Source organism: Neolamprologus brichardi, chromosome 20 (genome assembly GCF_056152115.1).
Source record: "Neolamprologus brichardi isolate AB-2024 chromosome 20, ASM5615211v1, whole genome shotgun sequence".
Taxonomy (NCBI): domain Eukaryota; kingdom Metazoa; phylum Chordata; class Actinopteri; order Cichliformes; family Cichlidae; genus Neolamprologus; species Neolamprologus brichardi.
This window is the reverse complement of record NC_142123.1, coordinates 11,382,754-11,447,969: the sequence shown is the minus strand read 5'-3', so window position 1 is coordinate 11,447,969 and position 65,216 is coordinate 11,382,754. Positions and strand designations below refer to the sequence as shown.

The following is a 65,216-nucleotide window of genomic DNA, read 5'->3' as shown; positions in this document are numbered from 1 at the left end:
ATTTTGTGTCTGTACCCCGATTTTTTAACTTTTATGGATACTGGCCTATTTTTTTTCTTTTTTTAAATAAAATTTAGGATCGGCTGTCACCCAAATGCTTGCTCAAATGGGGTCATTTGACTTGACAATATAAAGCACCTTGAGGCGACTGCTGTTGGGAATTTTCGCCATAAAAAATTAAAAGTGAACTGAATTGAAAAATAATGCAAATAGAACACACTAGAGGACCAGCAGCTTTCACAGAGTAGAGAATACAGTTTTAAACAAATGCTCTGAGCAGGCATAACTAATGTTTGACAATTTACATTCCTCCTTGTGATAGCTAAATCTCCCCCAGCCACTCTCGCTTACATATGCTGAGGCCTAAGCTATGGACTTTACTCACAAAATCCAGAGGCCACTCTTGTATGAGTGTCAGCTTCCTGCGAGGATCAGTAAACAGTCCGGGCTGTTATCGAGCTGCAGCTACCAGCCAGCAGCTGTCTGATAGAGACGGGAGCCGATCGCACGGAGAGTACGTGCCGAACACGATTTATTATGTGCTGAATTTATCTCTGGGCTTATACTGTGTGAGTGATTCAGGACTAATGAGTTGTTGGTCTGGAGGGAACGCTGTGTTAATTGTAGTTTTCTGTGCTCGTGCTTATTTAGACATGCCAGACAACAGTTTACTCCCTTCTCATGTGGTTGGAGCCATGTTGCTGCACAAAATCCCCCCCAAAAAAGTTCACTCCAGAATCCAACTGAGCTAACCACACTTGATGTGAATGTGACCTAAAACTCTTTCCCTTCTTACCCTGCCATTTTCCTATTTTCATTTTATTTTTTTTACGATACTCCCGTGGGGGCCTGTGTTCAACAGTCTGACACCTCCAGAAGATCCATGGTGACATTTACACGCTCTCAGATATTGTCCCCATCATTTAGAGTCACTCTCAGTGCCGCTGCCTGCTCCCTGTTCCCCTTCCGTTCTTCAGGGGTCAGAGGGAGTCAGAGGGATGGTTTGTTATCATGGTTTTTATTTCGACATACACTAGCATGTTGAGATGCGACACACTGCCTTTGACAATGAAATAGCTGTAACTCACTTCTTCTCACGCCAGAATCCACCAGCAACCCACCACTGAGATGCTTTTTAGTTGTTTTAGTGCAAACTGCAAACTGGCTAAAAAGTATTTTGAAAAGGCATAAAAAAAAACATCACTTACTCTCATTTCTTTAGCTGAATATATGAAAAGTAACAAAAGTGTTTGGAAACTGGCTAAGTGGAAGACAAAGGAAAAAGTGACAGGGCTACATAAAATATTTACAGCAAATGAACAGTATCTTAAAGTCGTGTCCTTAAGAAACAGGAAAGATCCGATACAGGACCTGAGATATGCATCTGGCCTTCAGTTGATCCATCCACTGTTCACTGAAGCCTCCACGGAAATGGTCTCAGTGGAAGGGCAGCTGTCAAGAAGCCATTCTTAAGAACAGAAAACAAGGAGCAAAGGATGAAATATGCCAAGTTACACAAGAACTGGACCAAAAGTCAGCAGCAACATGTTTTATGTAGAAAAGAATTTTAAAATTGATGCACCATACATATCAACTGGAAAGAAGCTGATTGGCAACAGCTTTATTTTTCATTATGAGGGTGATTGCAAAGACATTGCCAATGCAGTAAAAGCATCCCCCACAGCAGTGTTCCACTGTGGACAGAAAAACACAGTGAAACACTGACCGATGCATGCTCAATCATCCAGGTAAAGAAATCCCAAAAAGTTGATTCTGTTCAGAGAGGTGGCAAACATTCGGTACTTAGGTACGAGTACAGATACTACTGTTAAAAAATACTCCAGTAATAGTCTAAGTATTGATTAAACTTCTCTACTCAAATAAAAAAAAGTACAGTGAAATATACTTAAAGTATGAAAGTGAAAATAGCTTTTTGAAGGACGTTTCTATTTTTGTCCAGACCTAACTGAACCTTGTGCCATATTACCTAATGATAAAATAAAATCAGCAGATGGGAATACAAACTTTAGTATAATATTTTATTATTCTGATTATACTTAGCTTGAATCTAAAGAAAAATTAAAATTAAAAACAATCTCTTTATTTTCGGTTGCCTACATTGCATAGAGTGAGTTTGCCTCTAAACGGGAAAATGTGCACAGTCAGGGGCTAAAGTAGGATTGAGCAGGTGGGGGAATCCTAAAATGGGTTGCAATGGCTCAGCGTGGGGAAAAGAATGACAACGCAAAAATAATTTCTATTGAGAACTCAGTAGATTTTATTAATGTGCAGGCTATGATCAGCTGACCTGCTGCTCTGTGTGGATGTACACAACTGAATTCAACAAGATGTCAGCAGATGGTCATGAGTTGTCCTTTATGTCCATCCTCTACACCAGGGGTGTCGAACTCCAGGCCTCGAGGGCCGGTGTCCTGCAGGTTTTAGATCTCACCCTGGGTCAACACACCTGAATCAAGTGATCAGTTCATTACCAGGCCTCTGGAGAACTTCAAGACATGTTAAGGAGGTAATTTAGCCATTTAAATCAGCTGTGTTGGATCAAAGACACATCTAAAACCTGCAGGACACCGGCCCTCGAGGCCTGGATTTCGACACCTGTGCTCTACACTGACAGTATTCGGTTTATGCTGTCTTTGTTTGTTCTTAAAGAACAGTGTGTTCTTTATTTTAGCAGACATTCATGTTCCCTCCATTCATCATCATGAATGGATGGAACGGTGACTTTGAAGGACAAAACAACCGAACTAGAATGAGAAAAGGAAAAAGTGGAAAAGCGAAACTCGGAGATGCAGCATAGGATCAATGGAATGGCGAAAAACAACTCGGAGCTCATTAAGGGGATTATGCTGAACTTCAGCAACTTGAAGCGCGAAAACACTGAAATGCAGGCGCAAAAGCAACAACAAGAGAAAATACATGAAGACCTGCAGCTCACGCTTCAAGAAATCCAGAGAAGAAATGAGCAGTTGGAAGGCATGCTTCCCCGCCTGCTGTAGCCTCGTGTTACGTCCCTCTGCAGCCCCTAATCATCTCAATGTGTTCAGCTGGTGCTAATTGGCCACACCTAGTCAGGTGTGGATAAAAGCACACCTGAGGAAAGCTTCCAGGGAGCTCGCTTGTCTTTGCCTTGGTGGCACCAGCTATTTTAGCCAACCTGGTATTCTATTTTAAGATAAAACCTCTTCTCACTAACAATCTGGTGTTCGTCTCCTTTTTTATGTTGCGGCCTTTGAGCCAGGTCGTAACACCTTGTCTTCCTCCACCTCTGTTCCATCTTAATTTTCACCTCTCCTCTGCCCTCTTTCTCCCCTCTCTCCCTTCCTCACCCCCCTACCAGTCCCAGCGGTTGACTGCCCCCTCCTGAGCCTGGTTCTGCAGGAGGTTTCTGCCCGTTTAAAGGCAGCTTTTCCTTCCCACTGGTGCTTGCTCAGAGGGGATTGTTGGGGTTTTCTCTGCCCTGTCTCTTTCCTTCTTTCTATCTATTCCTTCTTTTCCCCCTTCTACCTTTCCTTGAATCACTTCTTTACAACCCCCCCCCCCCCCCCCGCATTTGATTTCCTCCATCATCTCCTGACCTTGTGTTCACTTTTGAGAACACAGGGTAGAGAGATGGGGGTGGAACAATAAACACAATTGGCTACATTTGACATGTGTCAGATCAATGCCTTCATTCAAGAATAATTCATCTTAATTATATGAAAAAGAAATGGGTAATAGTGTGTTTTTGTGTATAATATGCATACTATACTTGTATCCAAATCCCAGAAGGAAAAAGAATAAGACAAATAAAAAAATAAAACGAAAATATATTTCTCTTTTTTTCCAGGTCAGTTTTGGTTTTAATTCCTGAATTGTATCAACCAGCAGTTAACCCATATTAGTTCCTTTCAGGTTAATCTAAGTTTCTTTTAGTTCTAACTCTGATCGATGTAAGCCCACTCAGTTCCAAAGTAATGAGACTTTTGCACAGCACTGCATGCATGACATCAAGATATAATTGAAGCCCATTGACCCTGGGAGTTGTCTGGCTTTTTAATGGATCGTTTTAACACCATTCAATACATGTGCAAGTTACATCGGGTGCAGACATTCATGTTCCCTCCATGATTCATCATCTCCACCTTTTAGTTTATACATTTCTTCTGTATACAGCCGAAACCCTGCAAAACAATCCTCATCGGCATCATGTAAACTTTGATTCTAAAAAGCGAATGTTGACACGATATTCACACTGTGAAGTAGATTTTTAGAGAACAGCTAGCATGGTCACAGAACTCCCTTTTGCGCTCTGTGTAAGTCTGATTTTTAAATGAACCAAAATAACAATATTGATTAAATAACACTGGATCCTCTTTGGAACGATGCAGATAAAAGTCATATATATTAACGACAACACAAGGAAATTTAAGGAAGAAAAATAGAAAATGTGAAGAAAGTGTCCACAGACTCACTAGACATCAACGTGCACTCTTCTACTGCAAGATGTTTGTGGGTTTTCATGATGTCCATTTCAAATCTCTTAGACTTTGACTGAGTCATTCCACCGAGGATTTGCTAACGTGCGTAGGTTCAGGTATGGCTCTTCAGTGTTAACTGGCCCTTTTCTTTTTTTGCACTCTCTACTGTGATATGGGATTCATAGATGAGGCTACCTAGTCCTTGAGGAGAGGTACAACAAAACCACAGTGCAACATTTCAACCACCAAGTTTCACAGCTGGTATTAGGTTCTTTTCCTGAAAAGCTGGTTTGCTTGGCTCATCCATCAGATCAGCCAAAGACTTTTCATAGGAAAAGCCTTTGGCCAAGCATGGTCAGATTTGTGTAGCCTCTGTTTCTTGCACTTTGATAGCAGAAGGGGGTCGAATTACCCGGAGATCCTGTTATGAAATTTGGTGCCTTATAGATTTTTCTTTTCACAAAGTACACATGCAAATCTTTTACATAAATTGTGGATTTTTTTTCAAGTACTAGTATGAATTCTAGGATATTTCGACAGTTTTTAAAATCCATTACCAGCCTCATAGGCATTCACAAACTTTACTCTGAAGCCCTTGTAGAGCTCTTTAAATCCTGGCTGAATGACACCAGACCCTGGATATCAGAGAGTTAAAAATCAAGACTTCCTGTAAGCAAGATTGAATCACTGACACGTGTATTTATGTGAGTAAACACTTCTCCAACAGCTTTAAACAGCTACTTGCTTGTTTAAATCTATCGGGAAAAAGTCAATTTGAATGTAATTATAACTGTTATTTTTTAGAAACATCTCCCGGTAGTTTTATTTCTAGAGTCTTTCCCTTCTTTCTCTTCCTACCTTCCCAGGTTTGTTCTGTGTTTTGTGGCTCTCTTTGAATTTCTTGATGATACTTCTCTCTCCAGTTCTTGACACTTTGGAAATGCTTGGATAACTTTGTATATCCATCTCCTGCTCTGTGAGCAACAGCGATTCTTTTTCTCAAGTCTAAAGTGATTTCTTTCGTTTTTGGCACTTGATTTCTCAAGCGACAGCTCAAGCACTCGCTGAAGTTATAGATTAGATAACCCTCAGTTTTAATTTGATTTTACAAACTTTGAGCATCACAGCATTATAACACATTGCACAGCAGCGGTTTGTGCAATGGCTCGGTATAAAGGTCAGTTCTTTTATTGATCCTGGTCTGGAGCAATCTCCAGGCTGCTTTCTAAAGAAAACTAATATGCTTAGAAATGCTACAATGAAAATCCCTTGCCCTGTTGAAACGCACTTTGACCCCCTGTAAAGTCTTTTGACAAATCTCACAGCGGGTTAATCGGTTTGTCCTTATTTATAGTTAATCAGGGTAAGTCAAAGTTTTCAAAAGTGTGATGCATCTTTTGTTTTATGTACTTTTTCTTTAGGCCTTAGTTTGTACTTTTCCACAGTGCTGTGACCACATATGTATCAATTTACCCTTTGGACATCCACAGTCCTGATTCCCATAATGAGCCAGCGAAAGAGATGATAGGCGGGTGGGAGGACACTATTAATCCTCAGTAAGCATGTTGCGTGTCAACCGGCCCTGCTTGGAGATTTACAGGCCTGTAATGGGGGTCACTCTTCTGTCTTCTCCGGGTGGTGCAGGCCTCGACTTCTTTTGCTCTGCCCTGGTCTGGTTAACTATTTGTGGGGGAGGCGGAGGACCCCGAGAGCCTTAAATCTATCTGTTGTCCAATATTAACCACAGCACAAACAGAACAGTGGTAAACAAAAGGAAGAGTAAACACACTCCCCAAGGCTTTTAGGACAAATATGGACAGTTACATTCACAGCACACAGTTAGGTACAACTTAAATAAAAGAAGCGAGGTTTGTTTAATCTGAAGGGGAACTTTAAGGAGGATTTCTTTTATTTGAAACGTTACATTAATGGAAAATGTTTCTTTCGCCCAGTCCAGCTGTTGCACTCTTGTTACACAAACCTCAACATGCAAGGAGTAAAGCCATCATCTTTCCCCAGCGTTTTCTGATCTATGACGTCCCAGTCAGGTCCAGCTGTTTGGACACACAGTCCCATCCCTGTCCCTCCTCGGTGTCCCCCCACTTTCCCTTTTGTCTATCCCCTGGGATGTGTAATCCCTCCTCCAGCACATCATCCACCACCGACCAAGAGGATCAGCTGCACTGCTGCTCTCTGCTTTTTAAAAATAGGCTGGGATATCAGCTAAGAGACCTAGACGCATCCTGGGGATTGAGGAATGTCTCCACACTTCCCAGAGCCTTGATATCTGCGTGAATTCTCTGAGTAATTGTCTCTGTGTGTTTATGGGTGTATGTGTGTGTGTGTATGAAGATAGATCCTGTATTACTAGTTAAAGAGAGAGGATTTTCTGTCCAGATGAGAGAGTGGACCGAGCTGGAGATGAGCTTCACGGCAGGGGGGTTTCTCAGCACCTCAGATGGTTACTGCTCCGCTGAGCAGCTCCAGTACTACGGTGAGTCCACAGTCATGTTAATACCTTATGCAACTTGAATGTGTGCAGACATTTGCTTTACAAAGAACTCTCTAAATGATCAGTCAGTGCTACTGTAAAGAGCTCAATGGGGAACATCATTTTTCAGAGCCAGTCTCCATATCAACTTGTAATCCACAGAATACACTGTCAGTGTTTGTATTGGGATTATTTCTTCAGGAGGAAGCAGTTACTATGGACACCGTTCACAGGATTTTCTTCTCACCTGAGCAGATGAAATCCAAACAAAGTACAAAATTTAGTGCGACAAGTATTAAGAAGGATAATGTGGTTTCTGCTGTCACTTCTGCTCTAACCAAATCCCCCTTTGTATAAATTTCAATTTGTACTTTGAGAGGTTCTGAACTTCCTTGAAGGTTTTGGACAGTTTAGCATTTTTCAATCTGCTGATCTAAACCTTGCTGGCTTGAAATGAACATTTAAATCAAAGAGGGAACAGAATTTCACAATTTCTAGGCAACAAAATGAGCATCCGTGCTGCATAAGACACTTGAGACTTGATGACTCTTCTGCTGCTTTATTATGTCTACAGATTTGACACTGTGTACTGGTCACACAGATTGACATTAAGTAAGTGGGCCATAAATATCTTATATTGTTACACGCTGATATACGACTGTCTTCTGTGTGCGGTGCAGCCTCATTCACTCTGACAGCTGATGAATGAACGCTAAGCCTTTATTTACGGCGTTTGAGAACTCAGTGACATGGAAAAAACTGTTCTTGAGGGGGATCAGCCGGCTCACCGCCTTCGCGACATGCAGAGAGCCTGAGCGTGCATCGGAGGATCTATTTATACTGACATGTATCATCAACAACGTCTCCCTGTTGTCTCCCCTCCTGCCCTTTGGAGAAGAAGAAGGAGGAGGAAGGGAGGAAGGGAGGAGGAGGGGGAGCTGCAGGGGGTGCTTTGCTGGTGTTGTTTGGCTCCCTAGCGTGCGTGGGATGGAAGGGAGGCTGAGGAGTGTTTAGACAGCGTTCAAATGGTTTACAAACACTGCGAACCGCAGCTCAGTCACACAGTGAGAAAGCAAGGACCACCCCCCCACCAGCCCCCCAGTTCCTCCTCCACCCCCCACCAAGCCAACCCATCGCCTAGTCGGGTAAAGACAGGAAACATCTGCAGGGAGAATGAAAGCAAGGAGGGGAAATTAAGCACAGAGAAGAGTTCATTAGTAGGCTTTCAGCTGATCAGAGCAGGGACATTAGTCCACCAAATGTGAGCTGCAGCAGCTCTCAACATGTTCTGTCATTTATCATCAAACACGCTTGTAATTTAGGCTCAGAACTCCTCGGGATGCTTTTGAGGAAGCCTCAGTCACAACTGATGATCGATGACACGCATGGGGTCTCTGAGGAGAAACTGACCACACGCAGGGTGAAGTTTTTATGTTGCTTATTTTTGAGGTCACTAAAAGAGGGAGTTGGGAATAGGAATGGGTTTTACATAACTATGATATAACCATTCAGATTTGTCTATTTGCCAAAGATATAAGTTGAATTACTTCCTGAAACAAAGGTAGCTCTAACAATTTTATGCGTGATGATCAATTTACTCAAAATGGGAAGTCAACTCAAGCGGAAAATGTGACTCAACTGGAGTCGTCAGCATGGTTGGGACTGCTCGGTTGTTATCTGACACGCACAGAAAAGGCTCTCATTTATGTCACTCTCTGTTTCCTTTCATCCTGTCTTTGTTCTAAACTAACTTAATATGTTGCTCACTCCATGCATTGTGAAAGGGTTTAACACTTGTCAAACCACACTGAGTGTTAAAACGCAGGATATGGCGACCTTTGCTGCTTTGATTTATTTATTTATTTTTTGAATATTGTCTCCTGGAAATTCCTCTTTATGTGCATGTGCTACAGCATCACTGCAGGATGCCCGATTTTCTGTCAGAGCTCGAAGACGTACCTCACTCTCTGCACAGTACTGTGCAAGTCTCAAGCCATTCTTCATTTGTTTATATTTTGGTCGGAAAAGGGGAAGAAAACATTTGCAGACACATTTAAATACAGTATATAATACAGTATATAAGGCAAAAATAGAGTTTGTACAATTTTGCTAACCTCTAAAGTTAATATTTAGTATGATCATCTTTTGTTCTTTGATGCAGCCTGAACTCTCTTAGGCAGCTTTCTTTAAGTAGACGTCAGTAATAGTTCTCCAGGCTTCTTTGGGGACGTTCAAAGTGCTTCGTTGGTTGTTAGCTGCCTTTTGTTCTGTTCTCTGTTAAGGTGATTCCCACACTGCTTCAATGACAGAGATGTCCGGATTTTGGGGAGACCAAACCGTGACTTATAATGTCCCATTTTATGTTTAAAAAAAAAAAATCCATCATGCCATAAGATGCTACTTTTTCAGCTAACAGCTCTTTGGGAATCACCTTGTTGGACATTTATTGTTTATTTTGTAGATTTTTGTGAAAGGCTGCTCTTAAAAATCGGTTATTTGCTAAATTGTCTGTTATGTGTAGAAACAAGTCTGGTTCATTCCTTGAGGAAGGTGCTTTTTTTATGCTTGAATGGTTTATAAGTCAGTGTATTTGGCTTTGCAATTGAAGAAAAAACAATGCAGTTACTGGACTGAAAATGAGTGAAAAAGCAGCCAATATCCAAAGCACTTTGAAAGACTTAGAAAGCCTTTAGAGCTATTGGCTAAGGCCACTTTAATACAATTACAAGCAAAATGTAGAGAAATGAGGTGTGGCTCAAGACTTCTGCACAGTACTGTATATAGTGATACACATTTTACTACTATATATACATATGTCTGTGAAGGTTCTCAGTCATCTAGGTCATCGTAGTCTAAGGAGCTTGGAAAGAAAAGCGTCTGGACTTCTTTAAGTTGCTTGAAGACGTTTCACCTCTCATCCGAGAAGCTTCTTCAGACTTCGCCCACTCACATCCTGGGCCTTCTGACCTCAGGAAATCACATGATAGTGTGGGGCTAGGTTTCACAATGAGTTCCCCCGAAACTTTGGCTGATTGTGACCCACACCCGTTTTCATACCTTGGCTCACGTGATTAGGTAGAGGATCATTAGGGCGTCCTTTGTCCTTCTTAGGGGGATACTCCCACAGGGCTTAAATCTGAGACTCTTTACCATTTGATCTTAGAACTGAAGAAGCTTCTCAGATGAGAGGTGAAACGTCTTCAAGCAACTTAAAGAAATCCAGACGCTTTTCTTTCCAAGCTCCTTAGACTACGATGACCTGGATGACTGAGAACCTTCACAGACATATTTTCATATAGTAGTAAAATTACTATATATACATATACTTATTTTACTATCATGTGTACATATACACGGTTTACACACATTAAAATCAATGAACTAGTCCTTCCTAATCTTCATCCAACATGTTTTAGCCCGAAAGTTCCCATTTCCTGAAACTCCTGAAGGTTGGGTGGGCTCTCTGTTTAATCAGTGCATAACAGATCCCACAGCAGTCCCAGTCGAATAGTCCAGCTGTACTTTAAGAGGCTGCCAGTGGTCACACATGTTTTCTCAGTGGAGTCAGTGCTTGCAAAACACAAGCGGCTGACCCACAATCTGACATGTTTTAGGTCATCCCAACAATGAACTGAATGAATGATGGACTAAATGAAGAATCCAGAAAAAGGGGATAAAAAAAATAAAAGAAAAATAATAATAAAAAGAAAAATCCTAAATGGCACTGGGAGTTCTCAGCTGCATCCTGTTTCAGCTGTCTGAACAAGTTCACAGGGTCTCACTCTCAGCTTTTTATTGTATCCCATAAGAGCCATTAAAGCAGTCACGACTCACGTAAATTCACATTCCTCTGAAGCTTTTTGACTTCGACCAGCGTCACAGAGTTTCCTTAAACGTTCATTCATGTTTCAGTCACGCTAGTGCAATCACTTATTCCCTGTAGGTTAGATGCTGTATGTGTGTGAAAGATTTACAATACTGGCAAGATTTTCAATTTGGAAAGAATATTTGCTACACCTAAAGTCATAAATCTTACACCACGGCACTTGAGCGCTATTTAAGTGGATCACAACCTGATGTAATCATAACAATATCCTACATACAGTCAAGAGGCTGTAGTGACATAAGGAGATGCTAGGGATGGTCCAATGTGGTGACGCAGGAAGGAAAGAAGAAGAAGAAGAAGAAGGGAAAAAAAATGATGGAGTGTTATGAATTGTGAGGACAGGTTGCAGCACAGGTGTGTGATACTATAAGATTACCTTAAGCATGATCCTGTATTTCACTTAAAACCAGCTGTTTGTCTCTCATCATTTCATCATCGTGACTCCAGATAAAAGTTCATTTGCTCCTAGTTAAAGATAGCGATCTTTAAAATGGGTGATCTATGTTAGCTCAGTTTGTATAATGCCAATTCCAAAAAAGTTAGAAATCAATAAAAATGGAATGCAATCCTTTGAAAATCTCATAAACTGATATTTTATTCACAGTAGAACACAGAAAACATATTCAAGGTTTAAATTGAGAAAAATTACCATTTTAGGGAAAATATGATCTCATTTTGAAAATGATGGCAGCAACGTGTCAGTGGGATTGGGTCAACAAAAGTATGTGGTAGGGCTGTGCCATATGACCAAAATCTCATATCCCGATATAAGAATTCTATCGTCCCGATAACGATATAAATCACAAAAATGTAACATTTTCTGTAAATTCTGTGAATCTTGGGCAGCTCGTCTTGAGTCGAGTGTTTTAACCGATGCGTGTTTGTATCATATCTATCTAATAGACTCCAATTTGTGCATGTAAATGGAGAGTCCTCTTCACACACTGAGGTTAATTATGGAGTTCCACAGGGTTCAGTGCTAGGACCAATTCTGTTTACATTATACATGCTTCCCCTAGGCAGCATCATTAGAAGACATAGCATACATTTTCACTGCTATGCAGATGACACCCAGCTCTATCTGTCCATGAAGCCAGATAACACACGCCAATTAGTTAAACTGCAGGAATGTCTTAAAGACATAAAGACTTGGATGGCCACTAACTTTCTGCTTCTTAACTCAGATAAAACTGAGGTCATTGTACTCGGCGCTGAAAAGCTTAGAAATATGGTATCTAACCAGATTCTTACTCTGGATGGCATTACCTTGGCCTCCAGTAACACTGTGAGGAACCTTGGAGTCATTTTTGACCAGGATATGTCCTTCAACGCACATATTAAACAAATATGTAAGACTGCGTTCTTCCATTTGCGCAACATCTCTAAAATTAGAAATATCCTGTCTCAGAGTGACGCTGAAAAACTAGTTTATGCATTTATTACTTCCAGGCTGGACTACTGCAATTCATTATTATCAGGATGTCCAAAAAACTCACTGAAAAGCCTTCAGTTAATCCAAAATGCTGCAGCAAGAGTACTGACAGGGACTAGAAAGAGAGAGCATATTTCTCCTGTTTTGGCTTCCCTTCATTGGCTTCCTGTTAAATCCAGAATTGAATTCAAAATCCTGCTCCTCACATACAAGGTCTTAAATAATCAGGCCCCATCTTATCTTAATGACCTTGTAGTACCATATTACCCTATTAGAGCACTTCGCTCTCGCTCTGCAGGCCTACTTGTTGTTCCTAGAGTATTTAAAAGTAGAATGGGAGGGAGAGCCTTCAGTTTTCAGGCCCCTCTTCTGTGGAACCAGCTTCCAGTTTGGATTCGGGAGACAGACACTATCTCTACTTTTAAGATTAGGCTTAAAACTTTCCTTTTTTCTAAAGCATATAGTTAGGGCTGGACCAGGTGACCCTGAATCCTCCCTTAGTTATGCTGCAATAGATGTAGGCTGCCGGGGGATTCCCATGATGCATTGAGTTTTTCTTTTCCAGTCACCTTTCTCACTCACTATGTATTAACAGACCTCTCTGTATTGAATCATATCTGTTATTAACCTCTGTCTCTCTTCCACAGCATGTCTTTTATCCTGTCTTCCTTCTCTCACCCCAACCGGTCGCAGCAGATGGCCGCCCCTCCCTGAGCCTGGTTCTGCCGGAGGTTTCTTCCTGTTAAAAGGGAGTTTTTCCTTCCCACTGTCGCCAAAGTGCTTGCTCATAGGGGGTCATATGATTGTTGGGCTTTTCTCTGTATCTATGAAGCGCCTTGAGGTGACATTTGTTGTGATTTGGCGCTATATAAATAAAATTGAATTGAATTGAATTGTATGAGATTCGCAGATCATTGCATTCTGTTTTTATCTCCATTTTACACAGTCTCCAACTTTTATTGGATTTGGGATTGTTACAAAAGATTCAGTGATTTGTCACAGCTGCTGAGCACTGCAGCTTTTAGCAAATGCTACTCCAACTGGAATAAATGGTTCATCTCCTGGTGGATAATTCTTTAACTGTGGATTAATAGAGGTTTTACTCCAGTGACCGTTTCCTTTAAATGTCATGTTTTATACTTGAATCATTTCTCACAGTTTAGCACAACCAAGGGAATGAAAATCTGAATACAAATTTTGTATGTATGGAGACAGGGTGGGTTTAAACTGCAAGGCCACATCAAAAAGTCAGCTGTCCGAGTAATGTATTTCAAGGAAACCTCATTGTGTTCATTTCAAGCTCCATATTTCCGTTATTGGACTCTACTAGAGAAGCTTTGAATCACACTTGTCTTATACTTACTTATACTGTCTGAAACAAGCCACCCTTCCTTCAGTCAGCTTTCTTCTAACTGGCCAACCTTGACAAACAGAAAGCAGAGCTGCTCTGTTCACAGGTGGACCTGTGACTTATGTGATCCTACATCAGTGTCATCTCTCATCAACATACAGAGCCAGTTAAAACTTTTGACCCTGGACTTTGATTTCAGATATGCTGGCTGACCCCCTGGGCTATCCCCTGCAGGACCCTGACCTCCAGCTCCTCCCATACAGCCAACAACAGTATAGTCCTGCCAACCTGCCCTTCTCCCACTATGGTTCTCCACCCTCCTCTGCCCCCTCTCCCTCCTCCTCCTCCTCTTCCTCTCAGCTCTGCAACCCACCATACCACTACAGCCCTCACTGCCTGGAGGCCCCTTGCGATCCGAGCCCCGAGCCCCACTGTGGGGGCCTCTTTGCTCAGGGCCTCGGATCTGTAGGACTGCCAATGGGGCGGAGGTCCCGGATGGGCTCGGGTGGAAAGAGCAGAGGTCAGGATGAGCTGTGTGTGGTGTGTGGTGATAAAGCATCAGGATACCACTACAATGCTCTTACCTGCGAGGGATGCAAAGGTATTTATTTGATTGCTTTCTGATCTTCATATTTTTCTACTTCTTAGCATCAGCACGTCATGTTTTACCTTTCGCTACAGGATTCTTCAGACGCAGTGTCACCAAGAAAGCTGTGTATCACTGTAAGAGTGGTGGTAGCTGTGAGATGGATATGTACATGAGGAGGAAGTGTCAAGACTGCCGTCTGAGGAAGTGCCGAGCTGTGGGAATGCTGGCTGAATGTAAGGCTCAAATACAAGAAACTGATTGACTGAGGTTGTAATGTAATCAGAGAAATGATTAGTGAGATTCCAAAAAACAATATGTCACTTTGTGCTTGTGCAGAAAGTAATACTTTTTACCCTCTCTTCAGGTCTGTTGACTGAGGTGCAGTGCCAATCCAAACGCCTGAGGAAAGGAGGTAAAAGCAGAGGGCAGGAGGAAGAGGAGAACACAGACAGCAGGAGAGTCAGCTCTACCAGCAGGCTACCCGGACAGGTGCGGCACACCTGTGCTCGATTGGATACTTTCCTAACTTCAGAGTTCGAGGTTCAAGATTATTGTGCCACATGGGCTAAACAAATTCAGCATAGCAGCAAGAGTTCACATAAAACACAATATACAGGAACAACTTTAACAGCACCAATATGGGTGAATTATACAAACGATTACATGGTATGCTAATTCATAAGGAAATGAAAGTGCCAGAGTAGTGCACAGTGATAATAAAGTTTATTTAAAGCCTGGAAGGAAAGCTGGCAAAATCTTAATAGACTTATCAGTATAACTGTCACTGGCACTAGCTCAGACTCCAACTACAGCATTTTGTTAAACCCGTGTATTGCAGAGTAGGTGCTCTTATGCTCGTTGGAAAATGTCTTATTCTTTCTCCTGCTACCCCAGTGCTGTTTAAGTGCCCAAGAACAAGACAGACCAAATTAAAAACATAATTTAGATCTGTAAGGAGACTTGTTCTAGGAATATATTGCTCGATTAAGGCTTATAGAAGCATCAAATTGCCTTAAAATTGCATGCTGCCAGTGGGAAACAAAACGAAACAAAACAAAGAACAAAAAATTGCTCCTAAGAATCTATAATTCTTACTTTTGCTCACCGGGCACAGTCTCTAAATCTATAGATTGTCTTGCTATCTGCATCCTGAGATCTGAGGGATCACCCAGGAAGGGTGACACTATTCTCCCCAGCTATTCTAACCTCCTGCATGTATTACAAGACCTGAAAACCCAGAATTAAACCATAAGTTAATTTTGCTAAGGCTCAGATTGTGTAGTGGTGCAATCCTTCGGTGTCCTTAAGCTATAACTCAACTCAACTTTCTATGCCATTAGCTCTCCTGAGGACCTGCTAGCCTTTTTTTTCTGCCTGTCCCGTTTGTTCTTTAGCCATCAGAATTATTGTCTGAAGGCCAAGAAAAATACCCAACGGATTTACTTTATCATGTGGATCATCACGGCCTTGCCGTATTGGTCCATTTGATCGACTTTTGTTATACTATTTATTTTATTTCATTTTATTTTCAGTTGTTACAGATGGGACAGACATGGGGGATAGGAAAGGGAGAAAGAAAGAAAGAGAGGGAAGGAAAGAAAAACAGAGTGGAAGAGGGAGTGTGAGAAAGGGCACTTAAAAAGAAAAAATCTCCTGGATCACCTGTTGAGAGAAGAAAAAAGAAAAAAAAAAGACCCATAGAAATGGTAAATGGCCTGTATTTATATAGCGCTTCACTAGTCCCTAAGGACCCCAAAGCGCTTTACATATCCAGTCATCCACCCATTCACACACTGGTGATGGCAGCTACATTGTAGCCACAGCCACCCTGGGGCGCACTGACAGAGGCGAGGCTGCCGGACACTGGCGCCACCGGGCCCTCTGACCACCACCAGTAGGCAACGGGTGAAGTGTCTTGCCCAAGGACACAACGACCGAGACTGTCCGAGCCGGGGCTCGAACCGGCAACCTTCCGATTACAAGACGAACTCCCAACTCTTGAGCCACGATCGCCCCTATAGACCCTAAAGACCTATAGAAAATAGGTCTTCCCTGGATCTGGCATCAAGCTGGCACTTCTGATTGACTGGTGTCATGGCAGGGTGTATGTCAACCAGATGTGGGCCAGGTCTGGCAATGATGGCACTATTTATGTTCCTATTTTCCTATTTTAGTTAGAAGACCCAAATGCCATGTTGCAATACTGAACTGCTATGGTAGCTAATGTTTCAAATGCAGGTTTGACAGGTTTGTGAGTGTACACTTTATCCAAAACCTACTGACGGTTTACTCATCTTTGCCAGTGGGTGGCTGTAGCTCAGGAGGTAGAGCAGGTCACCTGCTGATCGGAAGGTTAGTGGTCCCTCCATCCCTGGCTCCTCCAGTCTGCATGTCAAAAGTGTGAATGTGAATGTGTATGAATGTAGTTAGGATGCACTCAGTCTAGAGAAAGTCTGTGATTGGGTGAATGTGGCATGTTGTATAGAGCACTTTGAGTAATCTGGGAGAGTAGAAAAGCACTATATAAAAATCAGTCCATTCACTGTCTGAACAGAGTTTCGTCATGTTACTTTTGCATGTTCTGGCACATGTTGTTATTACGTGGCTTGATTAAAGTACACATTAGGTTGACATCTGGGGCCAGAGCTGAAACTGTTCTGGGCCAGCACAGGGCCAGCAGTGTGTCTACAACTGGCTCATGGCAGCACACAACTTACACATGGCCCATATACCGCAAAGAATGACGGCCCTTTGGTGGCCCAGATCAGGTTTGCCAGAGTTATTCCACACATGGGCCAGCACAGGACTACCAGTGTGTCTGCAACTGGCCTTGTGCTGAGGAGAGCCCCAGATGGGGGGTGGGGGTAGTGGTGGTGGTGGTGGTGGAGGGGGGGGGGGGGGGGGGGGGTGTCACCCAGCACCCAGCCACGGAGCAGAAGCCAGAGGGGGCTGCAGTGACGTGCCTGCGGGCTCTGACGGCACCCAGCTGCGCCAGAGTTAACCGAGCCACAGGCCCAGAGGCCTGAGGGCCCCCAACCCCCCAGAAGGGGCCCCCAGGGCACCAGACCCCGCCAAGGAGCCAATGGGAGTGAGCCGGTTGTTATTTACAAAAAGGCCAGCCAGCCTTTTTGTAAATAACAAAAAGGTTGCTCTGATTCCTGTTGAACATCTTACTGGCTGTTCTGACAAGACATCCAAGTCCACCTGATGTTTTTAAAGCTTCTGAACCAAGCAGCAATGCAAAATGGTCATGTGAAACTAAAAAAAGAGGCACTGTCTCAGTGAAAAAAACCTGCTCAGATTTCACTATGTTTAGTGGAAAAAGATGATTTGCTGGACCTTTTCAGTAAAGCATTAACATGGTGCTCAAAAAAGATCTAGTTTTCAAGAACTAAGCATAATTTTGGGGGGACTAGCACTGGAGTTTTTGGTATTGGTAACACTTTATAATACAGCCAGCGACCAAGGGTGCAGTTCCCTGAGAGTTAAAATGTTCTTCTTTCTGATGTATCTACTGGGAGGCATTTGTAGATACACATTGTTACATTGTAATTTCAGGTAAAACACATTGAAACTCCCCTGAATTCTTTGGTAATTACACCCTTAGTCACAGGCCACATTATAAAGTGCTGCCTTTATATTTAGGTGACTCAAAACATGAGCCTCAAAGTCAACCACCACCAGCCCAGCAGCTACTGAAGGCCTTCTAATGAACAAATCATAGCAAACTGTTGCCATGGCAACTGCTGGTGTTCAAGCGTCAGCCTGAAGGTCAGTCGCACCACTTTGGTTCATACTGAAATAGTATATATAGGATATAATAAATATAATCACATTTACTTGTATTTACTCGGTTATTTAGTCAATGATTTCTGGTTGCATTGCTATTTCAATATTTTTTTCAAACCCAGAAAGGCTGAAATATCACAGCCTCTTCCTCTGCTGCCACCAGGAGGTTCAAACAGTCATTAGATGGACTGAAAAAAAATGTGTTCCAGCTATTCACACAGCTCTCAGTATCAGTTTTAAAAGAAAAGTCTTAGGCTCCCCTCATTATTAATCGAAACTGTGTCTAGTCTCTCACTCTGTAATCATGAGTGCTTCTTTGCAAATCTGTGTGCTGTGCTCATTTCCATCTGCACCAGGCTTTGTCTGCCAGTTTAACCCGAGAACAGAAATACATCGTGGACAGGATGGTGGAGGCCCATAGGCTCTACAGAGGTCAGGACAGTAGCAATTTTAGGGTAGGTTCCAGTCCAGAAACATACAGTGCAAAAATAGTTTTCTTGTTCTCATCTTGCTTTTGTTGTGTGTGCCTTCAGGCATTTGAGTGGCTGTGTCCAGAAGAAGTGGAAGGCCTGTCTGATGTAGTATCACCCCGCCTACAAAGGCTGCTGCAGTTTGCCAGGACAGTGCCAGGTGAGATGAAAGAGGGGAGGTGTCAGCTTTATAATGCATTTGCTTGAAAAAGAAGCAGGATAAGAGGATCAGAAGGGAGATGTTCTACCATTCAAATGAGACAAAAAATACAGGAAAGTTACTATCTGTTTACCAGCTTCAAGAAAGTTTCCAGAATCTTATTACCTACAGTCTCTTCTCAGTCCTCAAAATTGAATCAGTATGTTTCTGCTGGCACAGGAGATACTGGTTGTAGAAATCTCTGCTTTCTCTTGAATATAATAGAAGTAAATGAAACTTTCCTGCTGGTGCTTTGCAGCAGTATGGCTTTCCAGAAATCATGATCCAGTTTCTTAAAAAAATAAATAAATAAAAATCCATAGAGCTTATTGTAAGTGGTTTCGTGTTGGATCTATTTTCTACTATCTACATCCGCCAACCAAACGAAACCCATAGCGCGCTAATCTCACAGCTCAGTTGAAAGAAGAATGGGGATTATTGTTTGCATCTACATGCTTGTGTGTAATTCCGGGCAGGGCCATGTGGAGATGTTTGAAGGGACGGGTGGTCAAAGTTTAAAAGGGGCTCAGGCTGAATAGAATCTAATATGGAATTGCTGCATACAATATCACTGTCGTCAGGTGGGGACAATGAAAAGCAAAACGTAGCCCATGTTTTACCTGATGGGGTACAATGTTCCTGTTGAGGGGCTGCTGCTGCTCCTGCTGCTGGAAGGTGGGGCAATTATTACGTAATTATTATTACGTAAGAAGAAAGAACAGACAAGGACCCTTTTCTACAGCAACCCATACAACTTTGTTAAGGGCCTTTTTGTTGAACGGAAGAGCGATTGCCTCAAAATGCCCATAAAAGACCTGGAAGATCATCTGAGGAAAACTTACTCTGAGTATCGGAGGCATGAGCCAGTTACTATTCCGAGTGACATGCCGCCTATCCAGGCACCAGAACACCAAATGGACATAAGACCACCTACATGGAGTGAAGTGGAGAAGGTAGTGAAGCAGGCAAGAGCAGCACCAGCTCCACGACCTAATTGCATCTCATATAGGCTCTATAAAAACACCTCAAATACCTGTGGAAGCGCCCCCCTTCTGGCTCTCCTCTCTGCTCTCTCCTATCTTGTCCCTTTTGTCTTACTTCTGTTAGGCTGTTGAAGTTAGGCTCCATAAATAATACTTACCTAAAGTGGTAAGTATTATTTCTCAGTTGCAGTGAATAGATAGGAGAAAATAAACTGTAAAAAACTAAACAGAAGAAAGAAGAAGAGAAATAACAATTTAGCATAAACCAGTGACACACTCCAGGGCCTGATCAACCCTGGCAGGGCCTCCTTGGATGAGGGTGTCTAGTGATAATGGCTGAAACATCCAATGAATCCAAGGTCCACTACTGATGATGTGTCCCAAATCTTAATATGATAATCTAGATCAAATCTCTAATCCCAAAAAATGGCAGATTAGCTTGGGTAAAAGACTGAAAGTTGAGGCACACAACGATGTGTGCTGCTGGTAAAGTTTCTGGGCTGCCTTTCCTCATAACAGCCATCCCTCAAGATTCTCGCCATTTAAAGCAATGCATTATCAGGGACTACAACATCTAGTCCCTTTACTGAATTATTATAGCCAGTGTCTCCAGGGAGGGACTTTGATATCAGTTTGATTCTGTATTTAAAGAATTAAAACAACAATAGCAACAAAGAATTATCTTCTCACAGGTTTTGACCTCCTGGATTTCTCAGACCAGATTTCTCTGCTATCCATCTCTTCATTGGACGTCATGTTCCTGCTCTCTGCCCAGCAGTTTTCCCACAACCCAACAAGCCCCAGTCCAGGTGAAAAAACACCAGGAGAGAGGAAGATGATGAGACACAAGTAGATAACTGTATGAAATAACCATTCTTTCTTTTTTCTCTCTCCATTAATCAGCACTGCAGCTTTTCAGTATGTCAACACACAGCTTTCTCAGAGACGTAGAATCAAAGGAAAACATCCACAGCAGGGGACTCATTGGATCAGGTGGGCACACACACACACACACACACACACACACTCCTTAGTCTGACAAGCGGTGGAAAAATTCCTCAGACAATGAATGAATTAGATGTTTTTTTCCACATTTGCTGGTGTGAACAGAGAGCAGTGAGGATCTCTTTGCACCAGTGCTCAACTTCTTCCACAGCATAGTTGCGCTACGGGTGACGGAGGCTGAGTACACCTTGCTTACAGCCACAGCGCTGCTCTGCTCAGGTCAGACCAGGAATAAAATCAGCTGTCAAGTTAAGAATTGGCAAAGCAAAGCTCCTTGGATGCTGTTGTAAAGCTGTCTCTGTCTTTCTGTCCCTGTCTGCAGACCGCGCATCCCTGCAGGCAGCCAGCTGTGTTGAGAAAATGCAGGAACTGATCCTGGACCTGCTGTCCAGGTTGTGCGAAGCCCAAGCTGGAGCAGTGCGAGGAGGAGCGCAGAGGTTTGGCCGCCTGCTGGGCAGACTGACGGAGCTGCGAACCCTCCGCCACAACTACCTCCTCCTGACAAGACAGCAGTCTGGACACTGACAGTGAAGATGTGCAAGAAATTCTGAAAATCTTCAGTCTTTTATGTCTTCACTTCAATTCAAAGACTTATTTGTATAAACACTGTCGTAGAATGGTTCTGATTGGGTATAAATGGGACAGTGTAGGAGACAGTTACTCAGCTGTCTTTGTTTTCTCCCCAGTCCTGAGTCATTTAGGAATTTTAGCCTCTATAACAGGACTGAGATGCACTTGTGGGCTGCTGCAGTTTGTTTCATCAAAGAAACTTTTATAGGTGTTTTTTTTTTAAATTTGTATACATTTAACATTCACACTTACAGAACTTTTCACTTTGCTGAACAATGTTAAAATAAAGCATAAAAGGAAAGCTGTAATGATAATGCAGTTGTAATGAACGTACACTCACTGGTCACTTTATTAGGCACACATTACTAGTCCTAGGCTGCAACTTTCAGAACGGCCTTAATTTCTTGTATCAAAGATTTAGGAAGGTGCTGGAAACATTCCTCAGAGATTTCTTGTCTGTATTAACATGATAAGCAGCATACATGTAGATTTCTTATCTATACATCCATGATGTGAATCTTCGGTTCCACCACATCGCAAAGGTGCTTTATTGGACTGAGATCTGGTGACTGTGGAGATTATTTGAGTACAGTGACCTCACTGTCATGTTGAGGAGAAAGGATGGATCCATGCTTTCGTGGTGTTTACACCAAATCAGAAGGGGTGCTTTTCAGGTCTTTTCTTAATTTTGGTGAGCCTGTGTAAACTGTAGCCTCTGTTTTCTGTACTTAACTGACACAAGTGGGACCCAGTATGGTCTTCTACTGCTGTACCCACTTGTTTCAAAGTTTGGCGTGTTGTGTGTTCAGAGATGCTCTTTTGCATATCAGGTCACTAGAAGTGGTTATCTGAGTAACTGTTGCCTTCTAATCAGCACGAAGCAATCTGACCCTTCTCTAATTTATAGTTCTTTTGCAGAGAACTAGAGGATTTCTTTTTTTGGACGGCCATTCTTTGTAAACCCTAGAGATGGTTGAACTTCAGCAGGCTGCCATGTGATTGGTCAATGAGATAGTGCCAATAACAAGCAGTTGAACAGGTGTACATAACAATGAGCGCTTTATCGGTCAGTATTAAATAAGAAGAACACAAAACTCCAGGTAAGTATCCCAAAAGCTTTTTTCTTTTTTTAATATAGAATTTATTTCCCCAAATAAGGAAATACTGGTTACAGACAAAATATTTGGTGAGCAGGTAAAATATGCAGGTAGTACAAGCTTATGAAGGTGTATTTGTCCATTTGATAAAATAGGGCACTCTGTAATAAATAGAATCCTCTGGGAGGTGGGGACAGCAAATGTTGGTCTAAAGTAAAATCCTGATAAACTAAACATGTGATGTCATCCATTTAAAAATGTTGGCTGCATGGTTTTAAATCCTCACGCCATTAAATAAGATTTTTGTCAACTTTAACCAATATAGCTTTATTTCTATAGTTCTGTCTTCCATAAATAAATTATTTCTCTCTGTATCAAAAAGAGAATACAAGTATAAAGAACAACGGCTCATTGTGTTGTATGCCCAGAACGTACGCACACATACACGCACACAACACAGTTGAAATTACATCGAAGACAAGCTAAATAAACTGCAGCAAGTCAGGAATTATTAAATCTCCACAAATATACACAGCCTGGCTTTGTCCCTTGTGGGTTGATTGAAATACGCATTTTAAAACGGCAACATTAAATTAAATTCAGTTTGATAATACACTTACATATGTACACAAAGTGTGCCTTTATAATATACAATTGTCTCTGTAAAAGATTTAAATGTAAAAAGCTATTGTATAAAAGATGGCAGTGATGCATTCATTAGTCTTCTGCAGCTCATATAAATATATCAAATCTCTTCTGACTACTTGATTCCTTGGCAGCAGTAGCATTATACAAAATAGACGGGAATTCTTTTACATCAGCACATCCAGGAGGAGTAAGCAACACCTCAATACAACCCTGAATGGGGAATTTACTGCAGCAACACGGGACCTAAAGGTAACTTCATTCACGTCAGGAGTTCCACCTCCTCAACAATGACACAGAGGCAAACACCAGTCCTCTGTGTGTCAGACACTAGTGGTTTGGTAATAAACTACAGTCCAGGACTCGGTGCCACGGCAACCTCTTTTCGGACCACAGTGTGAATATGAATTCGACCGGCAACATGAACCGCTCCACCTGCTGCTTTAAGACCAAAGAGAAAATGCATATCGGCCAACTGTGGGTGTACACAGTGCTCACAGAGGCCCCCTACAAGTACCCGGAAGCCACAAAGCCGTGGCTGTGGCTCACCCGGCTCTGGTGAATCATGGCGCGGTCGTATGCCACTTGGACAGATTTGCGGATGCTGGACTTGCGACCTTCCATAATGCGCAGCTTGTCAGCTGTGTCATCTACGCCCAAGGGTGTCACCTTGTCACGCGGAAGCCACTGCCTACAACACCAATGACAGAGGTGAGGATTATTATTACAGCCTTTTATCAAGAGTGATAAATCTTAAATCTTAATCTTAAAAGTAAAATTCAAATATAAAGAATTATCTACAAACAATTTTCTAATTATTTGTAAAGACAAACAAACTTTCCACCATTTGTCTTTTCATCACATGATACACCTGTGGAAAATGCATCAGGTTTCACTAACCAAACACTTCTGACCTCCATGTGATAAATGGAGCATTGCATAACAGCAATGTTTATGTTAAACTCACCATGTCCGCTTGTTGTCAAAAAAAAGCACCAGGTAGAGTTTCTCATTCATCTCCTCCTGCCGCTGCTCCCCCAGACGGAGGACATCTTTGGGTGGGACGGGGATCGGCACCCCATTGTGCAGCAGGCCCTCCTCAGGCATCTCGGGGTCAATGATCTGAAACAAACACAGCCCAACAGGGAATTTAAGCTACACCCTGAGCTGAACGCTCATATTAAATAGTGATATCAGGTCAGATCAGCAATTACCAGAGCAGGATATGAGGGATATCCCCGACACTTGGCCCAAACCAGGTCTAGTGCTTCCAGCTCCATCTCATCCTCTGATGTTTGACTACTATTGCCTGTCAAACAACAGTGACACTCAAATTAGTTCAGCGACTAAATAAATAATCAGGACATAAATGCAACTTAGCTTCAAGAGAACTTGGGATACAGGAGGAAAAAAGTACCGGTGTAATCCGAGTCTCCGTTGATGATCTCCAGAAAGGGGACTTTAGAAAGAGCTGGTTTCCCAAGGCTACGTTTGGGTGGTGAGTTGCTGTAATACAATACATTATATTGTAATTTTATTATCAGTTGTTAGCAAAACAAACCACAAAGAAGACACAAGACACACAATGTCTTACATTTCTTTGTGGAGAACTGGGCAAGACCTAAACTCCAAGTCGGATCTGCTATCTTTGTGCGTGTTAAAGCCATTGGTCAATCCTGAAAGTAAGAGCGAGAGAAATCAGAACAGCAGCAGATAAGAGCCAAAGGAGCAGGAGGGGAAGTCAGAAAAGATGACATATAAGGAGCACTTATGTCTGCTCTTGTCTCAGTTATATTGAAATCCATTAAACAATACAGGGCTAACTGTCTGACCAATCAGGTAGACTTAGGAAAAAAAACATATAATAATAACTATAGCTAATAACAAATGTACAGTCAGCCCAATCCAGAAAATGTGATCCCTTCCAAGCGAGTCTTTAGTTGTCACTTCTCCTCTCTGAGCAGAACACTTTAAACTTAACGTCAGTAATAAAGCAAAGTTTCTCACCACTTTCCAGCGTGTGATTTGGTGTCTTCTGTGGCTCACTATCTGAACACATGTCTCGACTGGAGGTCCATAGTTCATTAAGGTTGGGGGGTCCTGGGCTCTTCTGTGGGGTTCTGCTTGGAGTGGTCAAAGGTGTGGAAGATGGGGTGCTGGCTATGGAATTGAGTGCTGAAGAGTTGTTACTTGTATTCTCGTCTTGTGGTCCATTCCCATTCAGCACAGGATTGTCTCGCGCTTTGAACAACTTAGCTCCATTTTTTGCCTTCTTAAACAGCACGGAGGTCCGTCGCCCGACTCCCCCCGTCGGGGGCCGTGAGGTGATGCCTAGCTCTGCCAGACCGTTGGTCACTGTCTGTCCTTCACTGTGCAAACTGGGACGTGGCGAAGTTGACCGCTCTTGTGCGCTAATGCAATGAATGTTCTCTGTGGTGCCGTTTGAGAGGTCACCGTCCATCTTAAGGCGTTTGCCGGAGTAGCTGGGGGACTGGGGCTCCCCTGTGATTGGCCGCAGAGTGGGAGGCTCAAGAGGTGTGTCTCCCTGACGTGGAGGAGGAGCCGGCCCTGTAGGTTCCAGTGTCGGGGGCGAAGCGGGTTTGAGGTCCTCTGAAAGGAGAGGAAACGAATGATATTCCAATTCACTCAGCATTGGTTTTAAATGAATCTCCATTTAGTATGTAGTGTGATGCGGTGGTGCAGTATTCACACAGGAAAATGGTGTCACTCTGTAATGATTTACACTTCATTCCAACACGCTAACCACAGTCCAGAGGGAATTGACATAATTCTCTAGATATGGAGGACCTTATCAAGACAAGTGAAAAAGTACTTTGCTCTCACAACTGTACACCATCAACATGGTAACATGGTAGTATCTTTCGTTCTTTACTCAAATAGCAGGAGTTCTCCTGCCATCTTCTATGGTGACACAAGACTGTTTGACTAGACTAGCCTTTAGTCAAAAGTGGGATGATATGGCATGACTGCATGTGGCCATGGAGAGTGGTGAGTCCATGAGAGTGATGTATAGAAGAGGTGCAGACATAGAGTTCACTGGGAGAGAGGATTTGTGAGGCAACCATGGCTAACGAGACTCTGTGGGCCCCTACTTACTAGACTGGAGACAGTGGGGTGGTTGGGGTTGGTGCGTGGGGGGGACCCTGGCTCAATTACCTGAGGACAATGTTCCGTTAGCTCATGTTCACAACTGGTCTCATTGAAAAAAAGTGGCTTTTTAAAGGTTCATGAATTGGCAATTTAATATTGCTGTAAGTCTCTCTCAGTGCCCACCTTTGTCTGAAGATGTGAGGCCGTTATCTGCCTTGGCGTCTTTGTCGTTGTCCTCCTCATCTTGCTCATCATCCTCCTCTTCTTTGAGATGTCCATTGTGTAGGATGTGGCGGTGGGACTGGCCCTGCCTGCCCGCCCTGATGCTGTTGATCTCGCGACGAAGCAGGCGGATTCGTCGAGTTCGAGCACCGCTGCATCGCATCGATGTGACAAAGTCCAGCTTTTCCAGCAGCTCCTTCAGTTGTTCTTCCACTGTCATATGCAGCCGGTTCTCTGGATCCAACACGCTGTCAACTGAACACAGCAGGGAGTTTGGTTAGCGCCCAAACAGACACTTAGGTACAACATGATAATAATACATTAATGCTGACATTTCACAAAGATGACCAGCCAGGCTTGTCTTCTCAGAGATCTCAAAGGTTAAAAATTTCCCCTCTTTGCAGTGCTATTTGTATTTTATTCTGAATAATTATTTAGCATGGACACCGCATATATTGTACATGATAGAATGAATACAAAACTCCTTTTCATCTGTAGTCCCTGGTCTATGACTTGCTTAAACACGAGTCAACTATAACTGAGTATAAAATGTGAGAAATACTAATTAAATCATCTCTGCCTCCAAACTCATATCCATCTCTATCAGTTATATATTTTCCTGCATGTTACTAAACCCATTATTTGATAATGTAAATCAATAAACACACCATTTAGTTTGTGTTTGGCTCACTTGCATGTCATATATTTTAGTATTGACTGGATTATTAAACGTCCAAAAGCTTAAAAATCAGACCAACTAACCAGAATGTAAAAAATACAAAATATCCTACTATGAAGAGTTGTTTCAGTTTTCACTGCCAGCACTACACTTCATCTTTCTGCCATTTTCTCTCTAAGAAACTCAGCCCAAGAGCTCTCTATTTTCCTGGAACTTCATCAACTACTCAGCAATTATAAGTACTACGAAGCTTTGCGAATATATTTCCAGGTTTTCAGCAAATGTATTTTAAGCCCAGCAACTTACTAAGCCTAGGAAGAAATAAAGTTCAGTCAATAAGTTTAGCAAATTAATCTTATTAGCCTACTATTCCAGTTAGCACATATTAAAAACAGTTCAAGATTTAATAACGCTATAAAGATGTTTACAAAAAAAATAAACATACAACAATTACCGAACCTTTTTGCTTTCAGTTGTTTAGCCAGTTATCTGTCCACTTTTCATGTATTAAAGTAGATTGAACCATTCATATCTTCAACGTGATCAAAGTCGACCTTGATTGGATACTTTTCTGACTACCTTATTTTCCTATTATGAAATGCAGGAGAAAAAACAACAACTAACGGACTCTAAAGATATATTTGTATCCGGGATGTTTTTCGCTCTCGGGCATTACAAAATCTTTGGTTAAAACCCTGATAACTCCAAATTTCTGTTGTTTACTACAACTTCATTACTTAGATGCAGTACGTATTAATATTGCTGTTGTAGCAGTAGCATTTACTGTTACATAATGGTTACCAGCCACAGTGTGTACACTGTATACACAGAATAGTGTGTACTCTCTACACAGTATTCTCTTAGTAAGGTGTTACTGGTATTTAAGCATTAAAATCTGAATATACTGACAAAAAAACAACCTAATCCTTTGGCACAGAAGAAATAACAGACTGAACTACATACACAACAGCTTCCAAACCACTAAAGACAGACACAGTATGATCCTCTGACTCACCATCCTCCCAGGTGCAACTGTAAAAGTCTCTTTTCTGGGGTGACTCTGGAAAGTGCATGCCAGTATCTAGGTCCAGCCCAGTGTTGGTGGCTTGTCGCTGTGCATGTCGTAGTATGGCCCCTCCAAGGTCTCGAAGACGTAGTGCTGCTCGGTGAAAGACAGTGTCCTTGGCATTGTAAAGAAGGCAGTTTGACACCATCAGGTTGAAGTCGGCCTCCAGGTCAGCCACTGAGCGGTAGGAATGACTTTCTAGTTTAGAGCGCATAGTGGAAAAGTCCATAGGGTGGCTAATAAACTCAAGGTAATCAGGGACCTGAGGACAAGACAGCATGAACTTTATCATCAGAATGGATGCATGTTTTAAACTACAATAACATCTGCACTGTGCAAAAAAACAAACAAACAAAAACATGTAAATTCTTGTAAACTGTACTGTTACTGTTTTGTATAATTCTACTAAATTCTCCGACAATATGATACAAGAAATTGAACTATATGGAGAATGGGGAACACACTTCCTCTCACTTTCTGACACAATGTAAACTGTGTGCATGCGCATCTGTTATAATAAATGTCTGACCTCCTTGATGTCCACAGGCTGTGTAAAAATCTCGGCTGTGTCCTTCTCCTGTAGTTGGTCCAGAGTGGAGCGTAGCAGAGCCAACATTGGGGTCAACTTCATCTCCAGAGCTGCCTGGTGAACTTTGACCTGCAGTTGACAGAAGACATGTATGTGATATTTACGCAGAAATTGCAAATCTAAAAAAGGTTAGGCTAGACAAACAGAGTGATCTGATTTAATGTTAACCAACCAAGAAAATGTTTTTATATATAAAAAAACATAATAAACCTTTTTTCAAAACAGAAATCTTCCAACAATGATTTCATGATCCATACGAAACTGGGTGACCAGTATCTCATATGAATACCTTTCCTTTCGGCTCTGCCTCCCTATCAGTTTATAGCAGCCACCTGTTTATTATCATGTGGCAAAGACATGCCAACATACAATATACACACTATAGGACAGGCCAAGAAAAAGCAGATTACCCAAACATAACAGAACTAAAGATTGTCAAAGGAGCTTGCAAAGAAAAGCGTCTGGACTTCTTTAAGTTACTTGAATTATTTTTTCAAGTAACTTAAAGAAGTCCAGACGCTTTTCTTTGCAAGCTCCTTTGACTACGATGACCTGGATGACTGAGAACCTTCACAGACATAGAACTAAAGATTACACTGGAGAACTATTTAGGTAACTGCATTTTGAAGGTACTTCAGATCTTCATTTTGCCAACATTTTTTTTTAATTCAAAATTTACACGATGAACTGACAGCGCTAAATATGAAGCATCTAAACCAGTGAGGGTGGTTCATCTTTGTAGGTTACCTGCTCTCGTTTGAGTTTCTCTCTCTTGCGGATGAGCTCCACTAGAAGTCTGGCTTTTTCAAGGTCGTGGCGAAGCTTCTGCCAATATCTCAGTGCGTCTCTTGCTGCAGAAATCTTCTCATCCACTTCAGGCTATAAAATACAATTTATTTTAAAACTTCTACAAACTATATTTAAACATATTAAACATCAAAACATATTTAAAGGCAAACAATGATTTTTAGAAAAACAGCTACAGAGTGTTAAGGCTTCATTTCTATGTAGTGCTCTTACCTGTTCAGTATTCCTTTGGGACTGGATGTTAGAGTGCAAACGCCGAACCAGCGGCACACCGTTCCTCGACTGTCGCTTTAATAACCAGTATTTATAAAGCCTCTGCATGAACTGATTTTTCTTCTGCAGAATAATTCCTTTACAGATGATATTCAGCCTATATAACAGAAGGAAATGCAGTATTATGTTACTATCAATATGGCAAACATCAATTCAGGCTTCTCACTGTAGAACACGTGAATTATGCTTATTTGAAATATCAACTAGATCAAAAAATCTCCAACAATTTGCTGCTTTTGATAAACTTTGTTTTATCAGATGTTCAAGGTAACTGCAGAAGACAATCTTATTTTGGGGAAAAAAGGAAAAAACAAAACAAAACAAAAAAACAACCTAACCTGTTCGTGGGTATCTGAGGCACTGTCACTTGTGGTGATGCTGTGTGTTCGAATGTTGAGTCTGAATTCTTTTTCCCCTTCTTTTTATCTGTCTTGGCATCATCGTCAGATTTTCTGCCTTTTTTCGGTGTTGTCGGACCCTCAGTGTAGGCACTCCGTCCTCTGCTCGCCCTCCCTCTGCTCCCCACCACTCGTCCCTCACTCTCATCATCTGACCCAGTCTCTTGTCCTGGCGGAGAATGGGCCTCACAGAAAGCAGTCTTCTTAACCGAGAACATAGTCCCATTAATGTTTGTTTCTCGCACAGGTTCTATCTTCATAAAGAGCCCAGCACGCTGAGCGCATGTAACATGAAATGCAGTGTAACAGTTGGCTTTATGACACTGAATAGATGCACCACGACCCTTCTGCTTACACAGGTAGCAAGTCAGTTTCCATCGTGCTGGGGGAATGTTATTAACTCCTTCCACTGGTTCCAGAAATACTGTGTTAGCAAAGCAGACCTCGGGGATCCATATAGCACAGACTACATGTGCCCAGCGGCCATCACTTGTTTGCTTGAATGCGCCGCCACGGTTTGGACACAGAACACAGTCAACAGGTTTCTGAGGGGACTGAAGACAGCAGCGGCATAGCCACTGACCCTCAGGGATGTAGGGCACTCCGTAACACTCCTGGTGCACAGCCAGGTTGCAGGAGTCACAGAAAAGGATGACGTTGCTGTTGAGGCACTCGTCATCCAGGCACACGCAGCAGAAGGCATCATCATCAATAGTGCTTTGAGAAGGCGCTCGGCTTCGGGCTTCCAGATATGCCTCCTCCTCCAATCGGTCCACCAGCCGCTCAAACGTTTCTGCTGAGACAGTTGAGCAACCCTCTGATGTCCGATCAGCGTTGACCATCTCCAGCCAGGCAGTGTCCTCTTCGTCCATGTCATATTCTGCCTCAGTTTCCTCCTCAGCTGAGGTTTCAATATAACGATAATATGCTGCTGGCAGAGGAGGGGCCTCAACTGGCGTAAAGGTTTCCAGCACTCGAAACTTAGGTTCAGGAAGGGTCATGTGATGATACTGTGATTTGTTTAGCTTTTCCGGTGATGGCGGATGAAAATTGGGACAACTGTTCTTGGAGGATGGTGGCGACTTATTAGAGGAACATTTGGGGTCTTTCCTGCGGCTTCGTGGTGTGACAGGTTTGCGGGCTGTTTGGGCACTGCTGGTGGGAGGCGATGACTGCTCACTGTTCTCCTTGTTGCTGTTACACTCACTAATGTCCTGAGCCATCATCTCATCTTCAGTAATGACTTCCAAAGGCTCCAGAATAGAAATTCGGTGAAGCCTACCTTCTAGTTCCACTTCAACCACCTTCTGGGCCTGGGCATATGTCAACGTTTCTCTGCTTGGAGAAGCTTTTAGGCTATAGGGGGATGGTGATCGTTGACGGGCCCCCCCACGCCCGCCAAATGTCCCATTTGACTTTCTTACATCTCCACCTCCTCCGGCCACTTGGCCTTTTCGACGTGGCTTCCTCATAGGCCACCAATCACACTTTTCCTCCTGTTGGTTAGAAAAGGAAATAAAATAAGAACACTGACTATAAAAAACAGCCAACATAAAAACAAATTTCTATCAGCATTTAGGGATGCAACATTCAAATACGACACCAGCGTTCTCACTCAGAAGAAATATATATCATAAGCTCAATTCCCAATGCCAATCCCAATCATAACATTTCTTATTATTATGAGTCTATGCTGTACTAGCTGTCATTACCCATTTTCTACCTATACTTATGTTCTGCTGTCTCAATACTTCACTAATGCCCAAGTGGCTAAAGTTCTTTCCATATTAACTCATTGAAATAGTCCTTTGACGTACATTACATAATACTGTGGTGATATTAGGCTGTCGCACCTGTGGTAAAAACAGTCCGTCATATCTAAACTCAGAAAACTCTTAGTCACCTACAAAAGCTAACAGAACAAACCACCGTAATGACTACGTTAGCTGCCGAGCAGCAGACTTTACTGACAAAACACACATGGCCAGTAAAATCTTGTGTAGATTATTCTCGACTATATGTTAATAACTGCTGGCATCTGCTATCAGGGCTTGACCCAACACAGCGGTCAAATCCAATCAGCTTTCGGGAAAGCTTAAATGATCCGACTCAGAGCCAATCAGATTCAAGGATCCTAGAGCCTCAACAGAGCGGTGTTCTTATTTCAGGAGTAAAAATGTCAGCCATATTTACAGTTTTAAAAACACTGTCCAAAGCTTTTCTACTGTTTAATTTTTAACAGTTGTTGATTTTGTACGATTGATGCAGTGGGTTTGATTTCATCGTGTCGGTATAAGAACAACACAGTAATGTAACGACACTAACATGAAAGTGCCGAGAGTCTATAAGCAGGCTAGCCTGCTAACTTTATAAGCTGGGTAGTACTAACGTTAGCTTGTCTGATATTTTTAAACATTGACAAGGTGCATGACACAAAAAATCCTTACTAGCTAAAACTTTTAAGCCTGTCACTGATCAAAAAAGGGTAGTAAAATGGCAAATGTATGCCATCTTACCAATTATGGCAACTGACTGACAGGAGTAACTCGACAGCCCCGGGGGGTTGAAGCCGCTTTTGCTGTAATGGTTGCCTAGCCAGGCGGCTTACTTGCTATACTCTCCAAGCTAATAGCTACCGTTAGCCATCCACAGTTTGCTGGTATAGCCGGTATATTTCGCTATTTTTCAGCGCTTCCGTTTCTTCACAGCACGGCACTTGGAAGGCACGTAGTCAATCCCAACGGCTCACTGAGAACAAAAGTAATATATCTACATTAAAATATGAGAAAGCCCTACTGTCGGCCCAATTTTAAGAGAAGGAGGAATACTAGCCTCCTTCGGCTAGTTGGCTAGCAATTTGGAGCCCAGAGTAAGCTAAACCGACATCACCCAACGTAATAAGACTTCCGGTTAGATTTCAAAATAATGTCCAAGATTGAACGAGTGCATTTTCTTCAGCCACAAACACGACTCTGAATAACACCTACTTATGTCATCTACCCTTTTCCCAATCTAACATGTCCTTTTAAGAGTATTTCACTGCATTGCAGTCTAAGGAAAAATAGTAGTCGGTACACAAATGCGCTAGGTTGGGGGAGACGTAGTTCTGAGTATCTGGGGTTGGGATACTCTTTCTCATGCTTGTACTTACAATGCTTATTGCTTTATATATGTGTTATCTGATTTAAATGTACCACACGCCATTTGTAGAGCTTGTTTGATATAAAAGTCGGAATATCGCATTCCAACGCGATTACATTCATTTATTTTGAGAGAGAACTGGCTCACTTCCTTTTTCGAGCAACCTGTGGGCTACCTTGACAACAGTCAACCGAGACAAGTTTAGCCATCCCCCTGACATCACTAGACCACGATTTTCGCGCGCGAGATCACAGGGTCAGTGAAAAGGGTAGTTTTTCATTTAAACCCGGGTATCAACAATATGTGGACGATTTACTAACGTACATGTGTCCAGTCACTTTGGATATACAAAGCATGTGCACAGAGGTGCACAGTCATTAATTACTGTCAAGAATGTGTATTAAAATACATATTTATCTTGCATTGTGAAACAATATTCATGATACACGAATACACATACAGTCTCTTAATGTACCAACCCAGTCCAGTGTATATTAAAGCAATGTCACAGATGATTCAACTCAGCTGCCTCCTGTGCAAATGAGAAAGGCCACATCATGTCGAATTTTTTAATTGGAAAACAACATTGCAGTAAATCTTACAAGAAACCCTGTAGCATTTAGTTACAATAAATCCACACCAAAATCCACTGACAGGGAATGTGTAACACTATGAACAAACAGTTGCACGTTACGTAAAAAAGGGGACGATACAGTTTTACTCTTTTGAACACTGATTCAGGATATTAACTGAGTAAAAGATATATAATGAATCCAGGCTTAGAATATACAAGGGCACAATTGGTTGTATGCTTGTTGTTTGGGGCATCAGTAATTACATGACATTCATCAGATCATGGAGACATGGTCAGAGTGTTTTTCCTCTTGGAGTCCCGCCGTGGGAATGGCACAAAGCTTTTCACCTCCCTGAAACACAATCCTGTGTAAAATAAATAAATAAATGAATAAATTAAAAAGAGGGAACGGGGTGTCAATTTAAATAAAGTACATTATTTAAAATATATGATGGCATTATGTTCATTTATTAATATTAATCTTTTTATCTTTATTATATCACCGTGTATAGTAAGGAAGCAAAAATGACTGTTTATAAACAAAAAAAACCCCCCAATCCATAATGTATACATATATTTATTATTATTATTCTTTGCAAGCTATGTATTCATTGTATAAGACAAAAATCAACAACAGGCACTATTTGCGTCAGTGTCTGATGAACAATTATTTATAGAAATGCATAATAGCACATTCCTGTGGCCCCCAAGAGCCACTGCATTAAAAATTGGTTAGCAAAAATGAGTTACAAACAAAAATACATACGTAACATAGACGTAATATCACCATTCGTTTTGAGATCAGCATACGGATTTGTAAAGATTTGAGTGTTATGAAAATAATTCCCAAAAGTTTTATATAGATGTTGATAATCCTGGTACCCTAGGCAGTCTACACAGTAAGTTTCATACAGATTGTTTAACACATGTAGGAGGAGTTAGGGGGGAGACATACAGACATGATTATCATAGTAAGATTTCCACTCACGCTTCCATTCATCTAGGGACAATGTGTCATTGTCATGACTGTCATCATATGGCAGTGGTTTGGGGAAATCATCGGGGTCCCGCAAGTTGTCAAAATATGGGTGCTCTAGAGCTAGTTCCGCTGTGGGCCTCTCATCTCCATCCAGAACAAGCATCTTCTCCAGCAGATCAACCCCTACAAAAGGTCAGCAGTGTGGAATAATGCACCAGTTTGCTACGATACAAAAACCATGAAACTGAAAAAGTAAGTGAATATTTATCACTTAGCAGGCCAGAAAATGGAAAAGCTTTCATTAACAGGGCCATACAAAGAAGAAAAACACCAAAGAAAGAAAGAAAAAGTGTGATTTAAAAAAAAGGATATAAATGTGAAAAAAAGGTGCATCTCACCATGTGCACTAGCTCTGGGAAACAACATTGAGAAGTCTTTTCGGGGATATCGAGTAAGTCCCTTGACATAATTTCTGGCCTGTTTTAAGATATCAAACACAAATACCCAGACACAGAATATTTGTTATTCAATCTTTAAGTATGGCAACAATGATTTAGTTTAACTGTGATTACAAAATGAAATAATAAAACAGGTCTTCATTTATCAAAGACAGGCTGATTGTTTCATGTTGTAAAACTGAATTGTTTGTTATTCACCTTGCAAAAACGAAATAAATCCAAAGATAGAATTATATTTGATTTCATACTCATATACAGTTACATAGTCCTTGTGCAAATAGGACTTCCAAAGATGGAACTGTATATTCAATTCGTCACTTGTGCATGTGAGCCATCTTGTTAGCATTGTGCTGAAAACAAGTCTAAGGCCATTTATAAAATCCTATAGAGTTGCAAAACAGGACTTTCCAAAAGCCTTAACTTCCTTCCTATTAATGCATCCTACTACAGGCTTTTATTAATGCCTTGACTGTTCCTCTAGTGCCACCCTCAGGACAATTTCTAGATTTTAACTACTCACATCTGGTAAAGAAAAAAAGGACATGACAGCAAAATTTCCCATATGTCACTGTAGGTTGCAGTATGCTGTACATTTCTACCTACGAGGGCTGTCGGTGGAACTTTCACTTTGTATGCTAATTTCATGGGTTTCAGTGAAGGATCTAGTGCACCACAGCTCAAATGCTTTCTGAGATATGATGCTTTTTTTATGCTCACTCTGAGAGAAATCACTTATAAAGAAAATACTTAACATTAAAGGCAATGGACATTTGTAAAATTTTCTGTGCAGATAGTACTCCTGGTGCATAACTGCATATTTATGACAGACACATACTGTTCTTCCTACCTCTGGAGTGTCCAGCTTTTGGATGAACTCTGGCCCGGGCACACCAGTTACTTTCATGATCTGAGTCAGCTGGTCCATGTCTTATAGCAAACAGATTAGAATCAAGGATTTTTACTGTTACATTCGTGGTTCAGTGAGCAGAACATAGAGATATGAAGCAGGCATGCAAAACAGAATAATAAAGGAAAATGAAAGCCACCTGTGATGTCTTTATTTCCTAGCAGAGCTATAAATCAGTTCGGTGCATCAGAAGCAAAATAAGAACATAAAAGAGAAATATAACAAACGCAGGAGCATTTATAACAAGGTAGGGGAAAAAAATTGGCTCGGGAAATATGCCGCTTTTGCTCTGTATTAATATACTGTAACTGCCTCTTGTGCTTGATTTTGTGTCTTATTTATAGAGCTTGTCATCAAGCACCTTTCCATCTCCTATATTATTACAGTGGTTTAATAAAGCGATATTAAAGGTTTAAATGGATTTCACACAGTGTGCTTGATACCTTTCTCTTTGCATACTGACATTCATTATTCAACTTATTATTTATCACACAGGCTGGTAAAGTTTAGTAAATGGACCAAGCTGAAGAAAGGATACAATCTTTTCCTTTGAAAAGGGTCTTTCCATTGATCATTTCTGCCATTATGCAGCCCACAGACCAGATGTCCACTACAAGAAATACCAAAGGAAAGTAACATTAGTGAGAAATCATGAAGAATACATAACATCAAGAGGGTTATATGTTTAGCTGAGTGCAGCAGGAATGAGGAAGGTGGCATTTATATGCCAGAGCACAGTTCCTATTCACAGCAGAGAGCTGAATATGTTGTGTGCTTTGAAAGGGGGAATATTCAGTGAGTAATACTATCCTAAACCTGTCAGAGCTGCTTTCGCAGCTACACTCCACTCTGTGGATGCTATGTACAAAATGAAAAACCACTATCTCCTAAAGGAACATAAATCCTGGGTTTGCAGTGACAGTTCTGTCACTGAGTCTCAGCACTGTCAGACCCATCTGTGTCAACAGATTAAGAGGAGAAAAAAACCCCCAAACATTTCTTTTCTCAAGATGACATCCATGCAACTTCAAATACTTGTCAGGAACTAGGAACAGGATTACAAAAGTTGCTGACCCTTGAAGAACCATACATGCAACAATGAAAGCTGGAGTGCCGAGACGTTTTCACGTAACAAACAACAAATGGTCACAGCACCAAGAGGCCAACTCTAGACGACAGAGAGAACGGTGGGAAAGAATATGTAACAGCTACAATTGTCTTGCCAGTCTGAGTGTAGTGCATCCAGTTCAGAATGACCTCAGGCGCCCGGTACCAACGGGTCACCACGTAGCCTGTCATTTCAGCATCAGTACTGCGAGCCAGCCCAAAGTCCAGGATCTGTATCAGCAGCAATGAAACGGATGACAATCTCAAACATGTACTTAGTGTCTCACATGCTGTTTACTTTTAATGAAACACATAAAATATTGCATACATATATATGGCAATCTGATATAAACAATAATAAATGATTCTATAGTTTCAGGATTATTTCGAGTAGGTTTGCACAACTGTATGTAAATTAACTTCTTCTTCTACCTCTTGTATATTGTTAATTACATCGACTGCTGAGTCCTACTGTGTCTGCTGCCGGTGCTGCCCTATCATCTCACTGCTTCTCATATGCAGTAATGCAGAAAGTACATACCTTTAGTTCACAGTCTTGATTAACAGCCAAGTTTCCAGGCTTAAGATCCTGTTAGAGAAAATGAGTCAAATGACGGTTACTTAGTCCAAATAGTAATTAACAAGAAATTACAGTGATTGGACCACAGGCGCTTACTAGAGCCAGTAAGAGCTTTAGTGCACGTGCTTCCTGTGGTCTCACATGGCTCAGCTGAACTCAAACACATGAATGTTGTGGGGACTTAAAACAAGGACTTCAATATCGTGACTCAACTACAAGATGACTATAAGACACACTGCCTCAACTCTGCAGATAGTGCTGCAACATAAGGTGTGAGAAGTGTATCACTGTCAGTAGGTGTTGATAAAAATGTATCTGCTTCAAGCATTATAGGAGTAACAGCAGGGTAACACTTCACAGTGTAGTGATTTGCACATTTGTCTAACAAGCCAAAGATCCCTGGTTTGAACTCAGGAGTGGACACACATCCCTCTGGGGCTGTGTCACGAAGAACATAAAAATCTGCCGCACCAAACATGCGGAGCTACCTGCTGTAGCAACCCAGTCTGAATAAGGAAGCCAAAAGTGGCTCTTACTTTACCGACAGGTCTTTGACGTCTTGGAACTGGAGTTAAAGGGTGTGACCTAACAGCTCCAGACATGCACACGCATTAGAGGAGTTAAGTCATCCTACCTGTTTGGGCACAGTTTCATCTGACTGCTTAACAAATGAATTACAAAATATATTTCCAAAGAACATGAGGAATGCCAAATCTGCAATCTGAGTCACAACATTGTGCGGTACAAAATCCTGCACAGATTACAATTTTTAACAGTGAGGAAATCAGGTCGGAGAAGTGAGTCACTTCCTCCGACCTGAGGAAGTCGCCTATTTCTCGCTACAGATTATTGATCGGAAATTTTTCATTTTTTTTAATTTTGTGCAGTGCTTTGTTTATTGTGTTACACTGGTGAAGCACATTGTGATACAGATTTTTAAAAGTGCTATATAGATAAAGTTATCATTTTTATTATGGACAATAACCTGAAAAAGTCAACTTATCATAAAACAGGAAAAAAGGTACTCCCAAAATAGCTCAGCTTCCTGTAATGGGACAATGAGTTGTACTTACCCTGTGGATAATCCCAGCCTTATGAATGTACTGCAAAGGAATAAACAGAGCAGGAACACTTTAGTTTACGTTGTCATTTTTTACCAGGCCTAGTTAGGCTAAATTCAAAGTAAAGTTTTATTAGAGGAGTTTGATGAATAACTGTTTGGCCACACAGCAAATACCTTTTAATTAACAACTAGGCTTGTTAATAATTATATCCATTGCATTGTGTGTTTCATTGACTCATTTAAAGCAAAAAAGGCTAACTCTCCTGTAATTTCTCTGTAAGTATATGTGCTACATGATACATACAGTCAGGTAAATCCTAATCATGAAATATTTATGATAATTATTAATAATCTGTTATTATATCTTTTATTATTAATAAATAGCAAAACATGTGATTGCAGTCTTTCAGCTTTAATCCAAAGGGTTTGAAAGAAGTGTTGCATTAACTGTTTAGGAATTAAAGCATTGGTTATACACAGTCCTCCATATTCTGAGGCTCAAACCAAATTGACAGTTGAATCATAAGCAACTTCATCCCAGGTGAGGCTTGAAATAACATGTGACATTGATTCAGTCGAATTTGTATTTCACAGCTTTTCACTCTCATTTTAAACACGACAGCCCAAGTGACAGAGGCCAACATGAGGCTGAAAACAGCTTCACAACATTGAGCCAAATCAAGAAACCTCGTGAGAAAGCAGCTGTATCATTTTTTAAAAGTGGATAATCAAGAAAATCCCTCATGAATGGAAATACAGAGATTTTGCAACAAATTGTACGCCACTAGACTTAAGAACACGTGTGTCAGGTTAGACTTTGCCAGAAAACATCTAGAAGAGCCTATAAAAATTCTGGACAAACATTTTTTGGGTCAGAATGACACACCTATCAGGACAGATTCCAATCATACGTTTCTGTATTGTATACACTATTAATTATTAATGCCATTTCCACTTTTGCACAATCCCAATCTTTTGTCCTTTAACTTTGCTTTATCTTAACTTTTTATTTCCCTTTTTTAAATTACTGTTGTAAATATAATTTTTTGGCACTACCTCAAATTATAAGGTATTTTTAACAATGTTGTTTTTTTTTATTGTAGAATATAGTATTTTTAGACTTCATCCTGCAGCTGTATCATAGTAATTTCCCTTGTGAAATTGACAGAGTATGCATCAATCTGTCTGTCCTTCTGTCTGTCTGCCACTGAAACTGGACCATTAGTGTTTATTGATGATGTGTCGTCTGCTGATAGAAACAACAGGATGAATTCTGAAGTGTACAGGGCTATGCTCTCTGCTCTGATTCAGCCAAACTCTGCTGAACTAATCAGACAAATGGGAGTTTCTCAAGGCAAAGAATGTAGACATCTAAGTCAGTCACCTAATATCAACCCAACAGAGCAGGCTTTTTTAAGCTATTGAATATAAATAGGAAGACCCCATAAACCAATTAGCAACTGAAGATGAAGGTGGTGGTGTACAGAGGCTAACTACAAAAAAACGCGTCTTTGTCCAATAAATTTTGGAACAACATATACAACAATATTATTATGACATGACTCTGTTAAACAGTTAAATTGGAATATAAATAAAGTTCATTTCTGAAGTTTGGTAGAGATCATCTTTGGCTCACCCTGAGTCCACAAAGCATCTGGTAGACAAGAAACTGGACTTTGTCTTCTGAGAGTTGACCCCGCACCTTTGACAGGTCAGTAAACATGTAAGGCATTACCAGATAGCTGGGGGGGGAAAAAGAGGAAGAGAGGTGCAGTGAGACAACCCTGAGGCAGAGAGTAAAGTAATTACCTCAGCCTAACAGTCCAAACATGATATACGACACTGCCTCAGCAAGTCATCCTACTCTTAACTTCCACACCCTGTCTGTGCTGTAATCTGTCCTGTCTCCCTTTGACCAAAGAGCTTGGTGGACTTCCGTATGTTTACATAAGTTCCAAATAAAATATTCTCCCACCTTTTTTAGAGTCTCCTCATGTGGTGCAGCAGCAGCTTAAATTTTAGCTGTGCATGTGAGAAAGCAAATGTCTCCATTAAAATTAAACTACCATAACAATTATAGGTTGTTCATTTCTTGGTAAATGAGCAAACTTACAAATTCAGCAGGGAATCAAATAATTATTTCCCCCCACTGAATAATACATGATAATTAAAGGACAATATGTCCTCTTTAAGGTAGACAGAAAGTGCACTTTCAGTGTGGGAAAGGCTCTTTCACAGGCATGCTCACATGTTTCCTGGAAAGTGAAAGAAAAATTAAGTTGTCATATTTTTCTTTAACGTTACAAGTAGATGTCGCAACATGTCTCACAGAGTAATCTTATATGATCCTGACAATAATTTTTTTCCCTAATCACTCTAAACTAGAAAACCCCCACAGATTTTTTCTGCAAGTACTGCATTCCTCCAAGAGTTTTAGTGTCGAGTGCTTAAAGAGAAAAACAGATCTCTGACAGCATGTGCACCATGCTAATGTGGCGACTGTGGCAGGAGGCAGAGCAGAGCATCCACCAATTAGAAGGTTGGTGTTTTGATTCCCGCCTTCTCCAGTCTGTATGTTGATGTATCCTTGGGGAAGATACTGAACCCCTAATTACCCCCGATGGAGCCATTGCAATTTGAGTGTGTGCGGAAATGTTAGAAAAGAGCTTAGGGATATGACTGGTATCAAACATCCAAGGAGAAATACCGCCATTAACTTCTGTCTCTATATGGGACCAGGTGGGTTTAACTGGTGCAGTACGTAACCAAGCTCTAAGTTGTTTCACGTTCATCACCCAATAATACCATTGGAAATTAGGCAATGAAAAACCTCCTTGTTTTGCACTCGCTTGAAGTTTCTTAATACTTAAACGGTGCGGTGAGCTACCCCAAAGAAACTGCCGGATCAAAAACACTAGATCTTTGAAATACTTATCTGGAATGTGTAATGGAATATTAGATAAAATATAAAATATCATGGGTGCAGTCATCATCTTAATACAACTAATTTGGTAGGGTAAAGAGATTTGGTATCTCACCAAAACTGTCCATACTTGGTATAACCACAGAGCTTTCTGATGAAGATTTTTCCAGTAATACAAAAAGATGGATTATTTTGGCTCTTACTACGGCCAAACGGATCCTGCTAAGACATTGACGGAAAAAGAACCCCCCTCCCTATGAAGAGTGGCTAATGACAATGGCTAAGTTAGTGTCTTACGAAAAAGTGACTTATGGTTTATTAGACAAATTGCATCAATATGATTGTATTTGGTCCCCCTTTACAAGCTGTCTTTCTGTAACTTGAAGAACAGAGGAGTAATGACAGAGTGGTGGTGTCGGGATTGGTGTGCGAAGAAAGAATAGGATAACTTCCCTTTGTTTTGGTTTTTGTTTTGTTTGTTTGTTTTTTAAACTATTTATTTATGTATTTATCCTTAAGTTCTGTTATTGAAGTTTAAAATAAAATAAATAAAAATTGTTGATGATAAAAAAGAAAAGAAAACACTTAGGAATAGAAAAAAGTGCTTTTATAACTGTGTGTGTGCGCGTGTGTGTGTGTGCGTGGGTGTGTGTGTGAGGCTGGGTGACTGAGGCTTTAATAGTAAAAAGTGCTTTGAATTCTAAATTAGACTAGAAAAGTGCTGTATAAGCACCAGTCCATTTGAACCTGCAGATTATTTAAAGTGTTGTCTGCCTTTCCCCGAGCGGTTTGCTAATAAGATGAAGAATACTCACAAGTCCTGGAAGTCATCGAGGCTTAGGGCAGGTGTAAACACATCGATAAGTCCTATCACCTAGTTGGAATGAAAGAAGCAGGTGACAAATACTAAAACATACAAGCAATGGCTCATTTACAGAATATTACTGCATCACAGAGCTGTTACAATGCCAAAAACACAACTTCCTAAAAGCGACTGAGTATGCATAGTGTATAGTCTACTCACATTTTCATGTTTCATGTGTTTGAGCAGTCGGAGCTCTCGGTAGGCCCTCTTAGCAAAGATCTCTGACTGGAAAGGCCTGTGGAGCTTTTTAATGGCCACCTTTTCTTTATTCTTCTCATTTAGTGCTGAGCTGTTGGGAACGATAATGTAATAAGGCATTAGCTGGCTGCTGTTGCTTGGACCTTTTAGTCTCACTATAATGTTCACCATTTGAAAACGACTGAATAGTCTATTTTTGGGGTTTCACTCACACTTAGAAGCTGTGCATGAAACACAACGCAAAAGCACAGATAATGTGAGATAGAGATACTGTACGTGGGACTCATTCTCTAAATGTGTGGTGGTCTGTGGTTTACCGAGTTATCAATATGTGAATGTTTGGCAGCTCTTGACGTGCATGTTTGCAGGGCACCAAATCGTAGGAGGACAGGCTTGTTAGGCTATTTGGAGCCGCATCCACCAACACACACTGCACACTTCACTGTGTGCTGTGAACAACACTGATGCAGTAATGTCAGATATTACAGCCGGCTTTACATGTAACAGCTAATCCATGCCAAGCAAATAGCTACAATAAAAACAAAAAACAAAAAACATGAAACTGCAGGCTGTGCTTCTGTTTGTTATTTCCTTTCCCTCCTCCATTTACAGGTAGGTTCAGATAATGTTCACGGTGTTCATGAGATGCTGCTTCTTTTAAAGGTCGACCAGTCTGAGCTTTTTAACAGATCATAACTCCCACACTATTATGCTTAAAGCCTAGTCAGCATGCCTGAACACTGCTGCTGTGACAACAGGAGCTTTGAGGTCAGTAAAGAGTTTTTTCGCCGTTCATCTAGGTTCTCAAAATTTTACCTACTAAGATTTATCCGTTAATTCCGTTCATTTCAATTGTATGTATATAGTAACTGTGTGGTAAAGTTCATTAGGAAGGCACATTTGACAGTGAAGAAAATCAGTGATTTCAACAATAACGTAAGGGTTAATGTACACAATAATGGATAAAAGGCAAAAGGCTGGCTTTTTTCTTCAAAAAATATTGACCTTTGGTTATTCTTAAGAGCACTTACGTGACAGCAATATGAAACGTAGCAATGGCCTTGTGTGTTTGACATCTGCCACTGTTCCAGCATTTGCACATTTTATCCCTCATGACATATTAATATAATAATAGGCTTTAGAGCTTTCTGAATAGCTCTTCTCAAATGGTTCTTTACAGTTATTAACATTTTATGAAGGCAGCTATATGACTAAACTTGAAGCATTCTAAATGTGCAAACAGAAATTATTTTAGAAACCTTAATCAGGGATTGTATGTATCCAGTCAGCCAAATAAAAACCAGGGAAGTTGTAAAAAAGCAATGATAAGTGATGTTGGCTGTATCTAGTTTCCTTAATGGTTTGACACCCGATCCCCCATTTTTATGTAAGCCTGCAAAAATAATTGTATTGCTAAAAAAACAACAACAACAACAACAACAAAAAAAGAACCCAAAACAAAAAAGAGAAAAAACATTTAAATTGCTGCACGTTTTTACGTAAACAGTCATTCTGGTGTTTAACTGTATCCTGTAAGTAACTGTATGATGCCATGAAAATGGAAAGTGGCCATCTTTAATACAGACTTTCAATCATAACTCCTACTGCAGGTAAACATATATAAGACTGTAGGTCCACATAACGGGCTGTGTGGTCGTCGTGCTATAATATGACACTAGGTGCTTACGAGTTGACTGGTTGTGCGACCACTCTATGTTAGACTGTACAGGATATAACGCAGGCCCACTACACACTGTGTGCAGCCAGTGTAGCTAACGTGAATGAGACCCAAATGCGACACACACTTCTTACAGTGCACAGTAAATGATAAATCACTCACCACACCGAGCCGTAAGCCCCGGTCCCTATCTGTTTCAGGTGCGTGTATTTCTCCGGGACTTCCCACACCGTGCTGTTAATTTCCTCACGGGTGAAATGTGCCCGAGTCTCCATGATGAAGAGGAGCAAGCGAAGCTACAAAAAACTTCTCCCTCCTCCCGTGTGCCTGTCACTTGCTCAGAAGGTAAAGCAAAACACTCGCTGTTCAAGCACCAGCTATTACGCCTTACATCCCACTTCCGTTAACAGTTTTCAAAATAATTTCCAACCGTCGCTGCGTGGGAGTGACGCAAGAATAAAACAGGCAGCTAGCAAGCTAATGCGAGAGGACGTCAGCAATCATTGATAAATATAGACTGAATATATTATAGAGAGCTCATTAAAAAAACAGAAAGAAATTCAGCAGGGCCGCTAATTGTGATACAAGCAATCTACTCGATAAACCAAACTGTTAAATGTTCTTTTTAAGACTCAACTTTTATCTTACAACACTATTATATCTGATCATAGTTTATAATGAAGCTTTACTTTGAAAGCAAAAAGCAACTTCCGGTGTAATCCTCTGACGCCCTTTACACAGCGCCCTCAGTACCAGTATGAGGCATCTGTTTGCAAGCAACTAGTTAGTCTGTACAAGCATAACCTGATGTAGGCGTTGCTTTGTAGAAGACTGTTTGATCAGAAAAAAATGAAACCTCCATCCAATGTGTGGAAACATAACTGAAAAACCTGCTAAAACCACGAAATTAGCAGTGTAAAGAATCAGACGAGCGGACGGCTTGCTTGCTGAAACATGTCGACATGACTCGTTGTACTCTCACCCACACACAGTAGGTGTCATTTGTCATGAATAATTACTGTACGTTGCCAGAAGTTTGTGAATCATGACAGCCTACAGCAGGCCCCATTCACACATACAGGAATCGACGGAAACACGAAGCCTGGAGATTTTGACTTTCTATACAATATGTTGGTTTTGTAGCTTTAAAAATTCATAACCTGTTACTGCTATATTATGTACATTTTACATACATTTTAACTTAAAAAAAAAATATTTTTGTGCCCGATTTTCAGCACCAGTGTATTAGAACTGTTAAAGTCTGCAAATGTAGGGTGTCATCAAAGCACCCTACACCCCTGGATCTGCTCTCTAGTGTGTTTTCCCTTTCTGAGTGGGAATTGTGTGTTACAGTGACATGTGTTAGTTTTCACAACTTATTCAACAAAATTAGAGTTTAAGTATTGATAGCATATTACTATCAGCATTTTACCTCTAAATCAATAAAGAAAATTTCAATAAATCAATCACATTTTCTAAAAGAACTGATTAGGAGGGGAAGATATACTGAGAGACAAAGTATTAATAAAAAATTATTAATAAAGTGTTATTAAAACTACAGTTTTACAATCGCAGGAATAACCAAATGCAATGATTTAGCTGGATGAAGTGAGATATATATATATATATATATATATATATATTGACCTGTATTACCTTTTCAGGATGAGTCAGTGAAGCCCTTCTGTTTTGGCTGGTCAAAAGGGATGATGTGACTGTTTTTAAGTGTTTCTGCTGCAGAGCACAAATTGATCATAATGTACCTGTGAGCGCTGAAAGGGTCATGAATCAATGCCAATGACTCAGCCATTTGGCCAGCTGTTAAACTTTCTTGCTTTCAAAAGCTACCCTGCAGCCTTTTTTTTTTGGCGTAAATACAAACACCTAGAGCTTTAAGACCTAATCTTATCAGCCTCTGTTTAGTCATCTGACCTGCAAAGCAGACTAACACTAACAAGGTTAAAAACTGGACCTGATTGTTGTACTATATGAAAAGTATAAGGACCATTAAGATGATGACACGTCATCCTGAGAGGATTTTTTCTCAAGAAGATTATGTCTACAATTTCAACCATATGTGTGCTTCTCCACATTCAGTCATTAAACTGTACTGTGGTAAATTAAGGAAGTAAGACGTCTGTGAAACTAATGATGAGTCAGATCTCTGTCTCAGATGAAATTAAAAGTTCAGACAACCATTTTCATGACACAAATTCTAATTCTAAGCCTCCTGTAATGATCCTCCTGACACAACAAACAGCGCTCACCTCGTCTGCAGGTTATACATATTGCAAAGTTATGCAGCAGGGTGCACTGAACTGCCATGATGGATCAGATCTGGCATATTGACACCCCTGCACTAGCTGATAAGTCATTTCATACAAAACCATATATGTGAGTCTCATGGAGGCACTGCATTACTGATTCTTTCATCTCTGAGTAGAAGGAGCACATTTTAGTTTTGCCCATTTTCAGCTGCCCAGGCAGTATGAGGGAAACATTATTATACACTATATTACCAGTATTTTCCCTTTTGCCTTCACACACATATAACTGAGATCCCAGTCTTATTCTTATATAGGGTTTAATATGGTGTCGGCCAACCCTTTGCAGCTACAACAGCTTCAACTCTCATTGGAAGGCTTTCCATAAGGTTTAGGAGTGTGCTTATGGGAATTTTTGACAATTCCTCCAGAAGGACATTTGTGAGGTCAGGCACTGATGATGGATGAGAAGGCCAGCCTTGAAGTGTATGCTCTAATTCAGCGGTCCCCAACCCCCGGGCTTCGGACCACTAGCGATCCGTGAGTCGTTTGGTACCGGGCCACGAGAGTTGAGGCTCAGGTGTGAAATGTATGGTTTTCAGGGTTTTTATCGGTTTTCAGCGTTATTTTGTTATCGTTTTTATTGTTAACTCGGTTTTCCTTGGTCTTTTCACGTGTGTTATGAATAAATCTTCTTTTTTTCGGTACCGGTACTAGTTTTATTTTGTTGTATTTATCTGCGACACCTTAAAGGCCGGTCCGTGAAGATATTGTCGGACATAAACCGGTCCGTGGCGCAAAAAAGGTTGGAGACCGCTGCTCTAATTCAGTTTAGGACTCTGTGCAGGCCAGTCAAATTCTTCCACAGCAAACTCACTCATCCATGTCTTTAAGGACCTTGCTTGTGTGCACTCGCGCACAGCCATGCTAGAACAGGAAGGAGCCATACCCCAAGTTGTTCCTACAAAGTCGGGAGCATGAAATTGCACAAAATATTTTCAGTTTCTTTCACTGGAAGTAAAGAGCTGAGCCCAACTTCTGAAAAACAACCCCACACCCCCTCCAGCAAAGTTTAAACTTGGCAAAATGCAGTAAGACAAGTACTGTTTTCATGGTAACTGCCAAACCCAGACTTGTCAATCACATTTTGAGATGAAGAAACGTGACTCATCACTCAAGAGAACATGTCTCCACTTCTCTATATTGCGCTCGGCCATGGAAACCCATTCCATCAAGTTCTCTACACACTGTTCTTTAGCTAATCTAATGGCCACATGAAGTTTGGAGGTCTCTACTGACTGAAACTGCAAAAAGTTGGCAACCTCTGTGCCACAGTATCCGTTGAGCCTGCTCTGTGATGTAATGTGGTCTACCACTTTGTGCCACTTTTGAAATATTTAATAATGAGGACATTTCAAGACTGGACTTGTTGCACAGGTGGTATCCTATCATAATACCACGCTGGAGTTCACTGACATCCTGAGAGCAACCCATTCTTTCACAAATGCTTATAGAAGCAGTCTGCATGCTTAATTTTCTACACCTGTGACCATGGAAGTGATTGAAACACTTGAATTCAATTGTTTGGATGGGTGAGTGAATATGTTTGACCATATAGTGTATGATACGTCCATTGTGAGATTATTATACTATTTTATGCCATGTTATACCTCTAATTAAAGCTTGTGAAATCATTATGTAGTTTTAGTTTGCATTATTCTCCTGACTTAGAAGAAGGTGATAACTATTACATTTATTAGACTGATTTGTATTACATTAGACTGCTGATTTATTGTGAATGAATGACATTGTTTTATGATGCATTATACTGCTGATTTATAAGAAATACTGTTTTCAGAGAATCATGGCCTTATTTGTCTGATTAGAAAGAACAGAACATACTGCACAGGAAGCCAAGGTCATAACTTAGGCTCACTGAGAGAGAAAGAATGTGGATGTTTAGGTTTTATGACTTTGGGGGGGGGAGCTATAAGAGATCTGGCGGACACCCTCCTGTCCATATCTCCCGTCCGGATGGTTAATGCTCAAAAGTGTTGTATGGAATAATGAGAATTGTATGGAATAAAGAGATTGTTGATTGAACATTTATACACCGAGTGTTGTTCTTCCTTCAGCCCAAAGATCAAAGAATTGGGATATTTAACACCATTAAACAGATGTAAGTGTTCAACGGATCAACATCAACTGACAGTAGGAAGAGCATTGCATGATGACATCTTGCATCGGGATGTAGCTAGCACCTAAATCTGAACCCACAATTATTACCCAGCATAACATTAATATGATGACAATGCAGGAGCATGAAGACAAAGGTGTCATGATCCTCTAGTTCTCCTGTGCCAGCACACCTTCTATCTTTCTCTTCTATATCATTGTGTGTGTGTGTGTGTGTGCATGTGCATGTGAGTAATTCTGCTTATGCGTTTCAACAAAGTGCGCACCTGGAGACAATCGAGTTGACACTCACCTGTGTGCAATCCTACAATCACTCACCTTCTAGTTAAGGCTGAAGATTTCTATGTCTTGCTTGTGTTTGCCGCTCTGTTGTACTTTTGTGCTTTTTAGTGAGGCAGATGACCTGTTTTACTGGTATTCATGGATGCAGCTGTTTATTGAAAGTCAATAAACCAGGTACCTTTGAAAGTTTAGAACACATTTGAATGGTGACTATTAGTTTTAGTCATTAATTCATTAATTAGAATATGGTTACTTTGTCTATGCCTCATTTGAGGCTAATATACTATACTAGACTGCATAAATAATAGATTATTCTTACTTTAAGTTTATCCTCTAATGCAGTGGTTCCCAAACTCACGTCACGCTGTGCGCCACGTTATTGTTTACATGAGATGAATTGTAGAATGGCAGATAGAGACAAAATACTGTTAATCTGACTATCTTGTGTTTTTATATGCTTACATTTACACATGCAGTTACTGTCCCTCCATTTAGAAAGGCAGAGGCGTCACGGTGTGATTATTTTACGTATAGTTGTTTTTTTTCCCTGTGTAATAATATTTAACGTTGTTATCAAATCAAAAAATGCCTCTCTGTGCAAAATGGGTTCAAAAACATAAACAACTGTGGAACACTGTTTTTCCGTGATTTCGACAGGGGGAACAAATTACAACAGGATCAGCCTGATATTATTTGTATCGCGCTGTAACTTTACTGTATAAAGAGCTAACATCTCCAAAATGTCAGGAGTAGTTAGTTATTACAACAAGTGTTTGTGAACTAAAAAGCAAGAATGTTTGATACTGTAATCCCAGCGCGTGCTCCCGACCAAGGGAAAACCAATTCTGCAGGGGAGACCTACCTTGGCACTTGTGCAGGTGAAGCCAAAGGGAAGACATGCTTCACCATATTTTCTAGTCTTTGGCTTGGAGGGAAGTTAGTTTGGAAACATATTCAGCGATGCTTCATCTCCTGCTTTGCGTTTGTGTGGGCGCCCCGTCAAAAAACCTGTCCATTATGCTAGCAGTGTCCAAGCGTTCTTTTTTCTTCTTTTTTTTCCCTTTTCATACCACGCCCCCCCCTGCAATGGCTCTGCGCCCCCCCACTTTGGGAAGCTCTGCTTTAATGGCAATGCTTAAAAATAGTGTTTACTACTCTGCTGAGTATACTGTGCCCTAAAACAACCCCCCTTTATCCTAGACATGAGTACACGAGCATCACTTTGTCTCTCTGTCAATCAGAAAGCATTGTTCAGCTTCTCTGCTTGTTGTTCCCCTTGTCCTCTCGGTTCCCTAAGGCTTTCCTTTATCTGATCAATAGTTGTCCTGGGACCTCGCTCTTAACTGGCTGTCAGGCTTTATGCTCTCCAGGTGGCTCAATCTCTATGCTTCTTTCTTTCTTTTGTGTGACTGGTGTCCTTGGTATCTTGTGCAGAATGCAATCTTCATTTATACTCTCCATAGGAGTTCTTTCTACTTTGTCCTTAAAGAAATAACATTACCTTCTCTTTTCTTTAAGTGAGCCTAGCCAAGCAAACCATGTGATCAAATCCAACTAGACACTCTGACATTGTAAGAACAGTTTTGTATTTTAATTAGTGGTTGTTGTGAAGGAGAAGGAAAATATATACATATATATATATTTTCCTTCTCCTTCACTTCCAGTCAAGTTCCCAGGGGCTTGCAAAGAAAGCAAAACATTTATTTTTTTCATTTTGGAAAAAATGCTTCAAAAAAGATAAAAACAGACCACCATATCCTGTAACACTTTGTAGTCTGGCGTCACATCACAACACATTAGCCCTCTATGGCACGGTGCTGCCTTGGGGCAACAAACCACATTTTTTGGTTTACGCTGTCCCCTAAAATTTGTATTTATTATTTTTTTCTGTTTGATGACACAAGACACAACACTGTTTACTAAAATGAGAAGTTGAAGAGGGTTTGACCTTTGACCTGGCAGTCCTTTCAGGAAACAAATTCACATGGAATGCAGTATCAGCTACTGCTAAGAATAACATCATTTTTATACATAAATAGAAATAACTATGTTCAAAATATGTGGATGTACTTGAACATCTGAAGAACTATATTTGGTAGTTTGAAGTCAGATTTTGATTTCAGCTGTTTAAAATAACATTTTTTGTGACTTTTTGCCTCAGGACAATGTCATTTCTCTGTCTTAAGTGCGGACGGGGAATTAAATGAGAGTCAGCAGGCCCCATCAGGTTTAAGGAAGTGTTAGGTCAATTAAGGGTCATACACATTTAATGTGTAGGGAAGACAGTCAACAGTTATCAAAATTGTAATAGTAATCGTAATTAAAGCTCCTTGAAAGTCTGAGGTATAACCTCTTGGCATCGGATGAAATATAATGTTGCAGAGGTGCTCTATTGGATTCAGGTCAGGTGAGCATGGGGTTCAGTCAATGGTGTCAATTCCTCATCCTCCAAGAACTGCTGGGGATTGCCATGCACCAGGAGGAACCCAGAATGCACTAAAATATAATCAAAGTAGTTGATTAAATTTTCAAGAGAAACCCTGAGCTCTCAACAAGCAGGGTGAAATGTTTTATTCTCAAAGAAAAAAACAATAAGACCCTCGATCAGAGCCTCTGTTTAAATCTTTGGCTAAAGTTAGGGGAACAATTAAATGGGATGCATGTTAATGATAGTGTGTCCAGGACTTTAATATATTTGTCTGGACCAAAGTACAGGTAACTGAACCTACCAACAGAGTAGGTGTTACAGCTACAGCATTTGTATGACTAAAAGTATAGTAAATAATACATATTCTTACATGCTCTAATGTTAACAAGGCCAGAAAAATCATAACAAAAGCATTACAACAAATTAACTATGGCCAAACACCCCCAAACAAAGCACTTTATACTGAAGCTAACTCTCTCTGAGATAATAAATCACTGATGCACCAAAAAGCAGTAACACTTACCTAAGCTCATTTAAATGTGTTAAGTACAGAATATAAAATCTGCTACTTGACTTATGCAGCATTTAATACAGTAAACCATACAATTTTAATTTAGAGGCCTCTGGGTTAGTATATCTGGGATGCTCTGCAGTGGTTTAGGTCATATCTGCCCAATCAAAAATGTTTTGTTTCCATTAATGACCACAGCTTTCTTTACTCTGCCCTAAATAGTAGAGTTCCTCAGGGGTCTATACTGGGACCTATCCCTTTTCCCTTACATATGCTCTCTACTGAGAAACAACATTTCATTCACTGCTATGCCAATGACACAGGTCGATCTCCACCGTTTCAACTATCCTCTCAAGCCCTACAAATTGCCTTAACTGATATTAAGAATAGGGTTTGTGCACATTTTTTTGAAATTAAACTGGTTTAAGACAGAAATTCTTATCATTGGTTCAGATGAGCTGCTTCCAAGCACCAAGTCTTCCCTTGGTCTTTTATGCATTTACATGAAATCAGCTGTCAGAAACTTGGGTGTGTTATTTGATTATAGTCTGACCTTCAAGAGACATATATGCAAGATCTAGAAGATCCTCTTCTACCATCTAGGGAATATTGTTATAATGCAATCAACACTGACACACAGATTGTTATTAATGCATTTATTTCCTCTTTGGTAGATTAACAGGTATCAATTAGAAACCATGAAATAGACTTTAAATTGTGCAAAATACAAGAACTAAGGAAAATTTACATTTTATACCAGTCTTAAGGACTCTGTAATGGTTGCCCATAATTTTAAAAGAAATTTTAAAATTACTGGTCACCTTTACAGCTTTTCTTGATCCAAAATATATATTTGTCTACTATTATTTTTATTGTTAATAGAACCAGAATTTAAAATAAAACTGGCATAAAAAGGCATCACGGACCAGAAGCCATTTACAACACACACTCCTTGAAAATTGGTGACCTATCTATCAAAGGTGTAGTACGCACAGAGCCACGTACAATATATTTTTAATGTGGAGAGCAGAAGAAAGCAGGAGGTTCAAACCTAAGATCTTTTTTTCAACAGTAAGCAACAGTAATCCTGAAATCAATAAACTTCACATTCATTCTATTTCATAAAATCCACCCGATCCATGCCATAATATCAGATTCATGCATGTACTTTACAACAGGCTTTCTCCTGTGGACAAAATTTCAAAGAGTAATCTACTAATGGCTGGGCCAGTGATCTTCAAAGGACAATTTAGCATGTGGCACAGACTTAGTTTAATGGTCTAACTGTAACTTTAAATACATTCTGGCAGACACACTGTCCCTCTGCCCTTCTGTGGAGTTTGGAGATATGCATTTGATTAGTTAAATTCCCCCTACCAGAGAGGCACATTATAAGTAACTTGGCATACTTTATTCTTTGTAATTACTTTAGCCGAGAAACCCAATTTGACAGACATCTGTTGTCTGCCTACTGCTGCCAATATTGATCATAAATCCATTTGCTCTTCTCTGTTTATTTGCATTTTGTCAATCTTTCTGGGTCATCTCCAAAAATAGTTCCCATCAGCTGCGTAGTGAAAGCCACTGTCATTCTGACTGTGCAAATGTCAGTGAAATGTCAAATTTCAGAGATTTTTTTTCAGGGTCTCTGAGATGCCACACATAAAACTTTGATTAAGTTCCAGTGAGTGACTTATATCAGCTTCTGACATCACTGTACGGAACCTAAATGTTACTCCGTGAAGTGGTATAGTAGTATAAAGTATAATTTACTATCATCTATACCCAAAGACTCAAATATGAAATATTTATAGCTGCAAATAAAAGCTGCAATAATCTTAATTTATGGGGATCTTAAACACGGCAATAAAAATTTTAAAGCAGTTTCATAACAATACTGACAGCTAACGATTAGGAGCTACAGCAGTAAGTGTGGAGACATGAGAAGACGTCACGTCAAGCCTTCAGCTCAGAAGTCAAGTTTTTAAATACAGCCCACAAGATGGAGCTAATGTCTAGCGGGATGAGCTAGAATGCACATGAATGCTGCTTTTATTTATTAATTTATTCATATTAGTGACCAGTGCAGCTTTGTTTAGATCAGAATATGTCCACAGTCATAAACTGGCCACAGGTTTAGAGAAAAGGATCAAATCGAAGTGATATGTGGACAATTCGTTTTATAAAATTGATTTATACAGTACGAGTCCAGAGGTCCGTTTTTTTCCCCCTTTTATTTCATACGCTGTTGGAGGTCCCGAGGATGCTGTTCTTGCCTTTCAGCAGTTGTGTTCTTCACTGCTAAGTTGTTGCGTCTGTTCATAATCAAATCAAGAACGTATCACTTCCCATGCAAAGGAGATTATTCCCAGGAAAGATACTGTAGACAGAACAGCAAACGTAAAAGCTTTCAGTGACTGAAAAACAAACGTCTCCACTAATAATATTCTAACATGAACAGTGAGACTGAACGAGACGGTAATAAATGACACACTTATTTATGCAAACATGTCACAGGGTATTATTTTCAAAGTAAAAGCCTCTATTGCATCAGCTCCTTTCATACAGCATAGATTGGTAGATAATAAAATATCCTGGCGTGTCCTCTTACTCTTGCTTGCGATGCAGATGCGCTGCGTGACTGCCTGGTGGCTTTTACATGTGAACAAGACAGAATCTGACACAAACATAAACATGTACTTACACGCCACAAACATATACACGTATGCCCCACGAATAAAAAAGCACACATGCTGAGCCTGCTTGTCTGTGCTTTTCCCCCCACCGTCATGTGCCTCAACCCATCTGACAAGATCTTCTCAAGCAAAATCTGACATGACATTTTGCAACACTGAATCAGCAGTCAAAGTAGGCTAACACGTTGATATGTAGAACAACACAGGAAGTGAGAGGAGGGGAAACGTGTGTGTGGGAAAGGGGGGGGGCGTCTTGTTTCACAAAAGGCCACTGCTGGAGGAAGACATCCATTTGCCCCCGGTGCCACCGGAGTGCACTATGGCATTAACCTAATGAGTCTTTACAAAGTAATTAACGGTTCACCACTGAATGATACTCTGTGTCGTTCTGTAACAGAAGAGAATTAATTATTAGTATCAATCAATTATGTTATCTGGGGGTGTTACTTGGTTAAGAAGGGAGACGGGCAGACAGTGGCATTTAGCTGTGATTAATGAAGTGACCTTCCCTACAGCCTTGGCTGAGATCTAGAAAAATCTATTCCATTTCAAAGTGACCTCCAGGGGGGATGGCTGGTTGGAACACCCATACACTCAGCATCCAAATGCAACGGAACATACGCACACACTCTCACACAACCTCACTTTGAGCGCTGGACGAGCGTGCGGATGCAGAACTTAATGTCACTCATGACGTGATGCGCTTGCTTTTGGATGATTCTGACACATAACGGAGAGTTACTTCACTACATTGTAGAAAACTGAGGGTTTTTTTTCTTTACAAAGCCTTAGCACACCATTGGAAGTGGGACAGTAGCAGAAGTGGTGATGATAATGATATTAATGAGAGCCCAGAGACTTTTAAGAAATTTCCATATTTTGTCCCAAGGGCCCGAGCGTGACATTAAAATGTTCATATTGGTACCATTCTCACTAGAAAAGGACAACCGTGTCAGCCTTATTCACACTAGAAAATCTGAAGGCAGAAGTGCGAGTAAACAAGGATTTTACTTGTAAACAAAAGCATCAAGATGGCTAAATGTGGTTACTGTGGTTACTATATACAGAGCAGAATGTAATGCATATATGCTTTCATACTTTACAGACAAGAATTAGCTTTGTTTTCCTATCACGTCTTTTGAAAGTGTGAACATGTGTCATGTCAAGGCACAAAAAAAAATGTGGATAATGGTGAAAGTATCTAGCTTTTACAGCTGCAGCACTTTCGTAGCTACAAACCCTATTATGTTTATTATACTGAAGGAGGTGTTTGGAGAAGATTGCTGGATGTTTTATGCTTTTATATTATAGCCCTTTATGCTTTTTGGACTGTACAGTGATACAAATATTATGTTTTAATAACATTAGAAATACAGTTCATGGCTCACTATCAGATGTATGTAATAGATACAACCTAAAAGCCTACATTAACTCAACCTAATATATACACTTAGAACAGACTGATGCTCTTATGTAGTTAATATCCCTCTTGAATCAGGGGGTATTAAATCTTTTAAATACATGTCCAAGCTCGAATTTGGCTGATGGCACTTTGTCATCCTTGAAGCTGCAATAATTTATTTTTGGCAGCAAAAAATGTGAACACACATCATCTCAGATTCTGTTATCCCTTTACAAAGCCACTATGTCCAGTGTATTTACTATTATTAGCATTCTTTTGGAGTTTCAGGCCATTTGGCAAATTTGCATCCAACAAAAAGTCTACCTTTAGCTCGGCTTTAAGTTTCTGCAAAGACCTGAGGGAAATGCCTTGACTATTTGGCTCATTCATTTAGCTGCTAAATGTTTATCTACTAAGAAATCTCATCTGTTTGCAGCTAGCTCAGAGTGCATTTGCAGGTTTTGTTTGTAACAGCCTTCAGCACCTGTGATAGAAATAGAGACCAAAACAATGAGCTAAAGTAGTCTCAGAAGGTCAGTAGAAGTCAGAGAGACTCCGAGGTCATGTCTTGATTCTTTGGGGATTGTCATTGTCATCTAATTCTGGGGTCTTTACTTGTGGAGTTGTCACATTGTACATGTTGTCCCTATGCCTGCGTGGGTTTTCTTCAGGCTTCCGGCTACAATCAAAAGACATGAATGTGAGGTTAACTGGCGGTTGTAAATTGTCTGTTTTTCTGGGTAGGTAGGTAGGTTATTTACTATAAATGGCCATTAGGTTCTGTAGCATGATAAAATGGTGCAATTACATTTTGGTTTGGCCCTGTAGAGAGCTTTCAATGTGGATCATCAGTCACATTGTCTATGATGTTTAGAGTCCCAGATATTTCAGTTGTTCCTCCTTTGGTGTGGCATAGGATTTGATCAACACGGTTAAAATACCTCTCCAAACCTTTCAGATGCTGGATATGCTTCTTTAACATATTAACATTTGGTAACAGATGGGTAAAATATGTGCATTCACATAAACTGTGCCATCAATATCTAACCAGCTGAGTCTGGTGCATTGCCCAGACAATGACAGCTCCTTGTGCAGTACAGGAAGTCCCTGTGGTGCCACTTTACAGAGCCTTAGAGGCATGCAAGTCATTGTGCCATCATCTCACCCACTCATTAATGACAGTCGCTGGCCAGCACATGACAGACTCCAGCTTTGCCACTGTTTGTCTGCTCAGCTCCTCTGTAGGAAAGTCAGCCAATTCTAATAGTATACATGACATGTAATTGCAACATTTCTGGCAATAACAGGCTATAGGAGGCTGTTACATTGGCGACCCTTAACATAATGAGCCGATACAGGCCTTATAAAGTATTCAGGACATTGACTTTTCATTTATGAGTGTAAAACTGGGGGGGGGGGGGGAAGGAGATAATAATGAGCATTAGCCAGGCTAGTGTATTCATTTGTAAGAATGATGATCCAAAGAGTGACAGAGGTTACAAAGCCATGTGAGTGAGGAGATATAATAAGACAGTTGTTCATGTCTGCAAAATGTCTCTATGTCTATATTCAACACAGCTTAAATGACTGTTTTATTGCAACAGTGGAACCATGTGATGTTATTAGGCCCCTCTAAGGAGAAAAGTGCAGCTAGTGCTGATCAATAAAATTTTACAATTATTCCTAAAGTGCCCTGGTAGCCATTAAAGTGAAGTAAAAGTGGAATGTTAGGTTTTCTTGTTCTCTCAGCACAAGAAGAAGGCTGCAGAAGTTTGGTTAAACTGTCATCTGGATGTGTGCTCTGTTTGATTTGAAAAGTTTCCAGAGTGAAATGATGAAGGCAAGTGAGATCTGGTCCATGAATTAAACAATTTGTCGTTCCTCCTGTTCCAGAAGCCCACACGTTGATGTGTCTTTGGGGAATATACTGAACCCCAGAACTGCTGCTGCTGTTTCAGCCAGGGTAAGCATGAAAGCAGTGTGTGTGTGTGTGTGTGTGTGTGTTGAATATGTAAAGAACTTGGAGTGTCTGGTAAAACTAGAAAAACAATAATCTAATTGCTTCATTTTAAATTTGATCTTGTTTTCTCGGATTGGCACCAGTTATAACAATTTAGTTCAATTCAGCTTTATTTATATGGGACCAATTCACAACAAAAGTCACCTATGAGCACTTTGAGACACTGGAAAGGAAATACTCCCTTTTAAAAATAAGAAACCCACGGCAACTCAGGCTCAGGGAGTGACTGGTTGGGGGTGAGGGGAAAGAGAAGAGCACTGATATACAAGACAATAACAACAATGGTGATGTCAGATGAATGAAAACCTTTCAAAGACTGTCAGAAAGCCTCATGGTCTACTGCTCGAGACCACGTAAAAAATGACAGGAAATTCTGGCTCCCTGAAATCAATATATAAAGCAATGTGGGGCTCAAGACTTTTGCACTGTGCTGTATTACCAATTAGACAGTAATTATGTTAAACTGATGGTCCATTAGTCATTAGTGGTCTTACAGTCTACTAGTAATAGTGTGCTCACTGACAGATGTTACTGTAGCACAACACAGGACTGTATGTAGTTAAACAACTACACAAGTAAGTACGAGCAGGTGCTACTAATCATCACAAACTTGATTAATTGATCATCAGGAAGCCACAATCTTTTCAGGAGTGGACATCCTAACAAATTCACCTGAACGTCAGACTGTTCAACGCTCAAAGAAACTGCAAAACCCAAAAAGCTACATCTGAGCTCTAAAGACCTCAGGTAGCGTGTTTGAAATAGTTACCAGGAGAAAGCCTTTTCTTTCTTAAAAGAGCATGAGAGCCAAGCTTAGGTTTGCAAATTTGCATCTGAACAACCTTCAAGACTTCTGAACCATTATCCTTTGGACAGGTGAGACCAGAGTGGCTCTAATAAACAATACCAGCACAAACACCTCATGCTAACTATCGAGCATTCAAGTATTCTAGAGTCAAATGTAAAACCATCTGTCTGACAGCTAAAGCTTGACCCAAACTGGGTCATGCAACAGGGCAATGATGTCAAGCACAGCAGCAAATGTAACAGAAATAGAAAAGAATCAAGATCTGCAATGGCCCAGTCAACATCCAGACCTCATCCTGATTGTGAATGCTGTGGCAGGACCTTAGAAGAGCTGTGCATAAACTAATGCTTGCAAACATCAAAGAACCAAAAGCAATATTGTTAAGAAGAGTGGCCCTAAAACAGAGAGACTGATAAAGTCACACACAAAATGAGTATCTAAAGTTAATGCTACTAAAAGTGGTTCTACAAGCTATTTAATCATCATCATCATACTTTTCACAGGACCTCACCTAGTCCTTTCTCACATGACTGTAAAGAGTTAGCATCTCTTGGATTTATAGAGATACATCAGCGTAAACTTGATTTTTATGCTCAAAGCCAATGCATTCATAGAAAAAGCTGCAGCCAAAGAGAACTCCACATTTTAAACAATCAATATTTATAAAGTCACAGCAGAGCAACTGTTGTTTTTGCAGTTACATCATACAAAAAGTCAAAAAAAAAGCTCACGGGCTTCAGACTGTCAAAACCCAAATATGGGTTTTCATTTGTTTCATGTGTCTTGGCACATAACAGACTGTGCAAAATTTCAATTAAGAACACCAAAATTATAGTTGTGAGATGGTAACAGCTGCGAGCTCACTTAATCTCCCCACAAACAAATGGCTCATTACTTTGAAAAGTCTGCATTCAACATGAGGAGATTTTACACGCAGCTGTACACAGTCACAAACACACACACACATACACAATAGCACGTGTGTGCGTTTGTAAAATCCAAATTTTCAAGCTGAACAATGAATTGCTCCCCATGAGCTCCTGCAGTGCATCCTAATCCTAATGTGCATCCTATATGCTTATGTATTGTATGTTGCATTGCACATTGCGCATGCTGATGCTTTGTGTGTGAGTGCGTGATTTCCCTTCATGAGTTACCAGACCTTTTTAATAATACACATTGACGTCTCAATTATTTGGTAAATCAAGCAACAAGAACAAATTCTATTGGGGAAAAAAACCAAATATCATTTGTGGAAAACGATTGAAGTCTCTCACAGGGAAAACGTCATAACACTAGAGAATGATACATTGTCCTTTTTATTGAATTTGAAGTATCATTTACCTCAAGTATTTCTAACATGCAGTCAGTCTTAAAGGCTTATTTATTCCAGTAAACACAATCTATAGAATATTATGAAGGACTTTTTTTTTGCAAAAAAGTCATTTGAGTCAAGCATCCACATGCCTTACATCTTTAAACATCAGTGATTTGAATGGTTGTTTATAGAATGGTTACAAAAGAAATACATCTTATGCTGGGTTATAAACGCAATAGCTACGGCAGATCCTGTTTTAAAAACTGTTTGTGTGTAACTGATGGATATTTCAAGGCAGAGCAGCAATGTCTGTCTGAACTATATCATTGGACAGCTCTACACATTGGCCCAGAAGAGACAAGGAGGTCCAGACTTATAGCTACTAGCAATGTTTCTGTTTTAAAATCAGTGTTAAAACGTGATACATCAATCAAACATTCACTGATTCCTCCATTAGGTAGGCCAAAATGCAGCACTTGGTGGACATGATCAACAGCTTTTCTTAAAAATTTGGAAATGAGCAGAAAATGCAGGAAGGTTTATCTGATCCAACGAGAACTTTATCACACAAAATTACTCCCATCACATTTTAAACATCATGGATTAATGATACACGTAACTGCATAAGAGGAAAAGTATTTTCCATAGTTTTCTCTGCATTTGCATGATGATAGAGCCCATTAGATCACATTATCTTTGTTGATTGAGTTTACCAACAACAAAGCATATAGAGTTTTTTTTCCCCTCTCTTCTAAATTGCGACATGATTAAGAGAAACCGACAACTTATAACATCTTTGTTCTCCAAATACCTCATTTGTCATCTCTGCAAGTGCTCCTGCAAATGCATGCGAGGCATTGTGCCCAAGACTTCCACAGAAGAAACCCAGAAATATGCCGCAGCACAAAACTGGCTGTACATCTCTGACAAATGTGCAGGAGGCATCATTCCAACAAGTTTCTTCTAAATCACTGTCATTTCAGCGAAAACATTGTGCGATGCCTATAATTAGTGCAGAAGCTGTAAGTGGTGAGTGGGTAGCCTGTGTGTTAGAGAGCATATGTCACAGTGAGTTAGCATCCAAGCTAAAACGTGTTACTTACGCCTGTCATGGCTGTCCTGACTGCCTGTCAGACCAGCCGTGAGGTGACAGTGATGCGTCTTGTCTGTCCGGCTCAGTGGCCCAGAAGACCTGTAACCTGTCAACAAACACTCACAAACACGCACTAATATTGATAGCATATACACATATTTACGTGCCGTGAGCTTGCAAAATTCCAAAGTGTGTCAATGAAGCTTCCGCCAATAGTTTTTTAAGGTACACAACCTGGATATCGAAGTTGTATCATCTTTCAATTCAGTTCAATTCAATTCAATTTTATTTATATAGCGCCAAATCACAACAACAGTCGCCTCAAGGCACTTTATATTGTAAGGTAGACCCTACATTTTTAATCCACTTCATTTAGTTTCCACCTGGTTGTTCTTCATGTTGGTTCCAAAAGTTCATGATGGGCAAACGTGAAATATTTAAATAGATCATATTCTTCCTGTTTTATGTTTGCTCCCAGCTCACTTGTTGTTTTCTAATACTGTGGCTCACGAAGGCATTACGAAGTTAATGTCATGTGAATCTCTTGTTTTAATTTAATGAAAGCACCGCCCTTTGTCGGGCATGAAGTGAAATATGAGATAAAGTGCAGATGTGTGTAATGACGATGAAAATACAATGCAAGCAATTTTAGGGTTTACACTCTAATAATCTCTAATCACACAATTTAATGGTTGTGATCACTAACAAGCAGCATTCCTGTTCTATTTCTCTATGAGCTTTGTCTACGTACAGTATAGTGCCGAGCAGCCTTCTTAAAATCTTAATATTTTGATTTGTATTTTCATATTTTCATGTAATGCAGAGCCCCCGCCTTTCTTTTTGTTTTGTTTTGTTTTGTTTTTGCATGGGTCTGTAGCTTCATTGCATCTATCTGCAACAACATCTCCAGATATGAGTCACTGAGGTCACATCTTATCCTGATCTTTCTTCTCCATCTTTCCTCTGTCCTTGTGGATGACCCTGGTCAAAACCTCTGCCTTCCATCCTGCAGCACTAACTACACTCAATGCATCTCTCTCTCAACTTGTCCCATTTTTACCTCGTCCTCATCCTCTCCTTTATCTACTCTCCCTCGTCTAAGTGTGTATTTTGTGTATCTCTCCTTGAGGCTCTGTGTGTTAGTGCCAGATGACCTGAAGCCACCCAAGACCAGTGGTCCATGGCTAAAACGATAAGGCAGGGGACTCCTTTGCTTGCTGTACCCCCTTGATTTTGTTTTTCACTTTCTCTTCTTTCCCTTTCCTTCTCATCCTTCCCCATCACCTGCCTTAACTTGCTGTTGCTGTTCCCTATTGGATATTCAAAAGCAAAAATGTCATTAGTTATCACCAGCATTAATGAGTCACAAACAGATAAATATGATTTCTTTAGCTCAGCACTGAGTCGAACAAAAACAGCAGAATTTAAATTCAAATGGAGGTTGCTTTCCTTTTTACACAAATCCATTAGGAGTAAGTATTACATTCATGTCCTAAACAAGCTAAATGAACTTTTCCTGCTCATATTTGGCACTTATTATCCTTTTACAGATGCTGATTGGAAAATCACAAAGCTTTCCTCAGGCATTGATGACCGATCTTTCAGCACGGATGTGAAGTTTTCAAGAAGCAGTCAATAGCTTCACACATCATGCGAGTCCACGGGAAATCTGTTTATTTTATAGTCATATCAAATCCTATGATATCTCTCTAATTGAACAGTTTGCAAATGATTTTGAGAGAAATGGCCCGTGTCCCAATTGACTTGGGCTGCAGCTTTTCAGCCCTGTGCCGGCTTCCAGAAAGCCCGGAGAGTTTTGATTAACCACATCTGGTCGCACTCTTTATCAGGATTCATCACTGCAAACTCTTTGGTAATTAGAAAGACCGTCCTTCATGTCAAATCAAAAACATGAGTGATGGTTATTTGTAATCTTATGGGTGCACGTGTTTGTTTGTGTGTGTGTGTGTGTGCACACGTGCGTGTGTGTGTCGGTAGGCCGCAATAGAAAATCTGATTAATGATGCTCATCTCGGCCTCTTTTGGCTGTCCAAATGTAAACAGAGGACTCAACTGTTTGCGTGCAGTGTAATTAGTCAGCGGTGACAGGTCTTTTCTCTCTTTCTTTCTCCCTCTGTGTCTCTCTGCTCGTCTTGTCAACAGGACAGATACGCACCATGCTGTCAACAAGCCTGATAGCCAGCACTGGGAAAAAGGTTAAGATTTACATAAAATATAGCAATCTGCTTACACACACACTCCACATCAGACAGATTTCCCATTACTGCATTCCCCCCCCTCCTGTTCATTCCTTTCTGTCCTCCTTGCCTTTATTATTTCTCTTTTAAAATGCAGACTGTGGCTCAAAATGACTCCCACTCATATGCAGAGGCAAAAATGCATGCCTGATTGGGTGCGCACACATACACACTGGCAGTCATAAACATTTCTCTTTGTTGAGCAGGTAGACTGCAGAATAACGATCATCTGTCACAATCAGGGTAACGTAATTCTAGTTCATGCTGTCCTACATAAGCCCGTATACAATATATATGTATTTTATTGTTTTATTCTGCAGGCACCGCTATCACTATGTTATCATCCTTGTCAACTACCGGAAAGAAAGAAAACCGTGAAGGACAGCAATGGATAGAGCAATCCGAGTTTTCATTTTCTAAATCCACATCCAAGGTGATGGAGAGCAAGAAGAAAACTGTACCTGGAGGATGCGTGTACGTTTGCCGTCCCCTCCCCTCAAAAAAGATAAAGGTTTCTTGGTTCTTGTTTAAGGAAGGGAATATGTATAAATGACAAAAATCTGATGAATTCTGGTAAAAGGAGCGAGAGCCAAAAATAACCCTAATGTGATTGGACCCTGGCAGTGGTAAAAGGTTGTATTTGGGGTTGACCGGTCACCGCGTTCCACTAAAATGTCAACTTCAGCATGTGTGCACATGGCTATTTCATTTTCACATTAAGGCATACTTGCCCTTGACATTTTGCAATGCACTGAGTATCCCCTTTAATAGGGGCACCTCATCACTTATAGTAATGCCCCCCTCCAGTCATACTGAGTCATACTGAGTGACATGCAAAAGTTTGGGCACCTCTGGTCATTCACAACAAATGAAAAGTGAAAATGACATTTTCTTTTGACTTTTTAAGCAAAATTGTTGAAATTTCATATCAAGGTTCAGGCTCTTCAAGAGATATGAGGTCTAAGGTATCAATGATTACTTTTACCAACATTTCGGAATTTATTAACCTTGCTATCACCATGGCTTGTTTATAGTCGTCATTATAAAAGCCAAGTGATAGAAAGCTCAGGGCTTTTTCAATACTTCTCAAACCTTGACAGAACAATCAGCTGCCATGGGCTCTTCTAAGCTGCTTAGCACACAATTAAAATACTTGATGGCCATAAAGCAAGATAAGCCTACGTGATGTCTTTTTTCACATATATGCTTAATCAGTAATGTAAGTGAGAAATGGCTGTAAATGGAGGTCCACTTTTCTTTCACCTTCAACCAGCACCCTGAGTTTCATGCTGCTGAAGGTTTATCTCTGTTAAAGAAAGTTTTATGCCCATTCTGGT

At 40.6% G+C, this 65,216-nt stretch overlaps 3 protein-coding genes across 6 annotated transcripts; 1 reads left to right on the top strand and 2 right to left on the bottom strand.

The window, feature by feature from the left end:
* The first annotated feature begins 6,634 nt into the window (after positions 1 to 6,634).
* nr1h5 (nuclear receptor subfamily 1, group H, member 5) lies at positions 6,635 to 23,094 on the top strand. Of its 3 annotated transcripts, XM_035905502.2 has the most exons (11): positions 6,635 to 6,782; positions 6,876 to 6,972; positions 13,838 to 14,239; positions 14,320 to 14,460; positions 14,592 to 14,716; positions 18,373 to 18,471; positions 18,550 to 18,646; positions 20,361 to 20,477; positions 20,572 to 20,661; positions 20,779 to 20,892; positions 20,996 to 23,094. In XM_035905502.2, exons 2-11 carry the CDS (start codon positions 6,876 to 6,878, stop codon positions 21,196 to 21,198), a joined length of 1,485 nt encoding a protein of 494 aa, XP_035761395.1. In that variant the 5' UTR covers positions 6,635 to 6,782; the 3' UTR covers positions 21,199 to 23,094. The 3 variants fall into 3 exon arrangements, with proteins under 3 accessions (XP_035761395.1, XP_006785360.2, XP_087690567.1); XM_006785297.3 differs by having other exon boundaries at positions 6,635 to 6,972; XM_087834441.1 differs by having other exon boundaries at positions 6,635 to 6,972; positions 18,373 to 18,646.
* Positions 22,357 to 33,019, bottom strand: brpf3b (bromodomain and PHD finger containing, 3b). 2 transcript variants are annotated; one of them, XM_006785295.3, is made up of 13 exons: positions 32,647 to 33,019; positions 30,071 to 31,626; positions 29,673 to 29,829; positions 29,400 to 29,531; positions 28,593 to 28,721; positions 28,013 to 28,325; positions 26,280 to 26,573; positions 24,993 to 25,595; positions 24,580 to 24,661; positions 24,403 to 24,491; positions 24,200 to 24,294; positions 23,953 to 24,107; positions 22,357 to 23,676 (listed from the first exon to the last, which is right to left on the bottom strand). In XM_006785295.3, exons 2-13 carry the CDS (start codon positions 31,600 to 31,602, stop codon positions 23,493 to 23,495), a joined length of 3,765 nt encoding a protein of 1,254 aa, XP_006785358.2. In that variant the 5' UTR covers positions 31,603 to 31,626; positions 32,647 to 33,019; the 3' UTR covers positions 22,357 to 23,492. The 2 variants fall into 2 exon arrangements, with proteins under 2 accessions (XP_006785358.2, XP_087690566.1); XM_087834440.1 differs by having other exon boundaries at positions 32,767 to 32,774.
* An 807-nt stretch (positions 33,020 to 33,826) lies between these two features.
* Positions 33,827 to 45,009, bottom strand: mapk13 (mitogen-activated protein kinase 13). Its single transcript, XM_006785298.3, has 12 exons — positions 44,766 to 45,009; positions 42,887 to 43,016; positions 42,678 to 42,736; positions 40,576 to 40,681; positions 38,950 to 38,979; positions 37,838 to 37,885; positions 37,413 to 37,527; positions 36,728 to 36,799; positions 36,130 to 36,209; positions 35,223 to 35,301; positions 34,834 to 35,007; positions 33,827 to 34,210 (listed from the first exon to the last, which is right to left on the bottom strand). The coding sequence occupies exons 1-12, from the start codon at positions 44,876 to 44,878 to the stop codon at positions 34,125 to 34,127; spliced, it is 1,092 nt and encodes a 363-aa protein (XP_006785361.1). The 5' UTR covers positions 44,879 to 45,009; the 3' UTR covers positions 33,827 to 34,124.
* Between the last annotated feature and the right edge of the window lie 20,207 nt (positions 45,010 to 65,216).

Excerpts from the sequence above, each read along its gene's own strand:
- nr1h5 (XM_087834441.1), top strand. The coding sequence starts at position 6,825 with ATGAAGATAGATCCTGTATTACTAGTTAAAGAGAGAGGATTTTCTGTC. Across the intron at positions 6,973-13,837 it reads TGAGCAGCTCCAGTACTACG|ATATGCTGGCTGACCCCCTG; the intron begins GTGAGTCCACAG and ends CTTTGATTTCAG. Across the intron at positions 20,662-20,778 it reads CAGGGGACTCATTGGATCAG|AGAGCAGTGAGGATCTCTTT; the intron begins GTGGGCACACAC and ends TGGTGTGAACAG.
- brpf3b (XM_006785295.3), bottom strand. The coding sequence starts at position 31,602 with ATGAGGAAGCCACGTCGAAAAGGCCAAGTGGCCGGAGGAGGTGGAGAT. Across the intron at positions 29,532-29,672 it reads CCCAAAGGAATACTGAACAG|CCTGAAGTGGATGAGAAGAT; the intron begins GTAAGAGCACTA and ends TGTATTTTATAG. Across the intron at positions 26,574-28,012 it reads CAGTTGCACCTGGGAGGATG|TTGACAGCGTGTTGGATCCA; the intron begins GTGAGTCAGAGG and ends TGCTGTGTTCAG.
- mapk13 (XM_006785298.3), bottom strand. The coding sequence starts at position 44,878 with ATGGAGACTCGGGCACATTTCACCCGTGAGGAAATTAACAGCACGGTG. Across the intron at positions 36,210-36,727 it reads CCTTTTCAAAGGAAAAGATT|ACATGGACCAGCTGACTCAG; the intron begins GTATCCTTTCTT and ends GTTTGCTATAAG. Across the intron at positions 35,008-35,222 it reads TCCCAGAGCTAGTGCACATG|GGGTTGATCTGCTGGAGAAG; the intron begins GTGAGATGCACC and ends GACCTTTTGTAG.